The sequence below is a fragment of the Meles meles genome, chromosome 8, assembly GCF_922984935.1.
Source record: "Meles meles chromosome 8, mMelMel3.1 paternal haplotype, whole genome shotgun sequence".
Classification (NCBI taxonomy): Eukaryota; Metazoa; Chordata; class Mammalia; order Carnivora; family Mustelidae; genus Meles; species Meles meles.
In genome coordinates, this window is record NC_060073.1 from 59,032,078 (window position 1) to 59,100,740 (window position 68,663).

General features: G+C 41.3%; 4 protein-coding genes and 2 pseudogenes across 4 annotated transcripts; 1 reads left to right on the forward strand and 5 right to left on the reverse strand.

Annotated features, from left to right (window-relative positions):
• Positions 1–197: 197 nt before the first annotated feature.
• Positions 198–1,142, reverse strand: LOC123947928 (olfactory receptor 52B4-like). The gene has a single exon (XM_046014262.1). The coding sequence runs from the start codon at positions 1,140–1,142 to the stop codon at positions 198–200; it is 945 nt and encodes a 314-aa protein (XP_045870218.1).
• A 5,329-nt stretch (positions 1,143–6,471) lies between these two features.
• On the reverse strand, positions 6,472–7,410 carry LOC123950058 (olfactory receptor 52B4-like). Its single transcript, XM_046017916.1, has one exon. It carries the CDS (start codon positions 7,408–7,410, stop codon positions 6,472–6,474), a length of 939 nt encoding a protein of 312 aa, XP_045873872.1.
• A 14,941-nt stretch (positions 7,411–22,351) lies between these two features.
• LOC123950067 (olfactory receptor 52B4-like) lies at positions 22,352–23,296 on the reverse strand. Its single transcript, XM_046017935.1, has one exon. The coding sequence runs from the start codon at positions 23,294–23,296 to the stop codon at positions 22,352–22,354; it is 945 nt and encodes a 314-aa protein (XP_045873891.1).
• Positions 23,297–39,467: 16,171 nt separating this feature from the next.
• On the forward strand, positions 39,468–41,384 carry LOC123948777 (annotated as a pseudogene).
• Positions 41,385–44,284: 2,900 nt separating this feature from the next.
• On the reverse strand, positions 44,285–45,229 carry LOC123949882 (olfactory receptor 52B4-like). The gene has a single exon (XM_046017580.1). It carries the CDS (start codon positions 45,227–45,229, stop codon positions 44,285–44,287), a length of 945 nt encoding a protein of 314 aa, XP_045873536.1.
• Positions 45,230–51,206: 5,977 nt separating this feature from the next.
• Positions 51,207–51,789, reverse strand: LOC123948038 (annotated as a pseudogene).
• Positions 51,790–68,663: the final 16,874 nt, after the last annotated feature.

Here is a 68,663-nt window from a genome sequence, read left to right on the forward strand (position 1 = left end):
TCTGACATCTAATGACTGATTAGAGGTTTCAGAAGAAACATGAACCAAAATTGTTCTAATGCAATTATTCTAGTGCCACCAATACCTGGGGTCCTTTAGTTTCTCTGCTGTACATTTCCACATCCTGATGCTAAAGTTCAACTGGTGCCTGGAGAGAACTACTGAGAATAGTGCAACATTAGTTTCCATCATCACATTCATTTCTGCATTGTAAACAATACATGAGCCACCTGGTCCCGGATTTGTTTGGTCTTGATTCCGTAAATGATGGGATTCATCATAGGTGGAGCCAGATTATAGGCATTGGCCAGGAGGACATGGACACGGGGTGAGATGTGATGTCCAAATCGCTGAGTGAGGACAGAGAAGATGCCAGGTGCATAAAAGAGGATGATGACACAGACATGGGAACCACAGGTATTGAGAGCTTTGTGGCGTGCAGCTCGGGATGGGATACAGAAGACAGCACGGAGAATCAGCACATACGAAATAAAAATCAGCACAATATCTAAGACCACTGTTGACACTAGGACAAAAATCCCATACCAGATGTTCACTCGAATGTCATTACAGGAAGCATGGGCCAAGACGATGCGCTTACAAGTTGTGTTTGGGAGGATGTTACTCTTGCAGAAAGTCAATCTTTTCAGAAGAAATATTATGGGGAAAACAATACAGTAACTTCTCAGACAGACAGTCACACCAATTTTCCCAATCAGAGCAGGTGTAAGAATAGTGGTGTATCTCAGGGGGTAGCATATGGCGATGTAGCGGTCAAATGCCATCACCACCAAGATCCCTGACTCAGAAACAAAAGTGGAAGAGAGAAAGAATACCTGAGTGATACAGCAATCCAGGGAGATCTCCCCAGCACGGAACCAGAAGATGGCCAAGGCCTGAGGTACAGTGCACGAGGGGAGGACAAGGTCTGCTCCAGCCAGCATGCAGAGGAACAGGTACATGGGTTCCTGGAGGCTGCGCCTTGTGAGGATAATGCAGATGAGCAGGCTGTTCCCAAGCAGGGCGACGACATAGGAAATGAAGAAGGGGATGGAAATCCACATGTGCTGGTCCTCTAACCCGGGGATGCCCAGTAAGCGGAAGACCGTGTGGCTAACACCAGTGTGGTTTAAGGCAGTCATGTCTGACAAGACCACTGGTACTCCACCATCTGTGTGCAGAAACAGAAGAAAATACATATTACACTCAAAGATTTTTTTTTACGTCGTCATCACTTTTAGCAACTTCTTAATCCATTCGATTCAGAGGATGGCAGGAAATATGTTATATAGAAGAACGAAAAAGACAGTTTGCCCTCTAAATGAGATCTTAATCACAAAAACAAGAGAGATATTTATACAACTAAAGAAAGTGAAGTTAATGTCTTACTTGCAAAAAATAAAACTAAGGCAGTAAGAGAAGTGACACTTTCTGTATTCGTGAAGTTTTATGTATGAGTACATATCTGAAGTTACTCTTCAAAGATAGTGTAGTACATCAATAGGGGAAAGGAGCAACAAAGAGAATTTTTCTTATGGGAAGCATGGAATAGAGCTAAAGAATCAGGGATTCAAGTCTGGTTCGTAGGTGAACTTAGATGTACTAGAATGGTTGGTTTTCTACTCCAAGGTCACTCTAAGAAAGTTCTCAAATGCTTCATGAAGGTTTTCACAGCCTTGATCCGGATGCCTCCAGCATCTTAGAGAAGTCATCTCAAGCTTCCTGTTTTGTTCTGTGGAAAGAGTTACCTCTATTTGGAGCACTTCTCATCACCTTCATGACATATATCCTCTTAAGTCATTCCTTTCCCTGCTTCCACAACAGGCTACTATCAGGGTATCTACCTTGTGGCTAGTAGCAAATCTGATTCCTGTCACTGATGACCCCCTGCAGCACTCCCAGAACCTAGCACACTGAAACACAACATAAACCCTCAAAACGTTTAACAAAGCAACCCAGTGACAAAAACTAGATGGGTGTGAAGTCATGCATAAGCTCTTATAAATACCTTAAATGATTATAGTAGTCAAGAACTGGGGTCAATGTAGAAATTTATCTCTAAGAAGTCAGGGCTTGTTGGCACAATAAGGGTTAAAGAGTCCCTCTTTCTTCCCTCCACAATAGCATTTTCCATTCTCCTGGGACTTTCCATAATTGTGACTCAGGTCCTATGGTGTGCTGGTAAACTCATCAGTCAGTACATACATACACACAGGCATACATACAAATATTTACAAAGCCTAGCTATAGTGTTTGCCAATTTCCACAGGTGTATACTCCCACCATGACCCATTTCAAGCTACCAACATAATGTCTCTGAAAATGGGAACCAAAGAAGTGCACACAATTGCATGAATTTCATATTTTGTGACTCTGTATTAAGGGCTCCAGGACAAAACTTCTCTGTTCTCCTCAACTGGGTCTATGTCACTCCAAAAAAAAAAAAAAACAGTCCTACGATCTTTAATCTATTTTAGACCCCATAACATCTAGCCAGGAGTAGGTCTTCCCCCATGAAATTTTACCCCTCAGCAATAAAATTTCACTCACTTGCTTCAAATGGCATTCTCAAGGGCTAAAATGAGATTATGGGAGATCTCTAAAATGAGATTATGGGAGATTATTGGGATGAATCCCAATTTGACATTCTGAGCGATAGGAACCAGGGAGCTTAGAGTTTATGCATTTGCCTGACGCCCTCAGGGACAACAATTCCCCCAAGGACTGCAGAGAGAGAGCAGTCCTTTCAACAACACCCTCTCTGACTCATACAATTGGGTCACGTCACTGGGGCTCTCCAACCCTGATTTGAGAGAAAAGTGTTTAATCTCACTTTTAAATATGATGTTACTGGTTGATTTTACACCAATGCTAATTATCAAGGTAAAGAAATTCCCTTCTCTTCCAGCTTGCTGAGTTTTTATTCTGAGCAGATGGTGAAATTTGTCAAATGTGTTCTTTGCCTTGTACAGCTTTATAAACAATATGGAAACCCCTGCACCCACGTTTCCTTTACCACCCCCACGGTGCTGCTATGGTTGTCATATGTTTTATATCAATTTATAATTATAAACCCCCACAGGACAATGTTAAAGGAGAGTAAATTTTCATGTTTCACCCAATATTTACAATTTCTGATACACTTGACTTCTTCCCCAGGAACCAAGTTTCCCTCCAGCATCATGGATGTCATTTCCCTCCAGCCTAAGGATCCTCTTTTAGCATTTCTCATATTGCAGGTTCCTGACTACAAATTTCTCGGTGTTTTTTTGTGTAAATACATCTTTAACTTAGCTTCTTTTTGAAGTGTATTTTGCTACAGATTTCTGGTTCAGCAGTTCTTTTATTTACTCCTGCACTTTCAAGATTTTTTTCACTCTCATGATGCCTGGGTGGCTCAGTCAGCTAAGCATGTGCCTTCGGCTCAGGTTATGATCCCAGGGTCCTGGGATCCTGCTCCCTTGAGGTCCCTGCTTAGTGGGGAGCCTGCTTCTCCCTCTACCTCTGCCCATCCCCCAACTTGTGCACTCTTTCTCTCAAATAAATTTTTAAAAAAAGAACCAACTGGTAGTTGACTGGTAGTTTTTTTTAAAAGGACATTGAAAACACTAACTGAAGAAGATACATGCACCCCCGTGCTGATTACAACATGATTTACAATAGCCAAGATATGGAAGCAACCCAAGTGTCCACTGATAAATGAATGGATCAAGAAGGTGATGTTTATAATGGAATATTACTCAGCCATAAAAAAGAATGACCTCGGGGCGCCTGGGTGGCTCAGTGGGTTAAGCCGCTGCCTTCGGCTCAGGTCATGATCTCAGGGTCCTGGGATCGAGTCCCGCATCAGGCTCTCTGCTCAGCGGGGAGCCTGCTTCCCTCTCTCTCTCTCTCTGCCTGCCTCTCTATCTACTTGTGATCTCTCTCTGTCAAATAAATAAATAAAATCTTTAAAAAAAAAAAAAAGAATGACCTCTTGCCATTTACAACAACATGGATGGATCTAGAGGGTATAATGTTAAGTGAAATAAGTCAGACAGAATAAAGACAAATACCTCATGATTTCACTCAGATGTGAAATTTAAGAAACAAACAAACGAAGAAAAAAGAGAAAAACAAACAACCTGGATTTTTAAATACAGAGAACAAATTGATGGTTATCAAAGGGGAAATGGGTTGAAGGATGAGTGAAATAGATAAAAGGAATCAAGAATGCACTTTTCTAGATGAGCACTAGGTAATGTACATGACTGTTGAATCATTACATTATATGCCTGAAAATAACATAATACTATATGTTAATTATGCATCAACTAAAAAAGACATTGATATTTGAAATAGTGTTCACTGAAAAATATACCATTAAATATTAACTTAAGTTTAATATATAATAAATACTTTGAATGCCAAAGAAAATTCTGGTTATGTAATATTAAATAAAAATATAAGACATAAGAATCATAAATGATTTCTAGAACAATGTGTGAAAATATGCTTAAAGAACAAAATATTTTCCAGAAATTAATGATTACTATCTGGGTATGATTATTATGATCATTACAAGGTTTCCTATAACCTATTTTTTAAGTGAACAGATGTCATTGATATATTAAATAGAAAACTGAAACTCTAAAACAAATGAAATAAAAAATAGTAAGTAAAGGACTTATCTTAAAGTGATGAAAACTGATGTGAAAAACGAAAGAACAATCAAAGGAAAAAATGAATGATTTGACTATGTGGAAATCACTAGGCATCAGGGTACACAATTCTTAAAGAGTTTCTGCCAGGGGGATGCCTGTATGGCTCAGAGGGTTAAGTGTCTCTCTTTGGCTCAGGTCATGATTCCAGGGTCCTAGGATCGAGTCCTGCATCGGGCTCCCTGCTCAGCGGGGAGTCTGCTTCTCCCTCTCCCTCTGTCCTTCTCCTGGTTTGTGCTCTCTCTCACTCTCGCTCTCAAATAAATAAAATCTTTTTTAAAAAGTTTCTACCAGCAACTACTATAATATGGTTCATTCATTCATCCTCTCATTACTTGTTCATTCAACAAATACTTAGCAGGTCATAAAATGTGCTACAACTGCCACAGGTGGTGCTACAAATAAAGTAGATAAAGCACAAAAGTGCTTTTCTCATCAAACTTACCCCTGGAAGAATGTGGAGATAAAATAATTAAGCAAAGCTGGGAGACGGCCAGCTCTATACAATGGTTGACTATCACCACCAGCACCAGCAACAGCAGCAGCATATGTTGTAGAGAAAAATAACATCTGAAAAGGGCTTAGAGCCACAGAGTGGTGAGATATCACAGTGATTGCAAACTTAAATATGCAATGTTATGATGGTTAATTTTATGTGTCCACTTGCCTAGACCCTGGTGCCCAACTGTTTGCTTAAGCATGAGTCTCAATGCCGCTATGAAGATATTTTTTAAATGCAATTAATATTTAAATCGTTAAACTCTGAGTGAAGCCGACAATCCCCCATAATGTGTGCAGGCTTCATTCAATGAATGGAAGGCCTAAAGGGCAAAGACGGAGGCAGAGGAGGATGGAGTTCTGCCTTCAGATTGCAACATAGTCATCATTCTGCCTGAGCTTCAGTCTTCTGAATCAAAACTGTAACATGAACACTTCTTTTTTTTTTAACGAAAAGAAATAAAACTTTATTTTTCCACAAACAACATGGCTATACATTTGTAGGAAAAATTACAGACAGAATCTACAACAACAAAGCTGCAAGAGTTCGTAAGTGGAGTTAGGAAGGCGGTGGGGATGAAGGTCAACATACAAGAGTCAACTCTATTACCAGTTATGTAGAATTTGATATTGTAGGGCAACTTTGGAAAAAAATACACATTTGGAAAAGAAAAAATTTTTTAAATACCACTTATAATAGCTTCTCAAAACGTAAGCTGCTTAGGGAACAAACACACACACACACACACAGCAACTGACTCATAAATACAGAGAATAAACTGATGCTTGCCAGATGGAGGAGGGGTCTGGGGCTGGGAGAAATAGGTGGAGGGGATCAAGATGTGCAAACTTCCAATTATAAAATAAACACATCACAGGTGAAAGGAAAGTTCAGCAACTGCCAGGAAGAAATCATTGTCAAAGATTTATGTACTGTCATTCTCCCATCCACAGTTAGAGAGGAAAGTGAGTGAGACTCAGAGAGGTGGCCCAGGCTAGTGCTCAACTCTGTGGAGGACAAAGCTAACTAAGGCCACAAAGATACTGATATTTAAATATCAGTATTATGTAAATAATTATTTAATTATTTAGTGACAGCTTAGAGACTTTGGAAGAAACATGTACAAAATCACACTGAAATCACTAGAAACAGCAACGTGACCTGGTGGCATTTGACTAGTATCTGACCCGCTGTCTTATGCTGGTGTTGAAGCTCATTTTATGCATGGAGAGAATTGCTAACAAAAAAGAACACCAGCTTCCAACATCAAAGTTATTTCTGCTTTGTAAATAGTACATGAACCACATGGTCCCGGATCTGTTTGGTCTTAACCCCATAAATGATGGGATTTAGCATAGGAGGAATGCTGACATTGGCAAGTAGGATGTGAATGTGGGGCGCAATGTGGTGTCCAAACCTCTGAGTAAGGGTTGTAAAGATCCCAGGCTCATAAAAAAGGACGATGACACAGACATGGGAGCCACAGGTATTGAGAGCTTTCTGGCGAGCATCTCGGGATGGGATGTGGAAGACAGCACGGAGAATCAGCACATATGAAATAAAAATCAACACAACATCTAAGACCACTGTTGACACTAGGACAAAAATCCCATACCAGATGTTCACTCGAATGTCATTACAGGAAGCATGGGCCAAGACAATGTGCTTACAAGCTGTGTTTGGGAGGATGTTACTTTTGCAGAAAGTCAATCTTTTCAGAAGAAATATTACGGGGGAAATTGTACCGTAACTTCTCAGACAGACAGTCACTCCAATTTTCCCTATCAGAGCAGGTGTAAGAATAGTGGTGTATCTCAGGGGGTAGCATATGGCGATGTAGCGGTCGAACGCCATCACCAGCAAGATCCCTGACTCAGAGATAAAGGTGCAGTAGACGAAGAAGAGCTGAGTGATGCAGCGATCCAGGGAGATCTCCCCAGCACGAAACCAGAAGATGGCCAAGGCCTGAGGTACGGTGCATGTGGAGAGCACGAGGTCTGCTCCAGCCAGCATGCAGAGGAAGAGGTACATGGGTTCCCGGAGGCTGCGACTTGTGAGGATAATGCAGATGAGCAGGCTGTTCCCAAGCAGGGCGACGACATAGGAAATGAAGAAGGGGATGGAAATCCACATGTGCTGGTCCTCTAGCCCAGGGACGCCCAGTAAGCGGAAGACCGTGTGGCTAACCCCCGTGTGGTTTAAGGCAGTCATGCCTGGAACAGACCTTCCTATTCACAAAGAGAAAAATTCAGTTTATACACAAAGATTTTCTTTGCTGTTACCAAGGGCTTTTCACATCTACTTAATGCTATTCCATTGTGAGAGTGCCAGGAACTACAATACCAACAGTAAATAAGACAGTTTGTTCAAGAATAGGGGAAAAAAGAGGGAGATACAGAGGCAAACCAAGAAACAGACACTTAACTACAGAGAACAAACTGATGGTCACCAGAGGAGAGGTGGGTGGGGGATGTGTAAAATAGGTGATGCGGATGAAGGAGGGCACTTGTTGTGATCAGTAGCCACTGATGTATGGAAGTGTTGACTCACCATATTACACACCCACAAGTAATAGGACACTATGTTAACTAACTAGAATTTAAATGAAAACATTTTTAAAATAAAAAAATTTAAGATATGATTTGTTTCTGAACAAGGTCTTAAGCTCATAAATAAGACAGATATTTACATAACTAATAAAAATTAAATGATTAAGTCAATACTAGTTATACAGGAAAATTTTAATATGGAAACACAAATAGAAGTAATTCTTGTTATTCATATTTATAATGGCCTTAGGAATGACTTCAGAGGCACCTGGGTGGCTCTGTAAGTTAGGCATCTACCTTTGAGTCATGTCCGGATCTTGGGCTCCTCAGGTAGAGCCCCATGATGGGCTCCCTGCTCAGCGAGGAGCCTGCTTCTCCTTCTCCCTCTTCCTCTCCTCCTACTCACTCACTCATGCTCTCTCTCACTGTCTCTCAAAAAAATAAAAACTTTAAAAAAAATAATGACTTCTATATCTGATCTTAGCCTTGAAAATAAAGTAGGATGTCTTCAAGTTAAGGGATTGTCAAGTGATGAACCGAGAGAAGTTGTCTGGGAGTTTTAAAAAAAAATTACCTACAAATGCAAAATATGTCTAAAGCAGCTTTCAGTTCTGTGAGGTTGTGATGTTGCAAATTTGGAGCAATTGGGAAAAAAGATGGCAACAAAAGTAGATTGGCTCTGAATATTATTTAAAGGGAACAGACTTCATCATTTACAAAAAATGGTCAGCCATAAATTGTTTTGAAATTGGAAAGCATTTTGGATATATTTATCTGACAGCTATATAGAAAAGGGAAAGGATGGAAAAAGGGAGCAAAGACTAAAATTTGATGAGGTTTGCCCTAGTGAGAGAAATTTATGTATTCATGCATTGCTATCACAGTGAAATAAGATCAAGAAATTAACCTTTTTAAAGTAGCCTCTCGGCATTAATGTAAAAATGTTACTTACCACACACACCATTCATTTCTTCTGCCAACACAGCCAGTAGGGGCTATCACCACCCACTTTTTAAAACAGAAATTTCAGCTTCAAGAATATTGTCACAACTTGAAGAACAGAGCTGGAAACTTTTCTAAATTTCCTAGACATAATTTTCTCATCTTTGAAATGGGTTAAGAAAAAGAGACCTTTCTAGACCACTGGAAATGAGGTGCCCTCCTGACCTGGGTGGGGGTGGGGGGCACGGGGAGGGTAGAGGGCGGGATGGGGGAAGGGGTGAGAGCAGTGGAACAAAGGCAGCCCACAGCAGGCAGCCCACAGCAGGCAGCTTCACCTGCTTCACCACAGGGTAGAGAGCAGGAAAGATACTGCAAAGTCTTCATGATTACTTATTAAAACTCCACCAGTTTTGCTATTTGTTTCCTTGGTAATGTCTCTAAAAAGAAAAAGAAAAATTCTGTGTATCCTGTATCCAAGCCAGGGGAAGGCTGAGAAGTTGAGAGACAGTTCTTTTGTCCAGTGCACTACAGAAGAAAGAACCAGAACCTGGATAGAGGGCAAGCAGACCCAACTAAGAGAACTGGTGAGGAAGACCACAAAAAGTTACCAAATGCATTGTTGTGGTTATTCCATGTGCCTAGCACATAGTAAGCACACAAAATCGTTCATTCCCTAGCCTTCCAGGTTTATTCCCTTCACCCTCTAAATTTAATTTCCAGACTAGGAAAATCCACTCCTATTTTCATTGCTATAGTACCCCTGAGAAATGGCCAACACTGTCCTGAAAATAAAATCGCATGAACAGAGCCCAGGAGAGGTTTGTGAGGATGGGCCTGCTGTGGAGAGCAGCCACCACCAGGTCCATCTGTAGCCACACAACCACTGCAAGAATATGTAGGGACCAGAGGAAAGCCATTCTGCCAGAGAAGCTGGGAGAAATCAAATCTATATGAAAATGCCACTGGGTCTGATGCACAAAGGAATAGTAGGCTAAAGTGATGGAGAGAAATCAAGTCTTAGGTAACTGAAAAGAGAAGTGAAGAGGACCAGTTCACAGATGTTGATGGACATTGGATACCTTGGCAGCAGCATGCAGGAATGTTCTTTGGAGTGGAAAACTATACCTGCTACAGAGCTTGCCAGTCGGGGGCTGGTCTCTGGGTGAAGTTGCATGTACTGGAATGGTTCCTCAAGGAACTCAAGGGCACCTAAAAAAACTCAAGTGCAGGGCACCTGGGTGGCTTAGTGGGTTAAACCTCTGCCATTGGCTTGGGTCATGATCTCAGGGTCCTGGGACCAAGCCCCGAATCGGGCTCTCTGCTCAGCTCTCTCTGCCTGCTTCTCTGACTACTTGTGATCTCGCTCTGTCAAGGAAATAAATAAAATCTTAAAAAAAAAAAAAAACCACTCAAGTGCCTCATGAAAGTCTTCTGCAGCCTTAACCCAAGCATCTTCTGTCCCCTGGACAAGTGTCTCTATCCCTGATTTGTGTTGTAGAGTTGCTGCCCGAACCCAGGTCCCTCTCACTATCTGCCCACTGTGTCAGTGTGCCCACAGCTTATTCTTTCCCCTCTGACTTCATGAGGAGTCTGATCATCAGACCACCTACCTCAAGGATGGTAACATATTATCAATGTGTCCCAATCAACTATAAACTTTCTGAGGTCTGAAAATTGTCGGTTAAGGTATGCATGCTCCCATAATTCGGCACACTGAAACACCGTTTGATTCCCCAGTAATGATAAACACTGAATGGGAGGCATAAATGGTGATGATAGGAGCCATGAATGAGGCCCTCCCAGTACCTAAAATGTTCACAGTAATCAGGTTCTGATGTCAGTGTGGAACCTTCTCTGGAAAGGCTCAAAGCGCCAGGCACATTGAGAGCTAAAGTATGGATGCAAATCCAAAGTGTTTCCTCTCCCCCTCCCAGACAGCCCTTTCCATTCTACTGGGAAAATCCGTATTTGTGACTCTGGTCCAGTGGTGTACTGGTAATCCCTTAATAAAACTCTTCAAAAAGCCCTGTTTTATGTTATGGCATCTGCCAATTCCTTAGGTGAAAATACTCCTGTGTAGTCAGTTTCACTCTATGAGCATGATGTCCCTACACACAGAGTCTGAAAGAAATGTAGCATACATATCTTAAGCAGATCTCAGAAAACCAATTGGGAAACACTGACAATATGCCACTAACCCCAGCAGGTGGTCCTTGTGAAATCAGAGGGCAAGGAATGAGCTTCAGCCCCCCATGGCTGTCAGCACTCCCATTCTACCCACTTAGCTCCCCGAAAAGCTCCTAATACTTTCAGCCATTCTCCTTAGGCCCCATACCTCTCACAATGGCCAGTTTTCCTCCTGAAATGTCATTTCACAGCAGTCACCTGCTTCAGAGGGAGTTCCCATGGGCTGGAATGGGATGAATCGAAGGGTTCTGAGCAGTAGGCAGCAGGCAGCAGAGTCTTTATGCATTTGCCTAAAGACTGCAGAGGAAGCTGATACCCAAGGGACGGCAGCTGAATGCACATGCCTCAAGTCCTGAGGGTTCCCTGGTCACGCCCACACCAGATTCCATGTACACATACACTACTTTCAAGAAATGCAATGTTAGCCTTGTTATGTAAAATAGTCCTGTTTCTGTTTCAATGGAAAGTAGTAAACACACTAATCCCACTACCAACCAAAATATATAACCTGAAAATCCATATACAAATTATTTTTTATAAATTTGCTTTCTCAGGACAGCTTTCTATTTCAAGAAAAACTGCATAGTACACAGTTGCCATAGACCCAGTTTCCCCGTTAGCATTTTACATTGGTGTGGCATGTTTGTTACAATTAATGAAACAATATGGATGAATTTTCATTAAGTAATATCCATACTTTATTCAGACTCCTTTACTTTTTAACTGCTGTCCTTTTTCTATTCCAAGAGCCCATTCAGAATACCACATGGTATTTAGTAGTAACTTCTCTTTAGGCTGCGCTAACTTTCCTTGTCATTGATGACCTCTACAAGCTTAACCAGTAGAGGTGGAGTATTTTGTAAGATGACCCTCAAATGGGATTTGCCTGATGTTCCTTTTGTGATTATGCTGAGGTGATAGGGTTTGAGGAGGAAGACAGCAGAGGAAAGTTACAGTTTTTATCACACTGTAACAAGGGTACATGATATAACATGCCTCATGGCTGCTGATGTTGATTTCATTCACATGGCTGAGTCTCTTTCCCGCTCCTCCACGGCAGAGCTACTCTTCGTCTCCCTTTCCATAATGAACTCTCCAGAGGAAAGTCACTAACTGCAGCCCACACGTAGGTGCGGAGTTTTGTGCCACTTCCTTGTGGCTAGAGTATGTATAAAAGTTGTAAGAATTATTCTGCACAGGATTTCTGTTCTCCCCCACACTGATGTACTTATTCAATTATTTGCTGATGTTAGTATGGGAGTTTGGATATTTCTTTGGGTTATAATCAACGATTGCTTTGTTTTGCTGCCCAAATTCTTCATATTTGGCTATTGGGAGAGCTTTTAGTTGATTCCTGTGTTCCTTTAATATCTACCAGCACTGTGTTTTGCTTGGTTTTGTTTGGCATGCCACCACTCTCTGGCACAAGATGCTTCAGAAACACCTCATGCATGTCCTGCCCCAGGCCTAAGATCAGCAATTTCTCCACAGGACCCTGTTCCTCTTAGTGGAGAATGGTTTTAGACACCAAAATCTGGGCACTAAAAAATCTCCTGTGTTTCACCTCATCAACCATCTGCCTTCTCTTCAGACTCCTGGAAACCACTGGTCCTTTAACCATTGCTCCAGTTTGGCCTTTTCCATATTGTCATATAGTTGGAATCATATCCATATAATCTTTTCAAACTGGCTTCTTTCACTTACCAATACGTATTTAAAATTCATACATGTTTTTTCCTGACTTCATAGCTCATTTTGTTTTGTCACTGAATATTCCATTGTATGAATATGCCACAGTTTGTTTCTCCATTTATCTGTGAAGGACATATTGCTTGCTCCAAGTTTTTGGTGATTATGAATAATGCTGCTGTAAACATTAATATGTAGGTTTTTATGTGGGCATCAATTTAGAATCAGTGGGGTAAACACCCAGGAAAACAGCTGTTGAATCATACAGTAAGCCTATGCTTAGCCTTGAAAGAAACTGCCCACTGTCTTCCAAAGTGACTCTCTGTTTGTCACACGCCCACTAGCAATGAATGAAAGTTCTTTGCCACATCTTCACCAACAACCGGGATCATCAAATTTGCACATATAAGCCATTATAAAAGGTGTGTGATGGCATCTCTTTGTTTTCATTTAATTTTCAATTTGCTAATGACAAATGATGCTGAGTATCTTTTCGTATGCTTTTTCAACCATCTATATATCACTCTTGTTAAGGTATGCATTCAGATATTTTGTTCATTTTATAACTGGGTTATTTCTCATTGTTGAGTTTTAAGAGTTCTTTGTATATGTTGGATAGTAGTCCTTTATCAGAGATGCATTTTTTTTAAAGATTTTGTTTATTTATTTGAGAGAGAGAGAAAGAAAGAGTGAACATGAGTAGGGGGCAGAGACAAAGGGAGAGAGAGAAGCAGACTCTCCGCTGAGCAGGGAGCCTGATGTGGAGCTTGATTGCAGGACCCTGAGATCACGATCTGAGCGAAAGACAGACGCTTAACTGACGAGCCACCCAGTACCTGCAGAGATGCATTCTTTTTCTTTTCTTTTCTTTTCTTTTTTCAGAGATGCCTTTTGAAAATACTTTCTTCTGGAGCGCCTGGCTAGCTCAGTCATTGCAACATGCAACACTTGATATTGGGGTTGTGAGTTCAAGCTCCACGTTGGCTGTAGAGATTACTTTAAAAAATAGAATTTTTTTTAAAAAGAGAGAAAATATTTTTTCCTAATTTGTGGATTGTATTTTCATTTTTCTCAGAAGTATCTTTCAAAGAAAAACAGCTTTTTGGGTTTTGTGGTCTTTTTTAATTGAATAGTTTATATATAATGTTATATTCTTTTCAGGTGTGCAACATATAATTTTATATATTATTCAATGCTTACCATGATAAATGTAGTCACCATCTATAACCATACATTATTACATAACATTTTACAATATTATTGACTATATTCTCTGTATATGCTATACTTTTCACCTTCCATGATTTATTTGTTTTATAAGTAGAAGTTTGTACTTCTTAATCCCCATCACCTATTTCACTCATCCCCCCAGTTCCTTTCCCTCTGGAATCCAGAAACCACCAGTTTGTTCTCCATATGTATGCATCTATTTCTGTTTATTAGCTTCTTCATTCATTTTGGCGGGGGTGGGGGTTAGATTCCACATATAAGTGATATCACATGGTATGCTTTTGCACAGTGAAAGAAACCATCAACAAAACGAAAAGGTTTACTGAATGGAACAAAATATTTGTAATGTATCTAATAAAGGGTTAATATCCAAAATATATAAAGAATTCATACAACTCAACACCAAAAAATATTAATAAAATAATAATCTAATTAAAAAGGAGCAGGGGAACTGAAGAGACATTATTCCAAAGAAGACTGATGGCCCTGGAAAGATGCTGAACACCACTCATCATCAGGGAAATGCAAATCAAAACCACAATGTGGTAACACTTCACACCAGTAAGAATGGCTAGTATCAAAAAGTCAAGAGATAACAAATATTGGCAAAGATGTGGAAAAAAGGGAACCCTCATGCACTGTTGGTAAGAATGTAAACTGGTACAGCTACTGGTAGGAAACAATATGGAGATTCCTCAAAAAACTAAAACTAGGGGTGCCTGGGTGGTTCAGAAGGTTAAGTGTCTGCTTTGGCTCAGGTCATGATCCCAGAGTCCTGGCATCAAGTCCCCGATCAAGCTCCCCACTCAGCAGGTAGCCAGCTTCTCCCTCTCCTCCCTGCTCCTGCTCTCTCTATCTCTGCCTCTCTCTCTTTCCAATAAATAAAATCTTTAAAAAAATAAATAAACTAAAACTAGAAGCACCATATGATCCAGTAACTCCACTTCTGGGTATATACCCAAGGGAAACAAAAACATTAATTCAAAAAGACATATAGGGGCGCCTGGGTGGCTCAGTGGGTTAAAGCCTCTGCCTTCGGCTCAGGTCATGATCTCAGGGTCCTGGGATAGAGCCCCGCATAGGGCTCTCTGCTCATCAGGGAGCCTGCTTCCCCCCCATCTCTCTGCCTGCCTCTCTGCCTACTTGTGATCTCCGTCTGTAAAATAAAAAAATAAAATCTTTTTAAAAAAAGACATATATACCCATGTTTACTGCAGAATAATTTAAAATAACCAAGATATGGAAGGAAGCAACTTAAGTGTCCATAAATAGATGAATGGACAAAAAGATGTGGTACATATACATATGCAGGAATATTACTCAGCCATAGAAAGGAATGAAATCTTGCCATTTGCAACAACACAGGTGGACCTAAAGAGCATTATGTTAAGTGAAATAAGTCAGAGAATCATGTGTTGAAATGTCAGTCCTTTCTCCATTGAGTTGCTTTTGTTCCTTTGTCAGAGATAACTGACTCCACATGTGTGAGTCTATTTCTGGGCTCCCTATTCTGCTCCATTGGTCTATGTGTAGATTCTTTCAACAAAGTCATACTGTTCGGATTACTGCTGCTTTACAGAAGGTCTTGAATTCAGGTAGTATGAATACTTCAATTTTGCTCTCCATTAGTACTGTGTTGGCTATTCTGGCTTTTGCCTTTCCATAAGTACTTTAGAATCATGTTTGTCAATACTTATAAAAACGTTGATGGGGGGGCGCCTGGGTGGCTCAGTTGGTTAATCAGGTCATGATCCCAGGGTCCTGGGATCAAACCCCACATCAGGCTCCCTGCTCAGTGGGGAACCTGCTTCTCCCTCTGCCCCTCTCCCTGGCCATGCTTTCTTTCTCTCTCTCTCGCTCTCTCTCTCAAATAAATAAATAAAATCTTTTGAAAAATTAATTGGATTCTGATTGGAATTACATTCAAAGTTAGGAAAAATTAACATCTTAACAATATTGTATTCTAATCCATAGGCACTGAATCTCTATCCATTTCTCTATACCTTATTTGATTCTATCATCAGTTTTGTGGGTTTTCACATATATACCTTGCACATATTTTGTTAGATTTATACCTAAGTATTTCATGTTTTCCTAGTGGTATTTTATTTTATTTTATTTTTAAAGACATTTATCTGAGGGGGGGGGTGTGGGGAACAGAGGGAGACGGAAAAAATCTCAAGTAGACTCCCCACTGAGCACAGACCCTGATGATCAATCATGACCCGAACCAAAACCAAGAATCCTAGCTTAACCGACTGAGCCATCCAGGTGCCCCTCCTGGTAGTGTTTCAAATTATATTTGTCTTTTAATTTTAAATCCAATTGTCTAAGGTTGTATGGAGGGAAAGAACTGACTTTCTTATATTTACACTCATTGGTTCCAGAAGTGGTTTGGGTTTTGTTTTTTTGAGTTGTTTTTTTTTTTAATCAGTTCTTTGGAATTTTCTACACAGACACTTGTATCATCTATGAGTGGACATAATATTGATTTTTCCTTTCCAATTAGTATATCCTGTATTTCCTTTCTTATTACACTAAGTAAGACTTCTAGTACAATGTAGAAGAAGAGTGACAAGAAAGTACATCCTTACTTGGTTTCCTGACTTATGGGCAAGGTATTCAGTTTTTCACCATTAAGTATAATGTTATCTGTAGATATGTTTATAGACTTCTCTGTCAGGCTGGGGAAGTTTCTCTTTACTCCTACTTCTCTGGGAGTTTTACCATGAGTTAGTGTTTAGTTTTTTAAAGTGCTGTTTCTGCAGTAATTCTTAAAATAATTAGTAAAAAAAAAATTTTATTTTTTAGCCTTTTGACATGGTAAATTACCATGATCAATTTTCAGATACTGAGCCAGCTTTGCACACCTGGAATAAACCCCACTTACACATGGTATACACTTCTTTTTAATATTGGGGGACGCGACTTGCTAATATTTTCCTTGAGGCTTTTTGCATCTATGTTCATGAACTTGCCCTGTAGCTTTCCTTTTTTGGGTTCTTTTTTTCCAGCTTCATTGAGGTAGGATAGACAAAAAAATTATATCTGTTTAGCGGAGAAAGAAGTGATGCCAACATGGTGGTGGCCTAAGTGGTTTCTCTTTTCTCTCATTTTTTAACAACTGATCGGACTGATCTATAACTGAACAAAATTGCGTCTGCACAGCACACAAAGGAACCCAGGAGATAGCTAGCCCATCTGTGCATCTGAATATAAAGGGAGGCTCTGGGTAAGGGCTGTGGATCCAAAGGAGTCCGCAAGTCTGCCCTGCCCCATTCCTGGAGACCCCATGGTGGGATGGGTTGGGGGGGTGGTAGAGAAAGAACACCAAACCCCTAGTGAGTGCAAAACTGGGCATACACCCATGGTCAAGAGAGAATTTACAGAACTCTGGCCTGCCTGAAGAGAGATTCAGCACATCATGGGAGCGGAATCCAGGTGAGTTTGGAAGAAAGGGATGAACTCGCAGAAGTACCCCCTTTCCCAGAGTGACCCAGAAAGGGCTAAATTTTTGGCAGCACCAGCTGGCAACCTCTCCAGCAGGGGGGTGGGAAGCAGCTTCTCCCATGCAGGAGGTAGAAAGCAAAAGCCGTGACTGCCTGGTGTACCTGTTGTCTGGGTTAGGGCCAGAGAAACCCGTTTCTCTCCAGCAGCACCCAGATTTCTGAGATGGGTCCTCCATGAGTGGAGGGAGTGAACAGAAAGGAAAGGAAGCAGATAAGAATATCAAAGAGCATTAAAGAATGCACTTCAAGCTGTGTGCTTCAGGACTTTAGCAGGAATTCTACGACAGACCTTTGAGAGTACCCCAGCACCCCACAGAGCCTCCGATGCTAAGTCACATCTCCCACCACTCTGCTACCAGCTCCCTGGACACCCTCCCAAGGGTATCCTGGAGAACCAGCTCCCACAGAAGAAACCACAAATTTGATCTAGGGCGCCACCTTCTGAAACATGAAAGAAAGGTTTCTAATTGCCAGCCTGTTCAATTGTAAGAAAGTAAACATGAATTTTTTTTGCTCCTCTCAAAATTGATATTTTCTCAATGTATAACAGTATATTAGTTTCACGTGTGCAACATAATGCTTCAGTATTTGTACATATGACAAATGATCACTATAATCAGTCTAGTTAACATCCATCACCACACAGTCACAAACTTTTTTTCTTGTGATGGAACATTTAAGATATACTCTCTTAGCAACTTTCAAATATACAGTGTGATTAACTATACTCACCATGCTATACATTACATCCTCGTGATTTCTGTATTTTATAACTGCGAGTTTGCACCTTTCACCGCCTTTACCCAAGTCACTCACACCCCAGCCTCCAGCAACCACAAATCTGTTCTCTGTATCCGTGAGCTCAGTAGGTGGGGTTTTTTTAACTCCACATATAACTGAGATATTACAGTATTTATTTTTCTATATCTGATTTATTCCACTTAGCATAATGCTTTCAGGGTCCATCCATGTTCTTACAAATGGCAAGATTTCCTTCTTTCTTATGGTGCAAAAAATATTCTATTGAATATATATGTGTGTGTGTATATATATATATGTATATATATATACATACATACATACATATATATGTGTATGTATGTATACACACATTTTCTTTATTCATTTATCCACCAATGAACACTTGTCACTTCCATGTCTTGGTTATTGTAAATAATGCTGCAATGTATGTGAGGATGCAGATATCTTTTTGAGTTAGTATTTTTCTTTCCTTGGAGTAAATACCCACACAGTGGAATTTCTGGATTATATAGTAGTTGTATTTTTAATTTCCTGAGGAACCTCCACACTGTTTTTCATACTGGCTGCACCAATCTACATTTCCACCAACAGTGCACAAGGGTTCCCTTTTCTCCACATCCTCACCAACAGTTTTTATCTCTTGTCTTCTTGGTGACAGGTATTCTAACAGGTGTGAGGTGATAACACATTGTGGTTTTGATTTGTATTTCCCTGATGATGAGTGCTGTTAAACATCTTTTATGTGTCTGTTGGCCATCTGGATGTGTTCTTTGGAAAAATGTCCATTCATTTCCTCTGCCCACTTTTTAATCAGTTGGGGTTTTGCTACTGAATTATATAAATTCAACAACTCATACATATTTTGGATATTAACTTTTTATCAGAATACCAAATATTTTCTCTCATTCCATATGTTACATTTTCATTGTGTTGATGCTTTCCTTTGTGGCACAGGATCATTTTAGTTTGACGTAGTTCCTCTTGTTTATTTTTGCTTTTGTGGCTTTTGCTTTTGGTGTCAAATCTAGAAAATCATTGCCAAGACTAATGTCAAGGAGCTTGCCTGCTATGTTTTCTTCTAGGAATTTTATGGTTTCATGTCTTATATTCAAGTCTTTAATCCACTTTGAGTTAGTTTTTGCATATGGTATAAGATAGTAATTCAGTTTCGTTCATTTTCATGTGGCTGTCCAGTTTTCCCAACACCATTTATTGAAGAGACTGTCTTTTCCCCCATTGTATATTCTTGGCTTCTCTATCATGAATTAACTGACCATATATGTGGGGTAGGTTTCTGGGCTCTCAATTCTCCTCCATTCATCAATGTCTCTGTTTTCATGGAAATGCCATACTGTTTTGATCACTATAGCTTTGTTCAAGTTTGAAATCAGAGAGTGTGATGGTTTTACCTTTATTATTATCTCAAGATTTTTTTTTATATTTAGGGTCTTTTCTGGTTCCATACATATTTTAGGATCTTTTGTTCCAATGGTGAAAAACACCATTGGAATTTTGATAGAGATTGCATTAAATCTGTAGATTATTTTAATAAATTCTCTTTTTTTAAGATTTTATTTATTTATTTGACAAACAAGAGATCAGAAGTAGGCAGAGAGGGAGGCAGAAGAGAGAGGGGAAAGCAGGCTCCCCATGGAGCAGAGAGCCCAACGTGGGGCTCAATCCCGGACTCTGGGATCATGACCTGAGCTGAAGGCAGAGGCTTTAACCCACTGAGCCACCCAGGTGCCCCTTATTTTAATAAATTCTTAACTAAGGAAAATATCTGTTACTTCAAATGTAAACTGGGTAAAAACATGCAAACTATGAAGTTAAATCACTATCTTAAACCACTCTTAAAAATTAATTCAAAATGGATTGAAGACGTAAATATATGACGTGATACTGTAAAACTCCTAGAAGGAAAAGGGAAGAAGCTCCTTGACATTGGTCTTGGCAATAATTTTCTTTATGTCACCAAAAGCACAAACAACAAAAGAAAGAAACTAACAAGTGTGGTTATATCAGTCATAAAAGCTTCTGCACAACAAAAGAAGCATATGCACTCCCATGTTTATTGCGGTATTATTCACAGTAGCCAAGACATGGGAACAACCTTTATCCAATGAATGAATAAAGATGTGGTATATATATATACATTGGGATAGTATTCACCCATGAGAAAGAAGGATATCTTGCCATTTGCAACAACATAGATGGATCTAGAGGGTATTACACTAAGTGAAATAAGTCTATCAAAAAAAGACAAATACAATACAATGAAAGGCAAATACTCATATGTGGAATTTAAGAAACAAAACAAACAAAAAAAAGAGAGAAACAAAAAGACAGACTCTTAAATATAGAGAACAAACAAGTGTTGCCAGAGAGGAGGTGGGTGGGAGATGGGTGCAATAAGTGATGGGGATTAGGAGTACACTTATCACGATGAGCATGGAGTAATGGGTAGAATTGTTGAATCATACATTGTATACCTGAAACTAAGAAAACACTGAATAAAAAATTGTTTTTTAAATCAGTTTAAATAACTGATATAACCACATTTGTTATTTTCTTTTAAATTATTATTTAAATCTGGGATTCAAATTCTAGGAATTTATTGTTAAAATAGAAGTTGAAAATTCAGAGGACTTTATGACAAAGATGTTCTTAGCAGGCTTATTTATACTATTAACATAGGGAAAAGCTATATTGAAAATATTACTATAGAATATTATGTAAACATTAGAAATTATAATCATTTTAAATTTTAATGATTAAATTTATCATATATAGTAAAAGCTAGGATTTCAAGATTCTGTACAAATTTTCATATCAATAGATACACATGGAGAAAAGAATAGAGGGCATTATACCAAAAAAGGTATCAGTAATTTTCACCTGATTAGAGTTATTCTTTACATTTTTGTTATTTTCCAGTTGTCTTACTCCAAAACTTATATTAAATATGACCCCTAGAAATAACTGATTTGGAAAATAAAGTGGGCTGTACACTTAGGAAACAAGTAAAATTGAGCCATGAACTTGTAAAGAAACAATCAAAGCCATAGAAAAATTCTCAGAAAAAGCCAGCTTGAAGAAAATCACTATGGTAAAACTGTGCAATGAATACAATGTATATGTAGAAATGTATTGTAGAGATCTATATATTTTCAAATGACCAATGCCAGTAATGTGTCACTGAGTAAGCAAAATAGGTTACAGACTAAGTGCAGTATATTCAGTAATATGTATACATATATACACAAGAGAGAGAAATATGGCAAATAAGTTATTCCTCTCAGAGAGGATGTACCAACTAGAGACCACACCGGAAAGGAGCTGTGGTTAGAAGCATGTCACAGAGGAGACCAGATGAGAAGTGGGTGTGGAAGGAGGAACAGGCATTTCCACAAGCCGATGGAGGTTATCCCAAGGCAGAGCAGGGACATGAAGAGCGTGGCATGGCCTGGGAAAGGTGAGACGTTAATGGCCTGGTGTGTCTGACACTTGGGCCCCTTGGAAGGTGACATGGGCAGCGTTGCTATAAAGAAGGTCAAGAATAAGGTCATCAAAGGCCTTGAATGCCCCAGTGAGGAAGAAATCACTGAAGAACATGGCCTGATACTAAGATTTGGGGCATCCCCTTCCTCAGCATCTAACCAGCCACACCCCACCCCTTAGAAACCACAGGAGTCTTTACCCAGTATAAGAGTGATCAGCCTCCGGCTCCTCAAATATTACTCTATAAAATATGAAACATGTAATTGATTTACGCTCTTCTATAACAACCACATGTGATGGCAGGATATAAATTGTGATAGAAATAACTGTGAAGCCTAGGAATCCCTGACTCTAAGAATGTCCTTTAGCCAAAATGAGGCGCATAATGGAATGAAGGTTTGTATATGATTGCCCAGATATCATAAGATGTCTCAAAAATTGCAAAACTCCATGAGAAATAGTTGAGCAAATTCCCAGGATAGAGCACTGCTCTTATTGATGCACTTCTAATAATCAGGCTATTGTTTAAAAGGACAAACTTTAGGGAAAAAAATTCATGCTGTCTTGGGTTCTTTGCAGATGGTAGTTGGCCCAGCCAGACATGACAAAGCTCTCTGAGGTTATTTGGCCAATAGAAAATATAACTCCTGCAAACTCCCTGATAAATTTACTCCATAAATTAAATTTATTAAGTTTTTCCTACTGTTTCAGTTGACCCACACCAATTTCACTACACTTTCACTGATAGCTAGAAATGCCGAAAATGCTGTTCTTCTGCCAAGGTTATTTCTGCTTTGGAAAAAATATGTAAGACACCTGCTCCCGGACTTGCTTGGTCTTAATCCCATAAATGATGGGATTCAGCATAGGTGGAACCAGAATGCAGACATTAGCCAATAAGATGTGGATATGAGGTGGAATGTGGCGTCCAAACCGCTGAATAAGACTTGTGGAGATCGCAGGCCCATAAAAGAGGATGATGATGCAGACATGGGAGCCACATGTGTTGAGAGTTTTGTGGCGAGCATCTCGGGAAGGCATGTGGAAGACAGCATGGAGAACCAGCACATAAGAAACAAATATTAACAGAACATCTAAGACCACTGTTGATATGATGACAAAAAGTCCATACCAGATGTTCACTCGAATGTCATTACAAGCATATTTGGCCAAACCAATGTGTTCACAAAAGGTGTGTGGAATAATATTATTTTGGCAGAAAGTCAATCTTTTCAAAAGAAATATTATGGGGAACATTGTACCATAACTTCTCAGGAAGATGATCACACCAACTTTCCCAATCAGAGCACGTGTAAAAATAGAGGTGTACCTCAGGGGGTAGCATATGGCAATGTAGCGGTCAAACGCCATCATCAGCAAGATCCCTGACTCAGAGATGAAGGTGGAAGAGTAGAAAAAAACCTGACTGATGCATTGATCCAGGGAGATCTCCCCAGCATGGAACCAGAAGATGGCCAAGGCCTGGGGTACAATGCAGGTGGAGAGCATGAGGTCTGCTCCAGCCAGCATGCAGAGGAAGAGGTACATGGGTTCATGGAGGCTGCTCTTTATGATAATAATAAAGATGAGCAGGCCATTCCCAAGCAGGGCAATGACATAGGAAATGATGAAGGGGATCGAAATCCATATGTGCTGGTGTTCAAGGCCAGGGATGCCCGATAGGCAGAAGACTCTGTGGCTAACAGCAGTGTGGTTTAAAGAAGTCATGCCTGGGGAGATCTTTCAGAACCTCACCTCCTATTCCCACAAACAGGAGAAAACACAGATTTTCTTGTAATATTCTTCGTGAAGACTATAGGAGACTTGGTGTATATTGTAAACTCTGTCTTCATGGAACATGCAAATAATAAGACACATACAATGGTGAATATAATATATTCTTTGCCCTCAATGAGTGACACTCTAATTAAAGGATACATGTTTCCAATAACCAAACTATTATTTTATGTTCTTTCCCTACAAGCAGGTGGTTATGAATGTAGGAAGGAGACAGGACATTGGGGGCAGAGGGGCTGAAAGCAATTACAAGATGATTCTTGAATTTGAGATTGAGTCATTTAACGTAAGGTAAAGAATGAAGAGGGGGAATCACCATGAAAAAGGTTTGCATTCTTGAAACATTTCAAGCCCAGGGTAGCTGATGCACAGAAAACACTGAAAGGGGGCAGGGGAGGGGCTGCACAGGCAAATTTTTCCTGATGGTGAAGAGCCTTAATCACAACTTCATACTTAGACTACATCCATCCTTTACACAGGGGGCCAGTAGATGTCTTGAAGCCAGTAGTTTAGAACAATTACTCTACTTTAGAAGGCTATTTGTGGACATTTATTGGAATAGTAATTGGCTGAAGAGACAGGATTCTAAATGGCTAGTGGTATTATAGGAATAGAATACTATACAGTCACAGAGAAATTAATCTAGTATTTGTTATACATCGATTTATGCCAGAGATTATAGTAAATACTTTGCAGTCCTTCATATTTTTTGTGTTTAGATACTGAATATCCACTCCAGGAATTGGGTATTTTTCCAATTTCACACTAAGAGTAAATGACACCCAGTGAATGTGAATCGCCAAATGTCACAAACCAAGTATGGATAGAAATGAGATTTGAAATTTCAGAATCTATCACATAATTTGCTTACTCATAAAGAAGGACATGAGTCCATATACCCCAATGTTTATAGCAGCAATGTCCACAAAGGCCAAAAAAATGGAAAGAGCTGGGATGCTCTTCAACAGACAAATGGATAAAGAAGATATGGTCCATATACACAATGGAATATTACTCAGCCATCAGAAAGGATGAATACCCACCAGTTTCTATCAACATGGATGGAACTGGAGGGGATCATGTTAAGTGAAGTAAGACAAGCAAAGAAAGACAATTTTCATATGGTCTCACTCATATGTTGAACATAAGGAATAACATGGAGGATACTAGGAGAAGGAAAGGAAAAGTGAAGGAGGAGGAGACGAAGCATGAGAGACTGTGGACTCTGAGAAACAAACTGAGGGTTTTGGAGGGGAGTGGGTGGGGGGTTGGGTGAGCCTGGTGGTGGATATTAAGGAGGGCACGGATTGCATGGAGCACTGGGTGTTATACGTAAACAATGAATCTTGGAACACTACATCAAAAACTAATGATGTATGGTGACTAACACAAAGAAAGAAAGACAGTCATAAGCCCTTTAAGAGAGAATATTGACAGGGCCTGTGACCCCAAGGTGAGGGAGGAATTCCTTGGGTTCACACCTTAGGAAACTACTGAAACTGGAAAGGAGAAAGCTCATTTTTTCTGGGCATGCAACAGCATCAAATTTAGAATATTTTGTTGAAGGTAGACATTTTATCATATGTTCGCCAGTAAACTTCCATTCATTAGTCCTTCGGCAAGGATATTTTGAGCCTGAAACTATTTTTCAAGCACCATAGTACAAACTGGTGATATGAAAAACTGAGACCCTCCCACAAACCTAGGGTCTTATGATTTGAGAATGAATCAAATTTATACAGGTAGTTTTGGAGAACTGGGGACAAATGTTTATTCCCTCTGAGGAAGACTACCCAAAATACCTATCTCAGGAGCTAAGTTATAGCTTATACTCATTAACATTGTATCTTCCACCCTCTGACTCCCACTCTTGGTGCCTCTGCTTTTTTTTTTTTTTCTTTCTGGGGAGGAAAATCAGCTCCAGGTGGTGGCAGAAACAGTTCTACTGTTAGGTACTCAAGGGAGTTCTGGCCTTGAAAGAAGGCACTGTCTCTAGAAAGCATGTAGCAGTTCTGTGGAAGGCAAAGCCCAGCAAAGACATAATGCGCACAGGCAGGGGCTTGAGGTGAGGGAAGATCATAGAAGCTGCTGATCAGATGGTCGCAGGAAGGGAGAAGCAGGAATATCTTTATTAATTCAGCCGAAGACCAAAACTAGGGAGCTCAGGGAATGCAGAGCTCTCTGTTTAGTTGGTCTCCTGTTGGAATGACCTTGTGCTAACACATGTTATACTCCACGTCCCCTCTCAGACATCCCTCCCTCACACTTTCTTCTCACATCTGCCCAAGAGAGCCTGGCTGTCTCCTCAAAGCCCTTCCTCCCACACCCTGCTTTCTAAAGCCCCGCACAGGTCCCCATCCTTCCCAGGGCTCTCCTCATATTTCCCAAGATGTGTCTGCAGTCTCAGTCAGTATCTTTCTGTTATCTCATACCCAGCTTAATTACTAGGGTACCTGTTACTTTTTGGATGGCAACTCTTTATCTACTAACTGTCAGTAACATCAGATAGCCCATGTACTCCCACCTGCCTTCCCAGAACTCCCTCTCCACATTGGCCATGACCAACCAGATTGGTGTCTCCGGTTTTCCATTCTTCATCCACATATATCAATAGCCTCCAAGAGTCCTGTCACCTCTGGCCTGTCTGGGACACAACACCAGCCCAGTACTTACCTTGATCCAGAAGCCTTTCTACTCCCAGACAGACATGCACTCAACAGCCTTAGATTGAGTCTTCAGGAACTGACATGAGGACAGCAATTGGGCTGTTTATGCTCTGTCATGAGAGCCCTTGAGGGAGCACTACACCAGAGCCCCAGGGACAGGGCCTCTCCACCAGTCTCACCCTAATCCCAGGTGGGCTGGGTCTCTAAGACCATTGCCCACCCCCCTTCACCTCTTCCTGCTCCATTTCTCTCATTTCTCTACAGATACTCTGATACAGAAACTTTCTACGACCTAAGCCAGACTTGCTGTATGCCTATTTTACTGCAATTGTAATATAAATGCTCACAGTTGATGGTCTCAGTTTTTAGTGTTTTATTCTTCGTAAGAAGGATGACATGAAACTTTCATGAGTTTCAAACTGCAGTCATGAATCTGATGTTGAACTCTGTTGTCTAAGGGTATATAAATGTATAAGCTTAACAATTAGTAAAGGCATGTGATTCTTGATGACCTTAGCGAAGTTTCTATAGCCTTTGATTGACTCCTTAGGCTGCATTCAAGACTTTTCTCAATTTGGATGGGCCTAGGCAGAGCTTTCCTTGTGTTTACGCTCTCTGAAGTTCATGAAGACTCTTGAATCTCAGTAAGCTTATTATATGTACCTCATTTAGATATAGTCAGCAAATATTTCTTAGAAAACATTTTTCTGTCCTATTCTCTCATTTCATTTTGAAACCCCAACAATATATATTTTGACATTGTTGTACCAAGACTTGAGAGTTTGCTTTTTTATATTCTTTTTCTCTCTCTTCTTCAGTGGGATAATTCTTTCTTTTTAAGATTTTATTTATTTATTTGACAGAGAGAGAGAGATCACAAGGAGGCAGAGTGGCAGACAGAGGCAGGAGGGAAGCAGGCTCTCCACTGAGCAGAGAGCCCAATGTGGGGCTTGATCCCAAGGACCCTGACATCATGACCTGAGCCAAAGACAGAGGCCTAACCCACCAAACCATGCAGGCACCCTTTAGTTGGATAATTCTTGATAGATCTTACAGTCTATGTCTAGAAGTAAGATGACCTTGCCTGAGGGGTAAATGAATTCGCAGTCGGATTGTACACAGAAAGATTCCCTTCTTAGAGACTATCCTACTTTCGTTCCTGCCAGCAATGCACGGGAGCAACTTTTTCTCACAGCCTTGCCAGCACAGCATATGTCAAGCTTTTGAATAGTGGTCAGTCTGATCATTTGTCGAGTGTAGCTGACCATCTACACAAATGGCAGCCAGTAGCTCTTCAGTCTACCACACATACAAGCCAATTCCCCCATCATGAAGGACAGTCTATTACCTGGTCCCTTGCATCTGTGATGGCCTCAGGATTTGTTCAGACCAACAGAATGAGGCTGAAGAATTATGTCCTCTGCTTCCTGGATCTAAAGTGAAGTAAAAGCAGAAATAGTCAGAATATGATTATATAATCAAGGAACTTTAGGGGAGATTAGATATGGATTGTGAGGGATAGGAAATAATTAAAAATAAAAAGTTATTGACATATTCATAATGTTAGGTTATTGCCTTTCAGACTCTAAAGGATTTCTCTCATTTGGGGGAGTTTTGTTGTTTAAAAAAGAAACACATTTCTGATGGCTCAGTAATATTTCATTGTGTATATGGACCACATCTTTATCCTTTCTTCTGTTGAAAGGCATCTCTGCTCTTTCCACAGTTTGGTGACTGTGGCCATTGCTGCTATGAATCTTGGGGTACATATGGCCCTTCTTTTCACTACATCTGTATCTTTGGGGCAAATACCCAGTAGTGCAATTCCTGGGTCATAGGGTAGCTCTATTTTTAATTTTTTGAGAAAACTCCACACTGTTTCCCAATGTGGCTGCACCAACATGCATTCCCACCAACAGTGTAAGAGGGTTCCCCTTTCTCCACATCCTCTCCAACATTTGTTTCCTGCCTTGTTAATTTTTGCCATTCTAACTGGAATAAGGTCATACCACAATGTGGTGTTTTGATTTGAATTTCCCTGATCGTTAATGATGATGACATACTGTACGGTGACTAACATAACATAATAAAAAATAATAAAATGAATATAAATTAAAATTAAATAGAAAAGAAACACAAATACAGAAAACAAAAGAAATGAACACTTAATGAATTATTTATCATAGAGCAAACACCACCAGGTCAAGATAAAAAACTTGTCATATACATCTTTATCGACATCCATCCCACTTTCATTGACAAGGCCCCCCCTTCCCAGCCTAACTAACTGCCATAGTAACATTTATATTCCAGTCTCTTAGCAATCTGCATCCAATGTTGTTGTTTTTTCATCTTCAACAACTTGTAACCTTCCATTTGCCTCATCTTTTTTTTTAATTTTATTTATTTATTTGACAGAGAGAAATCACAAGAGAGAGGCAGGCAGAGAGAGAGGAAGGGAAGCAGGCTCTCCGCTGAGCAGAGCCCAATGTGGGACTCGATCCCATGATCCTGAGATCATGACCTGAGCTGAAGGCAGCGGCTTAACCCACTGAGCCACCCAGGCGCCCTTGCCTCTTCATCTTGACTAAAACCATGCTGCCTACTCAAGAAACCACTATGGTATCTCCAACTTAGCGAGTCCAAATCTTTATACCCACTCCTCATAGTGGAGCACAGATGCTGGGAGTCACAATTACAACTCCCAATCATAATCTCCCCTCCCTTTAGTAAAAACATCAACATGAGTGATGTTCATGCCACCTGGAAACCATTCTCTCACCATATTTACCTACATATTACCTACTTATTTACCTATTAACACCTGATTGAGCCCCACTCTTCTCACTCCAGGATTTCTTTTTTTTTTTATATTTTATTTATTTATTTGACAGAGAGAGAGGTCACAAGTAGGCAGAGAGGCAGGCAGAGAGAAAGGGAGAAACAGACTCCTCACTGAGCAGAGAGCCCGATGCGGGGCTCAATCTCAGGACCCTGAGATCATGACCTGAGCTGAAGGCAGAGGCTTAAATCACTGAGCCACCCAGGCGTCCCCACTCCAGGATTTCTAATGATGATTTCAGCTCCCGACGCACAGGCTTCCTTACCCCCAACTACCCTCCATCTTTCTTAGGAACTGTAGCAACAGCAGAGCTTACCTCTCCAACACCTGCAATGTTCAGTGTTTGGACTCTTCCCCAACTGCCTTGATCTACACAGTACCAGAGAAACCAACTTCCATAATAACATCCAGAACTCTGCCACTAGATCACAACTGGAAAAAAGCACATTCACCAATCTTAAAGTTCCAACTTTTCAATCTTTTTAATTCATTTCCTTTAAACTATAGGTGCTATTAAACCAACCATCATTTCACAGTTCACTGAATCTTGTCCCATCCCTTTTCTTCATCTCCTCTTGTACGCTTAGGTTTTGCAATCCAACACTGTGATCACTCCCTTTCACTACCCACAGCATTTTGCACCTCTCTCCCTGTCATAGTCCCTACCTTGCCCAAACAGACTAAAATCCAAATGGATTTTCTGGCAAAAATAATACCAACTGGACAAAACATTTCTGTCTTCAGAACAAGACTTCAAATACTTGTTCCCATTAGTCACAACCACAATCTCGAATGATCCTTCCCACCTTTCCCAATCACGACCCTGACTACCCACTGTCAGCTGAGGGACTTATCTTAAAGGACACTGAATCAATAGGAAAACACTACCAAGAACTTACCTTACCTTACCACCAGCACTCCACAAACATACATATGGGTCTGGACATTAGTTTCGAGGCAGAGAACTGAGAGTGGTTTTATTTTTTTTCCTGCTTTTTTAAGTTTTTACTTAAATTCCAGTTAGTTAACATATAGTGCAATATTAGTTTCAGGTGTACAATGTAGTCATTCAGCACGTCCATACAACAGCTGATGCTCATCACAAGAGCACTCCTTATATATATTTATACATATAAAGATGTATATGACAAAATCACTTGTTTCACCTATTCCCCACCCCTTCCTTCTGGTAACCATCAGTTGATTCTCTATAGTTAAGAGTCTGTTTTTTGGTATTCCTCTTTTTTCCCACCATGTTCTTTTCTTTTGTTTCTTTTCTTTTTTTTATGTTATGTTAGTCACCATACAGTACATCATTAGTTTTTGATGTAGTGTTCCATGACTCATTGTTTGTGTATAACACCCAGTGCTCCATGCACTCCCGGCCCTCCTTACTACCCATCATCAGGCTAACCAATCCCCTCTGACACCACGAACTCTCAGTTTTTTTCTCAGAGTCCATAGTCTCTCATGGTTCATCTCACCCTCTGATTCCCCCCCTCCCTTCATTTTTTCCTTCCTTCTCTCAACATCTTCCATGCTATCCTTGTGTTCCACATATAAGGGAAACCATATGATAATTGTCTTTCTCTCTTTGACTTATTTTACTCAGCATAATCCTTTCCAGTTCCACCCATGTCAATGCAAATGGTGGGTATTCATCCTTCCTGGTGGCTGAGGAATATTCCATTGTACATAAGGACCACATCTTCTTTATCCATTCATGTGTTGAAGGGCATTTCTGCTCTCTCCACAGTTTGGCTATTGCGGACATTGCTACTATTAACATTGGGGTGTAGTGCCCCTTCTTTTCACTACATCTGTACCTGTGGGGTAAATACCTAGTAGTGCAATTGCTGAGTCATAAGAATTTTGGAGGAACCGCCACACTGTTTTCCAAAGTGGCTGCACCAACCTGCATTCCCACCAACAAAATAAGAGGGTTCCCCTTTCTCCACATCCTCTCCAACGTTTGTTTTCTGTTTTGTTAATTTTTGCCATTCTAACTGGTGTAAGGTGGTAACTCAATGTCATTTTGATTTGAATTTCCCTGATGGCTAATGATGATGAACGTTTTTTCATGTGTCTGTTAGCCATTTGTATGTCTTCTTTGGAGAAGTGTCTGTTCGTGTCTTCAGCCCATTTTTTGATTGGATTATTTGTTTTTTGGGTGTTGAGTTTGAGAAGTTCCTTATAAATCTTGGACATCAGCCCTTTGTCTGCAGTGTCATTTACGAATATCTTCTCCCATTCTGTAGGTTGCCTCTTTGTTTTGTTGATGGTTTCCTTTGCTGCGCAGAAGCTCTTTATCTTGATGAAGTCCCAAAAGTTCGTTTTCACTTTTAATTCTTTTGCCTTAGGAAACATGTCTTGAAAGAAGTTGCTGTGGCTGATATTGAGAGATTATTGCCTATGTTCTCCTCTAGGATTTTGATGGGTTCCTGTCTCACATTGAGGTCTTTTGTCCTTTTTGAGTTTATCCTTGAATATAGTATAAAGGAATGGTTGAGTTTCATTCTTCTGTATATAGCTGTCCAATTTTCCCAGCACCATTTTTTCCCATTTTATTTATTTTTTTAGCGTAACAGTATTCATTGTTTCTGCACAACACCCAGTGCTCCATGCAAAACGTGCGCTCCCCATTACCCACCACCTGTTCCCCCAACCTCCCACCCCTGACCCTTCAAAACTCTCAGGTTGTTTTCCAGAGTTCATAGTCTCTTATGGTTCGCCTCCCCTTCCAAATTTTTTTTTTAATAAACATATAATGTATTTTTATCCCCAGGGGTACAGGTCTGTGAATCGCCAGGTTTACACACTTCACAGCACTCATGATAGCACATACCCTCCCCAATGTCCATAGCCCCCTCCCCCTCTCCCAATCCCACCTCCCCCCAGCAACCCCCAGTTTGTTTTCTGAGATTAAGAGTCATTTATGTTTTGTCTCCCTCCCAATCCCATCTTGTTTCATTTATTCTTCTCCTATCCCCCTAACCCCCCATGTTGCTTCTCCATGTCCTCATATCAGGGAGATCATATGATAGTTGTCTTTCTCTGATTGACTTATTTCACTAAGCATGATACCCTCTAGTTCCATCCACGTCGTCGCAAATGGCAAGATTTCATTTCTTTTGATGGCTGCATAGTATTCCATTGTGTATATATACCACATCTTCTTGATCCATTCATCTGTTGATGGACATCTAGGTTCTTTCCATAGTTTGGCTATTGTAGACATTGCTGCTATAAACATTCGGGTACACATGCCCCTTCGGATCACTATGTTTGTATCTTTAGGGTAAATACCCAGTAGTGCAATTGCTGGGTCATAGGGTAGTTCTATTTTCAACATTTTGAGGAACCTCCATGCTGTTTTCCAGAGTGGTTGCACCAGCTTGCATTCCCACCAACAGTGGAGGAGGGTTCCCCTTTCTCCACATCCTCGCCAGCATCTGTCATTTCCTGACTTGTTAATTTTAGCCATTCTGACTGGTGTGAGGTGATAGCTCATTGTGGTTTTGATTTGTATTTCCCTGATGCCGAGTGACGTGGAGCACTTTTTCATGTGTCTGTTGGCCATCTGGATGTCTTCTTTGCAGAAATGTCTGTTCATGTCCTCTGCCCATTTCTTGATTGGATTGTTTGTTCTTTGGGTGTTGAGTTTGCTAAGTTCCTTATAGATTTTGGATACTAGCCCTTTATCTGATATGTCGTTTGCAAATATCTTCTCCCATTCTGTCAGTTGTCTTTTGGTTTTGTTAACTGTTTCCTTTGCTGTGCAAAGCTTTTGATCTTGATGAAATCCCAATAGTTCATTTTTGCCCTTGCTTCCCTTGCCTTTGCCGATGTTCCTAGGAAGATGTTGCTGCGGCTGAGGTCGAAGAGGTTGCTGCCTGCGTTCTCCTCAAGGATTTGGATGGATTCCTTTCTCACATTGAGGTCCTTCATCCATTTGGAGTCTATTTTCGTGTGTGGTGTAAGGAAGTGGTCCAATTTCATTTTTCTGCATGTGGCTGTCCAATTTTCCCAGCACCATTTATTGAAGAGGCTGTCGTTTTTCCATTGGACATTCTTTCCTGCTTTGTCGAAGATTAGTTGACCATAGAGTTGAGGGTCGATTTCTGGGCTCTCTATTCTGTTCCACTGATCTATGTGTCTGTTTTTGTGCCAGTACCATGCTGTCTTGATGATGACAGCTTTGTAATAGAGCTTGAAGTCCGGAATTGTGATGCCACCAACTTTGGCTTTGTTCTTCAGTATTCCTTTGGCTATTCGAGGTCTTTTCTGGTTCCATATAAATTTTAGGATTATTTGTTCCATTTCTTTGGAAAAAATGGATGGTATTTTGATAGGGATTGCATTAAAGGTGTAGATTGCTTTAGGTAGCATGGACATTTTCACAATATTTATTCTTCCAATCCAGGAGCATGGAACATTTTTCCATTTCTTTGTGTCTTCCTCAATTTCTTTCATGAGTACTTTATAGTTTTCTGCGTATAGATTCTTAGCCTCTTTGGTTAGGTTTATTCCTAGGTATCTTATAGTTTGGGGTACAATTGTAAATGGGATTGACTCCTTAATTTCTCTTTCTTCTGTCTTGTTGTTGGTGTAGAGAAATGCAACTGATTTCTGTGCATTGATTTTATATCCTGACACTTTACTGAATTCTTGTACAAGTTCTAGCAGTTTTGGAGTGGAGTCTTTTGGGTTTTCCGCATATAGTATCATATCATCTGCGAAGAGTGATAGCTTGACTTCTTCTTTACCAATTTGGATGCCTTTAATTTCTTTTTGTTGTCTGATTGCTGAGGCTAAGACTTCTAGTACTATGTTGAATAGCAGTGGTGATAATGGACATCCCTGCCGTGTTCCTGACCTTAGCGGAAAAGCTTTCAGTTTTTCTCCATTGAGAATGATATTTGCGGTGGGTTTTTCATAGATGGCTTTGATAATATTGAGGTATGTGCCCTCTATCCCCACACTTTGAAGAGTTTTGATCAGGAAGGGATGCTGTACTTTGTCAAATGCTTTTTCAGCATCTATTGAGAGTATCATATGGTCTTGTTCTTTCTTTTATTAATGTGTTCTATCACATTGATTGATTTGCGGATGTTGAACCAACCCTGCAGCCCTGGAATAAATCCCACTTGATCGTGGTGAATAATCCTTTTAATGTACTGTTGAATCCTATTGGCTAGTATTTTGGCGAGAATTTTTGTGTCTGTGTTCATCAAGGATATTGGTCTGTAGTTCTCTTTTTTGGTGGGATCCTTTTCTGGTTTGGGGATCAAGGTGATGCTGGCCTCATAAAATGAGTTTGGAAGTTTTCCTTCCGTTTCTATTTTTTGGAACAGTTTCAGGAGAATAGGAATTAGTTCTTCTTTAAATGTTTGGTAGAATTCCCCTGGGAAGCCGTCTGGCCCAGGGCTTTTGTTTGTTTGGAGATTTTTGATGACTGTTTCTATCTCCTTACTGGTTATGGGCCTGTTCAGGTTTTCTATTTCTTCCTGGTTCAGTTGTGGTAGTTTATATGTCTCTAGGAATGCATCCATTTCTTCCAGATTGTCCAATTTGTTGGCGTAGAGTTGCTCATAGTATGTTCTTATAATTGTCTGTATTTCTTTGGTGTTAGTTGTGATCTCTCCTCTTTCATTCATGATTTTATTGATTTGGGTCCTTTCTCTTTTCTTTTGATGAGTCTGGCCAGGGGTTTATCAATCTTATTGATTCTTTCAAAGAACCAGCTCCTAGTTTCATTGATTTTTTCTATTGTTTTTTTGGTTTCTATTTCATTGATTTCTGCTCTGATCTTTATGATTTCTCTTCTCCTGCTGGGTTGAGGGTTTCTTTCTTGTTCTTTCTCCAGCTCCTTTAGGTGTAGGGTTAGGTTGTGTACTTGAGACCTTTCTTGTTTCTTGAGAAAGGCTTCTACCGCTATATATTTTCCTCTCAGGACTGCCTTTGCTATGTCCCACAGATTTTGAACTGTTGTGTTTTCATTATCATTTGTTTCCATGATTTTTTTCAATTCTTCTTTAATTTCCCGGTTGACCCATTCATTCTTTAGAAGGATGTTGTTTAGTCTCCATGTATTTGGGTTCTTTCCAGCTTTCCTCTTGTGATTGAGTTCTAGCTTCAGAGCGTTGTGGTCTGAAAATATGCAGGGAATGATCCTAATCTTTTGATACCGGTTGAGACCTGATATGTGACCCAGGATGTGATCTATTCTGGAGAATGTTCCATGTGCACTAGAGAAGAATGTGTATTCTGTTGCTTTGGGATGAAATGTTCTGAATATATCTGTGATGTCCATCTGGTCCAGTGTGTCATTTAAGGCCTTTATTTCCTTGTTGATCTTTTGCTTGGATGATCTGTCCATTTCAGTGAGGGGAGTGTTAAAGTCCCCTACGATTATTGTATTATTATTGATGTGTTTCTTTGATTTTGTTATTAATTGGTTGATATAGTTGGCTGCTCCCACGTTAGGGGCATAGATATTTAAAATTGTTAGATCTTCTTGTTGGACAGACCCTTTGAGTAGGATATAGTGTCCTTCCTCATCTCTTATTATAGTCTTTGGCTTAAAATCTAATTGATCTGATATAAGGATTGCCACCCCAGCTTTCTTCTGATGCCCATTAGCATGGTAAATTGTTTTCCACCCCCTCACTTTAAATCTGGAGGTGTCTTCACGTCTAAAATGGGTTTCTTGCAGGCAACATACTGATGGGTTTTGTTTTTTTATCCATTCTGATACCCTGTGTCTTTTGATTGGAGCATTTAGCCCATTAACATTCAGGGTAACTATTGAGAGATATGAATTTAGTGTCATTATTAGCCTGTAAGGTGACTGTTCCTGTATATTGTCTCTGTACCTTTCTGATCTACTACTTTTAGGCTCTCTCTTTGCTTAGAGGACCCCTTTCAATATTTCCTGTAGAGCTGGTTTGGTGTTTGCAAATTCTTTCAGTTTTTGTTTGTCCTGGAAGCTTTTGATCTCTCCTTCTATTTTCAATGATAGCCTAGCTGGATAGAGTATTCTTGGCTGCATGTTTTTCTCGTTGAGTGCTCTGAATATATCATGCCAGCTCTTCCTGGCCTGCCAGGTCTCTGTGGATAAGTCTGCTGCCAATCTAATATTTTTCCCATTGTATGTTACAGACTTCTTTTCTCGGGCTGCTTTCAGGATTTTCTCTTTGTCACTAAGACTTGTCAATTTTACTATTAGGTGACGGGGTGTGGACCTATTCTTGTTGACTTTGAGGGGGGTTCTCTGCATCTCCTGGATTTTGATGCTTGTTCCCTTTGCCATATTAGGGAAATTCTCTCCAATGATTCTCTCCAATAGACCTTCTGCTCCCCTCTCTGTTTCTTCTTCTTCTGGAATCCCAATTATTCTAATGTTGTTTCATCTTATGGTGTCACTTATCTCTCGAATTCTCCCCTCATGGTCCAGTAGCTGTTTGTCCCTCTTTTGTTCGGCTTCTTTATTCTGTCCTTTGGTCTTCTATATCACTAATTCTTTCTTCTGCCTCATTTATCCTAGCAGTGAGAGCCTCCATTTTTGATTGCACCTCATTAATAGCTTTTTTGATTTCAACTTGGTTAGATTTTAGTTCTTTAATTTCTCCAGAAAGGGCTTTAATATCTCCAGAGAGGGTTTCTCTAATATCTTCCATGCCTTTTTCGAGCCCGGCTAGAATGTTCAGAATCGTCATTCTGAACTCTTGATCTGACATATTACCAATGTCTGTGTTGATTAGGTCCCTAGCCTTCGGTACTGTCTCTTGTTCTTTTGTTTGTGGTGATTTTTTCTGCCTTGTCATTTTGTCCAGATAAGAGGATATGAAGGAGCAAATAAACTACTAAAAGGGTGGCAAAGACCCCAGAAAAATGCGCTGTAACCAAGTCAGAAGAGACCCCTAATTGTGGGGGGGAGAAAGGGGATAAAAACAGGTTCTGAAAAAAAAAATAAAGAAAAAAATAAAAAAAAGAAAAAAATTTAAAAAATAAAACAAAGAAAAAATATAAAAAAGAAAGAAAAAATATATATATTTAGATAAACTAGTCAAAAAACGTTAAAAAAGAAAAGGGTATAAGTTTTAAAAAATTTAGCAGAAGAAGAAAAAAAAAACTGAAAAAAGAGAAAAAAAAAATTGAAGTAGCCGCAAGAGTAAAGAATCATGGGGAGAAAGCCATGAGTTCCGTGCTTTGCTTTCTCCTCCTCTGGAATTGCGCAGCTGTCTTAGGAAATGAACCTACTTTCCTTGATAGATGAACTTCGACCTGGCTGGATATTTTGTTGATCTTCTGGGGGAGGGGCCTGTTGTAGTGACTCTCAAGTGTCTTTGCCCGAGGCGGGATTGCACCGCCCTTACCGGAGGCCGGACTAAGTAATCGGCTCGGGTTCGCTTTTGGGAGCTTCTGTTCCCTGAACGCTTTCCGTAGAGTTCTGGAGGATGGGAATGAAAATGGCGGCCTTCTAGTCTCCGGCCCGGAGGAGCCGAGAGCCTGGGGCCCCACTCCTCAGTGAGCCCCCAGAGGACAGCACCCAATCACTCCCGTATCCCCAGCCTCTAGCCGCGCTCCGAGCTCACCCAGCCCGCGACCAGTTCAAGGTAACCCCGAGCTGAGAGTTCAGTCCTCGGCTCTGTCTCTGCAGCCGGCTTCTCAGTTCTAATACCTGCGAGCTCTCCGACTCTCTGACACCCCCGATCCTTCTGTGACCCTGCGGGACCTGGGGCCACGCTGACCCCGCGTGGGCTTCACCCTGGTTTAGCCTCTGGAGCAATGTCCCTCAGTGGAACAGGCTTTTAAAAGTCCTGATTTTGTGCTCCGTTGCTCCGCTGCTTGCCGGGAGCCGGCCCCTCCCCCCGCGGTCTATCTTCCCGTCGTTTTAGATTCACTTCTCCGCCAGTCCTACCTTTCAGAAAGTGGTTGATTTTCTGTTTCTAGAGTTGCTGTTCTTCTTCTCTTCGCTCTCCCGTTGGATTTGTAGGTGTTTGCAATGTTTAGATAAGCTATCGAGCTGATCTCCTGCTACCTGATGTAGTCTCAGGCTGCTACTTCTCCTCCATCTTGACTCCCCGCCCCCCAGCACCATTTTTTGAAGGGACTTTTTTCCATTTGATATTTTTCCTGCTTTGTTGAAGATTAGTTGACCATAGAGTTGAGGTCCATATTTGATCTCTCTATTCTGTTCCATTGGTCTATGTGTCTATTTTTGTTTCAATACCATGCTGTCTTGGGGTCGCAGCTTTGTAATATAACTTGAAATCAGGCAACATGATGTCCCCAGCTTTGTTTTTCTTTTTTAACATTTATTTCATAATTTGTGGTCCTTGCTAGTTCCATACACATTTTAGGATTCTTTTTTCCAGCTCTTTGAAAAATGCCATTTTTCTGCTTGTGGAGATTCAGATATGTATTCTTATATCTCAGGCTGATTCCATGGGTGATCAGAATGGTTTAGTAGATATCCAGCTAAATTCTGGGAACTGGTTAAAATAGGGTCCCGTACTCCTCTACCATCTTCCCCGCACCCCCTACCATTTGTTTTGTTTCTTAAATTCCACATGAATGAAATCATACTGCATTAAACTTTCTCTGACTGGCTTAGCATAATACTCTCTAGCTTCATCCGCATCATTATAAATGGCAAGATTTCATTCTTTTTTATAGCAGAGTAATATTCAATTGTATGTGTGTGTGTATATATATCACATCTTCTTTATCGAGATTTTTATTTTGTTTGTGTGTTCAGTTAGTCACTGTATAGTATATCATCAGTTTTTGATTTAGTGTTCAGTGATCCATTAGTTGCGTATAACACCCAGTGCTCATCACAACATGTGCTCTCCTTAATAGCCATCACCCTGTTACCTCATCCTCTCATCCCCCTCCCCTCTGAAACCCTCAGTTTGTTTCTCAGGATCCATAGTCTCTCATGGTTCATCTCCCTCTCTGATTTCTTCCCCTTCAGTTTTCTGTCCCTTGCCCTATGGTCCTCCATGCTATTGCTTATGTCCCACATATGAGTTAAATTATATGATAGTTGTCTTTCTCTGCTTGATTTAATCAAGATAAAAAGCTTCTGCACAGCAAAGGAAATAATCAACAAAACTAAGAAGCAACCCATGGAATGTCATCTGCCAATGACATTACAGATTAAGGGTTGGAATCTAAGATCTATAGAAAATGTATCATACTCAAAAAACAAATAACCCAGTCAAAAAATGGGCAGAAGATATGAACAGATACTTCTCCAAAGAAGACACACAAATGGCTAACAGACACATGAAAAAATGTTCAACATCACTAGCCATTAGGGAAATACAAACCAAAATCACAACGAGATACCACCTTACACCAGTTAGAATGGCAAAAATTAACAAAACAGGAAACAAGACATGTTGGCAAGGATGTGGATAAAGAGAAACTCTTGCAATGTTGGTGGGAATAGAAGCTGGTATAGACACTCTGGAAAACAGTATGGAGGTTCCTCAAGGTGTTAAAAATAGAGCTACCTTAGGACCCAGCAATTGCACTACTAGGTATTTACCCCAAATGTACAGATGTAGTGAGAAGAAGGGGAATGTGCGAAGGTAGAGCGAAGTGGTGCCAAGACTGCCCATACCCTGCTAGGTCCACGGAGCAACTCCAGGAATGTGAATGTCCAGCAATTGCAGGGAAGCTGGCACCAGCACCAGCCCACCCAGGGAAAGCCCGGCAGGAGTTGCAGCTGCCGTCCCTAATGGCTACTAGCTCTGAAAGAGATCCTGGATATCCTATGGACGGGCAAAGCGGGCAGTGCTACCTGTGAGGATGCTGTCTGGGGAAGGGTGACTTTGATAAGTGTTTTGAGATCTCCGACCCTGACACTAAGGAGGTGTGCACAGGCAAGATTGTGGCTAAGTTGTTGCTGCTCAAGCTGCACCAGAAGAAGATGTCCATGGGGATATCCAGTCACACAGCTTCGCCCACCAGCACGTAGTAGACTCGCACAGCTTTTTCACGGCCAACAACTTCTATTTGTAGTGTTGGAGCTCTGCCACCAGTGGTCTTTCCTGGAGCTGCACAAGCGGAGGAAAGCAATGACTGCGCCAGAAGCTACAACCTTCCACAGATTGTCCTCAGCTGCAAGTACCTGCACCAAAACCAATACTGTACCAAAACTGTTACTCACCGGGACCTCAAGCTGGGCAAGTTTTTCCTGAATGAGGATCTGGAGATGAAAATAGGGGATTTGGCAACCAAAGTGGAATATGATGGGGAATGCAAGAAGACCCTGGGCCGAACTCCTAGTTGCGTAGCTCCTGAGGTGCTGAGCAATAAAGGGCACGGTTTGGAGGTGGACTTGTGGTCCATTGGGTGTATCATGTATACATTGTTAGTGGGCAAACCACCTTTTGAGACCTCTCGCCGCAAAGAGACATACCTCTGGATCAAGAAGAATGATTACAGTATTCCCAAACATATCAACCCTGTGACCACCTCCCTCATCCAGGATCCTACTGCCCGCCCCACCATTCAGGAGCTGCTCAGTGACGACTTCTTTACTTCCGGCTCCATCCCCGCCCCGGCTCCCCATCACCTGTCTCACCACTGCACCCCAGTTTTCCATCACTCTCAGCAGCCTGGACCCCAGCAACTGAAGCCTCTCACAGTCCTCAATAAAGCACAGAGAACTCCATGCCCTAGCGGCCCAGGGAAAGAGAGGAGCCAGTAGTCCGGGAGACCAATGAGGCAGCGACTGCCCCCCGGTGACATGCTGCAACAGCTACACAGCATCAAAGCAGCCAAGCCCTTGGAGCGGGGGCTGGTGAGGCAAGAGGAGGCTGAGGATCCCGCCTGCATCCCCATCTTCTGGGTCAGCAGGTGCGTGGACTCTGAACAAGTACGGCCTCGGGTACCAGCAGCGCGACGAGGGCATGGGGGTGTTCTTCAACGACTCAACACACCTGATCCTCTACAATGACACAGAGCGCGATGGCACAGAGTCCTACCTCACCGTGAGCTCCCATCCCAGCTCCCTGATGAAGATTAGCCTCCTGAAGTATTTCCTGAACTACATGGCACCACTGTAGTAGCACCACTTCGCTCTTGCTGAAGGCAGACGTCAATATCACGCCCCGGGGAAGGTGATCAGCGGGCCGGGCTACCCTACCTGCGCACCTGGTTTTGCACCCGCAGAGCCATCACACCTCAGCAATGGCTGTGTGCAGACCAGCTTGTTCCAGGACCAAACCAAACTCATCCTGTGCAGGCTGCTGGCAGCCAGGACCTACAGCAAGGAGGAGCGGGACTTCCACACCTCGGGTTTGAGCCTGCTGGAGGACTACGGAGGCCCCAAGGAGCTGGCCCGCCGCTCTGCTACGCCCACACTCTGGTTGAGAAGCAGCTTAGCCCTCACTCAGCAGCCAACTCTCAAGAGGGCCTCCTCATAAGCCCTCTTCCCCTCTGGACTAACACCCCTTCTCACGCCCATAGCACCTTGGCCAGCACTGGTTAGCTCCCCTCCTGCGATTTTCTAGAATGTGGCTGCCAGCCCTGGGGTGAGGGAGAGCTCCATCATTCTTGCTGGTGGGGTGTCATAGTGTAAAGTTATTTTTGTACATGTTCAAGTGTGTGTTCCAGGGCCTCTTCCCCTTCCTCCTCAGTCCCACTGTATGCATTGTACAGAAAACAGTACAGAATAGTTTGGCTATGGGGGAACCTTCCTACACTGCTGGTGTGAACGCAAGCTGGTGCAGCTCTGGAAAACAGCATGGAGGGTCCTCAAGAAGTTGAAAATAGAGCTACCCTATGACCCAGCAATCGCACTCCTGGGTATTTACCCCAAAGATACAAATGTAGTGATCCCAAGGGGCCTGTGCACCCAAATGTTTATAGCAGCAATGTCCACAATAGCCAAACTAAGGAAAGAACCTAGATGTCCATCAACAGAAGAATGGAAAAAGAAGATGTGAGATAGATAGATAGATAGATAGATAGATATCTCACATATATATATGTATATATATATATGTATATATATATATATATGTATATATATATAATGGAATATTAGCCATCAGAAAATGAAATCCTGCCATTTGCAATGACGTGGATGAAACTAGAGAGTATTATGTCAAGAAAAGTAAGTCAGTTCAAGAAAGATCATTATCGGGGCGCCTGGGTGGCTCAGTGGTTTAAGCCGCTGCCTTCGGCTCAGGTCATGATCTCAGGGTCCTGGGATCGAGTCCCGCATTGGGCTCTCTGCTCCGCAGGGAGCCTGCTTCCCTCTCACTCTCTCTGCCTGCCTCTCTGCTTACTTGTGATCTCTCTCTGTCAAATAAATAAATAAAATCTTTAAAAAAAAAAAAAAAAAAAAAAAAAAAAAAAAAAAGAAAGATCATTATCAAGTGATTTCATTCATATATGAAACTTAAACAAAACAGAGGATCATGGGTGAAGGGAGAGAAAAATAAAATAAGACAAACTGGAGAGGGAGACAAACCATAAGAAACTCTTAACTGTAGGAAAGAAACTGAGGGTTGATGGAGGGCAGGGGGTAGGAGGATAGGGCAACTGGGTGACGGGCATTAAAGAGGGCACATGATGTAATGAGCACTGGGTGTTATATGCAACTGATGAGTCCCTAAACTCTACCTCTGAAATTAATAATATACTATATGTTAATTAAATGGATTTTTTTTTTAGTATATGTGCTGCCGAAGCAAGCACGGATTTTTTTTTAAATATCAAGGAGCACCTGGGTGGCTCAGTGGGTTAAGCCTCTGCAATCGGCTCAGGTCATGATCTCAGGGTCCTGGAATCAAGCCCCACATTTGCTCTATGCTCAGCGGGGAGCCTGATTCCCCCTCTCTCTCTGCTGCCACTCTGCCTACCTTGTGATCTCTCTCTCTGTCAAATAAATAAGCAAAATCTTTCAAAAAAAAAAAAAGAACATCAAAAAATTCCACCTTTTCTCAAAGTATAACTACATATATGTCCATCTACATTTATGAATATGTTTATATTTTGATTATTTTTAAACAAATAAAGATACATAGAGAAATATATGGATGCATACATACCAAATTATTAACAAATCTAATTGTTGTATTTTAGGTGACTTCTTTTTTTCCTGCTTTATTAAAGTATAATTGACAAATAAAAATTGCATATATTTAGGGTACACAATATGACATTTTGACATATTGATACTGTGAAATATTTACCAAAATCAAGCTAATTAACATATTCATTTCCTTTCATAGCTGCAATTCGTGTGAGAGAGTGAGAGCACTTAAGATCAAATCTCTTACATACACAATGAATTCTGGTACACTGAAAAGAAATTTTACAAATAAATTTAAAAAATCAAATCTCTTAGCAAATTTTAAATATGCAATACAGTATTATTAACTATAGTCACCATGCTGTCCATAAGATTTCCAGAAGTTATTCACCCTGCATAACCAAAATATTAGGCCCTTTCTATGTGATTGTCCAGGGATATCACAAGCTAACTCACAGGATGAGAAATGCAGTGAGGAATAACTTAACAACTTCCAAGACCAGAGCACTCACTGCTCTCATTTCACAGAGGCCAAGGGCAGTCTGCCTCAAAATGTGTCACTTCGGTACATTAATTATTTTTAATAAAAGTTAAAAAAAGCCGATGCAAGGACTCTCAGGCTCATACTGTCCCCCTGAAAGCAGAAAACAGATCTCCCACATGAAGAATAACCTCTCTGTACCAAGTGAAAATACAACCTTATCACCAAAGATAGGACTTGAAAGTTGAGAAAACCGTAGAAACAAACCTTGTTATTTTTTTTTCCTAATCTACTACCTCGGACTAAATTTCTGCTTAGAATTCCCTACTAATTTAAGCTCCCAAACACCTGTTTTCTTTATTCTGTCAATCCCTCAAAAATTCATTGTCTCTTTCTCTAAAAAGTTTAAAAACTTCCTGCCTCAGTCATTTCTTTAGGTCTCAATTTCATTATTGGGCTTCTGTGTGCACATAATAAACCTTTGATTTTTTTTTCCTCTTAATCTGTCTCATGTCAGTTTAATTCTTTGTCCAGCTGGAGCACCTTGAAGGATAGAGAAAGAATTTTTCCTTCCCTACAATTTCATTGATTACCAAAAATTAGGCTACTGATAAGGACACATGACTCTGGTAATTCACATATCCAGCCAAAGACTAAATTCGGGAGGTAACCAGCTCAGTCAATGGCACTGCTCTCTCTGTTGTTTTGACAGTGGAAGATGCAAGTCTTGTCACCTTCCTGATGAATATGCTCCAAAAACAGAATATTTCCCAGTGTTTCCACTTACTGCTAGTGTTTCCACCCACTGCATCCACAGACCACATTGTGGATAACTAGAGATGCTGAAAATGTTGTTCCTCTGCCAAAGTTATTTCTGCTTTGGAAAAAATATGTAAGACACCTGCTCCCGGATTTGCTTGGTCTTAATCCCATAAATGATGGGATTCAGCATAGGTGGAACCAGAATGCAGACATTAGCCAATAAGATGTGGATATGAGGTGGAATGTGGCGCCCAAACCGCTGAGTAAGGGTTGTAAAGATCGCAGGCCCATAAAACAGGATGATGATGCAGACATGGGAGCCACATGTGTTGAGAGCTTTGTGGCGAGCATCTTGGGAAGGCATGTGGAAGACAGCATGGAGAATCAGCACATAAGAAACAAAAATTAACAGGACATCTAAGACCACTGTCGACGTGATGACAAAAAGTCCATACCAGATGTTCACTCGAATGTCATTACAAGCATATTTGGCCAAACCAATGTGTTCACAAAAGGTGTGTGGAATAATATTATTTTGGCAGAAAGTCAATCTTTTCAGAAGAAATATTATGGGGAAAATCATACAATAACTTCTCAGGAAGATGATCACACCGATTTTCCCTATCAGAGCAGGTGTAAGAATAGTGGTGTATCTCAGGGGGTAGCATATGGCAATGTAGCGGTCAAACGCCATCACCAGCAAGATCCCTGACTCAGAGATGAAGGTGCAGTGGATGAAGAAGAACTGAATGATGCAGCGATCCAGGGAGATCTCCCCAGCACGGAACCAGAAGATGGCCAAGGCCTGAGGTACGGTGCATGTGGAGAGCACGAGGTCTGCTCCAGCCAGCATGCAGAGGAAGAGGTACATGGGTTCCCGGAGGCTGCGACTTGTGAGGATAATGCAGATGAGCAGGCTGTTCCCAAGCAGGGCGATGACATAGGAAATGAAGAAGGGGATGGAAATCCACATGTGCTGGTCCTCTAACCCGGGGATGCCCAGGAAGTGGAAGATTGTGTGGCTAACAACAGTGTGGTTTAAGGAAATCATACCTGTGGAGACTACCGGAGACGTCACATTGGATTCATAGACAGAGCTGAAAATGCAAATTTTCTTGCAAGATTCTTTGTGAAGACACTAGGAGCTTTTGGCATATCTCATACTCTCCATCTTCTGTGAATACACAAACAATAAGAAACATAAAAAGTCAATAGGATCACCAGACTCAAAATAAAAAAAAAGTCAATAGGATGTATTATCTACCTCAATGAGTAATCGTCTAATTTAACAGTCTAATTTCTATCCCAAGCTAATAAATAAAACACATTGTTATATGTATTTCTCCTACAAACACAAGATTATGAATACACAAAGGAAATCGTTACATGTATCTGGAAAGGCTGTAACAAGATGTTTCTTGAACTTGACGTTGTAGTAGGTGGTTCATCATAAGGAAAAGAATGAATAGGGAGGGAAGCAAGAGAAGGAAATGTGGGCATTCAAATCGAAGTATGGCATGCTCATTGGACAGTGTTTATTCAGCCCCAGTTAGCTACATATAGGGAATACTGAAGAAAGCAGGGTGGTGTTTGTACAGGCAGATTTGGCCTAACTGATGGAAATGAGATTTGAAATCTCTCGGACTTCACCACATTTCGGCTCACTTGTGGAGAGAGTCAATAGACCTTAAAGAAGTAATATTGATGGAATCATGCTCACACCTTAGGAAACTAAGTTCAGAAATGACTGAATTTGGAAAATAAGGCATTATTGCTGGAAAGGGATGTGCATGATATTTGGGAGGTTTTCTACAGTTGGAAATTTTATCGGATAGTTCTTAGTATACATTCATTCATTCACTTGGTCATTCAGGAAGCAGTAACTGTTTTTCAGCACAATATTATAAACTGGGGAAACAGAAAAGATGGGAATTTGCCTGAGTTCTGCCTTCATGGCTTAGGAGAAAATCAAATCTGTAAGCAGATAGGCTGAAGAATTGGACACAAATAATAATTCCCCCTATGAAGGGGTATCTTAAAACATCTAGCTTAGTAGCTAAGGCGTATCTTACACTCATGAACATTATTTCTTCCATTCCAGTTATCCTCCTCATGCCCCTGATTTTTATTTCTGGGGAAAAAAATCAGCTCCGATTTCCATCGTCCAAGTGCTAGGAGAAAGTGGTCTGCCATCAGAGTCACCAATCAGAGGAGTCCTTTCAGCTGGCCTAGGTCAGGGCACTGTCTCCCATACAGCATATGGCTGCTCTGTGACAAGGTTCTCTCCAGTGAGCATAGCTGATCTGCAGTGGGATGGCATCGGAGGGATGTAAGAGCAGGTGTTTGCCCCACAGACCTGAGTGGGAAAGATAAGAAGAAAATGGCAAGAAGGAAGAGGCCGTAGAAGACACAAACCAATAAAGGCAGGGCTGGAGAGGGGGTAGATTTCAGAAACTGGTGATGTCATGTGTTTGGGGAAAGGGAGTAGCAGAAAAAAATTTATTTTTTTATTTTTTATTTTCTTTTAAGTAGACTCCACACCTAGGGTGGAGGCCAATGTGGGGCTTGAACTCACAACCCTGAGATCAAGACTTGAGCTGAGATCAAGTGTCAGTCACTTAAATGACTGAGCCACCCAGATGTCCTGAAGACATTTCATTAATAAGAACTAGTGATCTTTCTCTGTCAAATAAATAAATAAAATCTTTTTAAAAAATAAAATAAAAAGATCCCCAAGCGAGAAGATATTTGCAAATGACAGTACAGACAAAAGGTTGATATCCAGGATCTATAAAGAACTTCTCAAACTCAACACACACAAAACAGATAATCATATCAAAAAATGGGCAGAAGATATGAACAGACACTTCTCCAACGAAGACATACAAATGGCTATCAGACACATGAAAAAATGTTCATCATCACTAGCCATCAGGGAGATTCAAATTAAAACAACATTGAGATACCACCTAACACCAGTTAGAATGGCCAAAATTAGCAAGACAGGAAACAACGTGTGTTGGAGAGGATGTGGAGAAAGGGGAACCCTCTTACACTGTTGGTGGGAATGCAAGTTAGTGCAGCCACTTTGGAGAACAGTGTGGAGATTCCTGAAGAAATTAAAAATAGAGCTTCCCTATGACCCTGCAATTGCACTGCTGGGTATTTACCCCAAAGATACAGATGTAGTGAAAAGAAGGGCCATGTGTACCCCAATGTTTATTGCAGCAATGGCTACGGTCGCCAAACTGTGGAAAGAACCAAGATGCCCTTCAACGGATGAATGGATAAGGAAGATGTGGTCCATATACACAATGGAGTATTATGCCTCCATCAGAAAGGATGAATACCCAACTTTTGTAGCAACATGGACGGGACTGGAAGAAATTATGCTGAGCGAAATAAGTCAAGCAGAGAGAGTCAAGTATCATATGGTCTCACTTATTTGTGGAGCATAACAAATAACATGGAGGACATGGGGAGATGGAGAGGAGAGGGAGTTGAGGGAAACTGGAAGGGGAGATGAACCATGAGAGACTATGGACTCTGAAAAACAACCAGAGGGTTATGAAGGGGCGGCGGGGGGGTGGGGAGGTTGAGGAACCAGGTGGTCGGTAATAGGGAGGGCACGTACTGCATGGAGCACTGGGTGTGATGCCAAAACAATGAACACTGTTATGCTGTAAATAAACAAATAAAAATAAATAAATTTTTTAAAAAAAGAAAAAAAAAAAAAAAAGATCCCCAAGCTCCAGACCCATCATGTGGGCATTCAAGATAAGGCTGACAACACTCACCAGAGAAACCAGAAGTCCTCCAGAGATATTCTGACTAATCACTAAACAAAAATTACCCGAAGTCGACTGAGCTATCTTGTCAGTGTATCAACTGTTTGAAAAGGTCTACTTCATTCACCTGAATGTCAGCATCTGTATCACAATCTGGGGTTCAATTCTGAAAACTTAAGTCATCAGTAGGATAATACTTGTATTTGACATTCGGAAGAGACACTTACCTGTACCAGATGTATTGGCGTAAAAATAATAGACGATCTGTAATAAAAATAACAAAACCAAATATGAATCAGCTATTGTTTAGGAATCGCTTTCAAATTAGCTTCAATGATAAGTCTAAAATTACTGCAGACTGAGTCATTACAAAATATGGAGAACAAAATCCTTAAAATAAAGGAATATAATCTAATATACACTGTAAAAAAAAAAAAAAGAACTAGTGAGAGAAAGCAGGGAGCTCAAAGGCTGAGGATTTGCCTGTTCAGTTGGTCTGCTGATCAAATTAAGATGACTTTGGTCTGACACAAGCTCATCCTCAATGTCCCATTCAGTGCCCCTCCCTCCTAATTCCCTCCTCACACCTGCCTGAGATGTCCTGCTCTGCTTCCCATGACTTGCTTTGGGAAGCCTAGAAGAAATCCCAGTCATTCTCTGGGCTCTTGTCATATTTACAAAGAAGGGTTCGAAGTTAAGTCCATATCTTTTCTGTTTTCACATGTCTAACCTAATCATTAGAGCACTTACCACACATTCGATTACTTCTTTCTTGAGCAGGCTTCATTAATCTCAGCTGTCCATATACTCTAAACTGCCCTTCCCAGACCATCCCCTCCACTTCTGCTGTAAGCAACTGATTTGGTAGCTCTGGTCATTACCACTCTTGATGCAGCAAAGTCCTGTTCCCTCTGGCCTTCCTGGGATGTGACACCAGCCCAATCCTTACCTTGATCCTGGAACTTGCCCCACTACACACATGTCTAATTTACTCACCAGATCTTACTGAGACTGGAGATGACATGCAGTTAGTTGGGAGCCAGGCACTGGGCTGTTTATTCTCTTTCATGAGAACTCTTGAGGGAAGTGCTTACATCAGGGCCTGGGGGACACGGCTGTATCCATTAGCCTTGCCCTCCTCCAAATGGCCTGGATTCCAGGTCCCTAAGTGTCATTCCCCTCCCTGGCCTTCTCCTGACTAGCTTCTCTCCCATTCCTCCCCACCTACTCTAATCTCCATCCCACGTTGAATGTTCACATTTATGGTATCTCACTACAAAAAAGCTCTCCCAGCTAAACCAACCTTGCTACAGGTCTCTTTTAATACCTACCCTGGCATTGACTATTGAATTAGTGAATAGTAAAGTTATTTTTCAATCTGTAATATCAATACATATGCAAAGACGATTTTCAAATTTTTGTTTTTCATATCAAGAATGATGTTTCATTATATTCATTGCAGGATTGGTCATGAGATTCATATTTTGAAGCCATAAATAATGAATTTTCATTCTTTCCTAAGGATTCATAAACATCCATGCATAATTTGTTTAAGTCACATGAGATTCTTGAGATTCATGACAAATTTTTATTTCATTTGTCTAGGTAGTGTATCATTCTGCTTAGTGTTTGGTCATCAAAAATCCACATTTATGGTTGCTGGAAAAAAATTCTCGTGCTTTGTTTATATTCTTTTATAAGAAATTGTTTGGTTTTCCTCATCCTGAATGTAGGACGTGAACTTTTTCCAACTTGGAAATAACTTTATATTCTAACTGATTATAAAAGCAATCTTGTACATTGTTATTTTTAATCAGGAAGAAGAAAGTAGTCACACATTCAGGGGGAGAAAAAAAGCACCTTTTGATATCAATTCATGTCTTATCCTAACTAGTTCTCCATACTTTATGCTCTTCTAAAAAATATTAGTGAAGAGAAGGAAAAATTACTTTCTACCGATCAAATTGTTCCAGCTGGACTAAGAATTAAATTGACATGAGACAGATTAACAAGAGAAAAAAAAATCAGTTTTATTATGTGTTTCACGGAAGCCCAATAATGAAACTGCAGCCTTAAGAAATGGGCGCCTGGGTGGCTCAGTGGTTTGGGCCGCTGCCTTCGGCTCAGGTCATGATCTCAGGGTCCTGGGATCGAGTCCCGCATCGGGCTCTCTGCTCGGCAGGGAGCCTGCTTCCCTCTCACTCTCTCTTCCTGTCTCTCTGCCTACTTGTGATCTCTCTCTGTCAAATAAATAAATAAAATATTTAAAAAAAAAAAAAAAAGAAATGACCAAAGCTGGCAGTTTTTATACTTCTTAGATAAAGAGACAATAAGTCTTTAACGAATTGACAGGATAAAAAAAGCCTAATTTCAGGCGCTTTAATTAGTAAGGAACTCTAAACAGAACTTGGGCTGGGGTAGATGATTAGTGCCAAGTAACAAAGGTTGTCCGTACAGACTTCTGGGCCCTAAATTTCTCGCCTCTCATGTTAAGGATGTCTCTTCTCCTGTTGGTGCAGGGAGGGGACTGTCGCGAGCGTGCTAGAAAGGCCAGTAAGAACTGTGTCTCTGCACAATGTCAGTTTTATTTAATCATAAAGCAAGGTGAAAGCAGGTTCAGGATTCCAAACTCAATGACATTTCACTACACATTAAACTTGGCTTCATACGAAGTCACACAGCAAACAAGATACAACGAGGGATAAGAGGTTAAGGAACCAGAGGCAAAGTCAGTCCGCGCGTGCAGAGGTCAGAGGAGGCCTGGGCAGGTCTGGGTCCCCTGCCGCGGGTGGGGCTTCTCCTGCTCAGGCAGCCCAGGGTCTCTGTGGTGCTCAGACGTCAGTCCTGCAGAACCTCGGGCAGCAGTTGACTTTGAATGTTTATTCGCTGCCTATCCTTCAACAGATGCCTTGTGCCGCAGTCCGTTATAAACGTTCCTTCCCTCATCTGCAAGACACAGGCGGTGCCAGGAACTTCCTCGCGGACCCACGTGAGCGTTCAATGACTTTTTGTGCCCAGAGGACCCAGAACAGTGTCCCCAGGTCTGGACTTGGGGGACTACCGACCCTCGTCCTCATTTCCCAAGAAATGCTTTTTCTTGCTCAACTCTTCCCTGGTGGAGAGTACATACCTAAAAATCAGACAAACAGAAGCTGGTGGAAAGGGCGTTCTCCACCGACTGGTCCAAAACGCCACACGAAAGCGGTGACCTAACGAGGGCGCCCCGTCCAGCCGAGGCCGTCAGTAGAAGCAGACCGTGTGAAGAAAGCTCTGTCCTGTTTTCTCCTCGGCCACCAGCAGCAGCTGACCCAGACTGTCCATGTCGCCCGCGCGCTGGAGGCTCTGGCACAGCTCGCAGATGAGGAAAGCCCCGAGGGTGGCGTCCTCCAAGGTGTCAGCAATGTCCACGGTGACCACGTGCACGGGCTGGAGGGTCGCCTGCTCCCTGGCCCACAGCTCCTGCACCACGCGGTCATAGACACTCTCCCCGCAGGTGAAGATGACGTCGAAGGGGTCGCTGCACTCCTGAAACCCTTCGGGGCGTGGCTTGATCCTCTCGTTTCTCCCCAGGAGGTGCAGGATTCCGTTCCTGCGGTAGCGTTCCTGGTCGTTCCTGCAAGGTCCTCGTACCTCTGCTTCTACGTCGTGGAGAAGTCGTAGCTCACCCGGTGATTGCGAGAGGGTCCTGGGATCTTCACCCGAGATCGACTCCGAAAGACTGGACGCGGAAGCCTCTCTTGCGGAGGAGGCTGTGGGCTTCCAGGCTGCGGTTCACATTGCTTCTGCACACCACAGCCACCCTGAGCGGGAACGAGGGCATGGCGGCGGCCGCCAGGGGCTGCGGAGGCTGCGGGGACGGTGCTGCCAGGGCGCTGACCACCAGGTTCGGCTCTTCCCACGGGATGTCTGAGGACAGACAGCGGACGGAATAAGCCCGCTCCATCCAAGTGGGCGGAGACTTCCAGGACTTCCTCTTGGACTCAGTTTCAGTGGGTGGAGCGTCATCTGATCCTAAGACCCATAACCTAATCACAACAACCAGGAGGTGATTACAGGCACTAAGCCACTGAATCCCAGCTAAACCACTGAATTTCCATCAGGGTGTGACCACCTGAGGCAGGGATGTGAAACCTGCGATTGGCTGGGTTGGTCTACATGGGGAATAAGGACTGAGGTTGACAGTGACCAGGTCAAAGAGGCTAACGGTAAGCATGTCACTCCTCTACAGCGACCTGGTCAAGAATATGGGTGGGAAATCTATTTTGAGGTTTTGAACTGACATTCAATTCAATTCTACATACAGTGACATGTAAGTATTCTTGCGCATGAAGATACATTTGGATTTTCCAGAAACACAGCTGTGTAAACCATAGGATTTACACAAATCATAGGTAAACCATAGGCAAAACACAGTTTTGCCCCAAAATTCATAAAATCGTTCACCAATGTAAACAAATCCCATGCTGGACAACATCCCCGCTGATAGTATATTAGAAGTTACAACACAGCATTTTCTGTATTTAGTACTCTTAAAATCATGATTCTCAAGGAAAATCACGCATTGATCTTCCACTGGCTAAGTGTCTCAGAACAAGAACCAGGTTTATTTGTACTCAGTCACCTTCAAGGAGTGGGTGGAGACTTCTAGGACTTCTTGAGGGATTCAGTTTGATCAAGGGGAGTGCAATCTAATCATGCTAACCATATCCAATCATTAGAACAGTTAGATGATTGAATCATTTGTACCTCTAGCTCGCTTGACAAGGGTGCTGCTACCAGAGGGAGCATTGTTTTTTCTCTTTTTTTTTAATTTATTTATTTATTTTTTCAGCAAAACAGTATTCATTGTTTTTGCACAACACCCAGTGCTCCATGCAATACGTGCCCTCCCTACTACCCACCACCTGATTCCCCCAACCTCCCACCCCGCCCCTTCAAAATCCTCAGGTTGTTTTTCAGAGTCCATAGTCTCTTATGGTTCGCCTCCCCTTCCAATTTCCCTCAACTTCCTTCTCCTCTCCATCTCCCAATGTCCTCCATGTCATTTGTTACAGAGGGAGCATTTTTAAATCTGGAGTTACACCTGTTGGTTCACTCTTGTATTTGGCTAGAGAGAAGGGATAGGAAAAGGAAGAAAGGAAGGCAACTTCTGGAGGAAATGATATTTTCACCACACAGAGTGTGGAGATGGTTTCTCAGATGTTTATTTATCACCAAACTCATCAAGTTGTATACTTGATTATATTTTATTATATATTTATATATAATAATATATAATATATTATTATATGTTTAATATATACAGCTTTTTGTATGTCAATCATACCTCAATAAAATGTTTTTTTTAAGGAAAGTTTATGATAGCTATGTAAATACCAACTAAGAGCACTGTATGGAGGGCCACCTGGGTGGCTCAGTCAGTTAAGCATCTGCCTTTGGCTCAGGTCATGATCCCAGGGTCCTGGGATGGAGCCCCACAGAAGGCTCCCTGCTCAGTCCACTCCCCTCTCAAAATAAATAAAATCTTTTTAAAGAATTTTTTAAGAGAGTACTGTATGGCTCTTCAAATCAGTGCAATCTGACCAGTCAATTAAAGATATCTCAAAAAACTTACCAACGTACATCCCATTTTTCAAAACCGTCAAAAAGGCCCATTTTATCAAACCATTTTATTGTTTAAATCTTACAAGTCATATAAAAAGAGAATGCACAGAAGCAGAGTGTAGAATGACAGTTACCAGAGGCTGGGAGAAATGGGGAGCTACCTCTCATTCTGCCCCCAAGGTGGCCACAGATGCTGTAGAATGGATATAAAGTTTCAGTTATACAAGATGATTGATTTCTAAAGATACTCTGTACAACGTTGTGCCCATAATGAACAATACTGTATTTTCCACATAAAAAATTGTTGAGGATTATAAAAAGAAAAGATGTCAACACCAGGGGCCCATCCCAGACCAATGGAATCAGAATCTCTCGGTATGGAATGTACTGTCATCCTGGTTTTATTTGCTAATTCCTGTCATCCCTTTGCCCACCCACCCTGTACATTTCAAAATGTATTAATGCCAGAATTTAGACCGTACACATTTGACGTAAGGACTGTTATACTTCACTTCATTCCTTGTGTCTTATTTATTTTACATTTTTGTTTCTGCCTTTTCTTTATTTTTGAGATATTTATCAAGTTGTTATTCATTCCATTCTGTCCTTGTTAATCTTGAAGTTATACTTTGATTTCCCATTCTATTAAATGGTTACCTACACTTTCTCTGCCCTTCCTAATCACATCCCATTTCCCTGCTATTGAAAGACAGAAGTTTTGTAAATCTCTTAATTCTTTTTCACTGACCATATTCCTAAATCCCAGGTTTTGCTGAGACATTTCATTAATTCTAGTTTGGTCCTTATCTAATCTATCTTGGAGCTAGCCCCTTTGATTTCTAGGTCCCTATAACATAGAATGGACTTTGCCTGAAAGCTCACCTTCTTTTTCCATTAGACTTCATAATAAATTATTTAACTATTTAATAAAAACTTCAATGATTTCTTGTATTTTCTTTTTTCTTCACATTCCCCCCACCTCCATTTTGTTCTGATTCACATAAGTGATAATGTTTGAAAAGTCTTCTCTCAAGTGCTTTTGTAGGTGGGAAAAATGTGAATTAGACTCTCAGAGCTGCTGTGTGTTTTTCTTTCACCCTGATGGATGAACCGCAACGTGGCTGGGTAGAGGTTGGGCATAGTTCTTAACTGCCATTTCACTGTCTTTGTTCCAGCATTAGAGATAACCAAAAAAAAAAAAAAATCCAAACCCAACATGATTCTTTTTTTATATATAACATGTTCTTTTCAGCTTAATGTTTGTAGGATTTTTCTCTCTGTCCTCAGAGCTAAAAGTCTTTACCAGCATCTGCCTTTCTCATCAGTCTAGTTCACTGCTTGTCAATCTTTTATTCATTATCACCCACCTAAGGAGCCTTTTTAGACATCTTTTTCCTAATTCTCCCTAGGAAATTTCAATAGCACAGATAAATCACACATCTGCTTCTGTACTGTATCTGGGCTTTATATATAGAAAGTGTAAGATTTTTTTTCCCACTACCACTACCACAACCAGCTCCTGAAATCATTTTGCCTCCTTAGGGGTAATATCAACCCTGTTGAGGAAGCATGAGGAAGACTGAAACACAGTGAGCCTTTTATAACCACTCAAGGAATAATCTACTAGTCTATTATTGTCTACTAGTTAATTATTGTCTCCCATCTGGGAGACTCTTGGCTTATAAAACCCATATTAGATGGGTTTCAATCCATGGTAGATATTATTCTTTTTGATGTTGAAATTGTCCCATCTTGAGATCTCTGCCTCCAGGCTACTATGGATGGGAAGGGGGGAAGCCTGGAGGCAGAATTCCATTACAACTCCTGTGAGGGAGGATGAAACCTAAACCAGTCAGCACCTTGGAACTTAAGGACCTTTGTGGATGAGAAGTGTATCCAGCCTCCACATCTGAGCACAGTGGAGGAGCATAGGCCGCACTAACCTTCTTCTCAATAGTAAATGTAAAGCTGTATAAAATACATAAAGCCATGGGGCATCTGGGTGGCTCAGTGGGTTAAAACCTCTGCCTTCAGCTCATATCATGATCCCAGGGTCCCGGGATCTAGCTGCACATGGAGCTCTCTGCTTGCTTCCCCTTCTCTCTCTCTCTGCCTGCCTCTCTGCCTACTTGTGATCTCTGTGTGTCAAATAAACAAATTAAAATCTTTTAAAAAATGCATAATGCCACTGAAGGTATTAAAGAGAAATCAAGTCAGGCAGGACTGGAAGGAGAAGCAATTGCTGGAGAGGATGTAGGTGCCCCATGCAAGCCCGCATATTGCTTATTGCCTTTTCTATCAGGACATTTGCTAAATCCTGGTGTGGGGAACAGACCAGGCTGTAAGAGGGGGCTGGGCTGGGACATCTGCCTGGGAGGCTGTCAGTTAAGCATCTAACTTCTGCTCAGGTCATGACCACAGGATCCTGGGATTGAGCCCACATCGCGCTGCTTGCTCAGCAGAGAGCCTGCTTCTCCCTCTGCCTATTTGTGCGCTCTCACTCTCTCTCTCTCATTTTTTCCCTCTAACAAATAAACAAATAAAATCTTTTAAAAAAAGAAGAAGAAGAAGAAGAAAAAGAGGTTGGACTTATGGCATTTCCAGTGGGCTGGGAAGAAGGCAGTTGGAATTAGAGATATCATGGAGTCTGAGACTTGAGGGGGAAGACGGAACCTTAGAGAAATGAGCCCAAAATTAAGTAGGCAGTTTCCCCTTGGGGTATTTGTTGATTCCTAAGCTGTGCATCTCCATAGTGAGATTCCCAGCACCTAAGTTGAAAGCAACAGCTCTGAAGCTAAACAGCTATGTAAAAATTTTAGCAGCTCTGCATTGCTGGGGAGCCAGGGGTTAAAGATCAGGGCCTGAGCAGGTGGGGAGGCACTCATAAACACTCCAGGCTTATCTTTGAGACTGCAGCAGGACTGTGCTTTAGAAGTAAAGGAAACCAGGGAGGAGTCAAGATGGCGGAGAAGTAGCAGGCTGAGACTACATCAGGTAGCAGGAGATCAGCTCGATAGCTTATCTAAACATTGCAAACACCTACAAATCCAACGGGAGATCGAAGAGAAAAAGAACAGCAATTCTAGAAACAGAAAATCAACCACTTTCTGAAAGCGCATTTTTCTGGGGTCTTTGCCACCCTTTTAGTATTTTATTTGATCCTTCATATCCTCTTATCTGGACAAAATGACAAGGCGGAAGAAATCACCACAAACAAAAGAACAAGAGACAGTACCGAAGGCTAGGGACCTAATCAACACAGACATTGGTAATATGTCGGATCAAGAGTTCAGAATGATGATTCTGAATGTTCTAGTCGGGCTCGAAAAAAGGAATGGAAGATATTAGAGAAACCCTCTCTGGAGATATAAAAGCCCTTTCTGGAGAAATTAAAGAACTAAAATCTAACCAAGTAGAAATCAAAAAAAGCTATTAATGAGGTGCAATCAAAAATGGAGGCTCTCACTGCTAGGATAAATGAGGCAGAAGAAAGAATTAGTGATATAGAAGACCAAAGGACAGAGAATAAGGAAGCCGAGCAAAAGAGGGACAAACAGCTACTGGACCATGAGGGGAGAATTCAAGAGATAAGTGACACTATAAGATGAAACAACATTAGAATAATTGGGATTCCAGAAGAAGAAGAAACAGAGAGGGGAGCAGAAGGTCTATTGGAGAGAATTATTGGAGAGAATTTCCCTAATATGGCAAAGGGAACAAGCACCAAAATCCAGGACATGCAGAGAACCCCCCTCAAAGTCAACAAGAATAGGTCCACACCCCGTCACCTAATAGTAAAATTGACAAGTCTTAGTGACAAAGAGAAAATCCTGAAAGCAGCCCGGGAAAAGAAGTCTGTAACATACAATGGGAAAAATATTAGATTGGCAGCAGACTTATCCACAGAGACCTGGCAGGCCAGGAAGAGCTGGCATGATATATTCAGAGCACTAAACAAGAAAAACATGCAGCCAAGAATACTCTATCCAGCTAGGCTATCATTGAAAATAGAAGGAGAGATCAAAAGCTTCCAGGACAAACAAAAACTGAAAGAATTTGCCAACACCAAACCAGCTCTACAGGAAATATTGAAAGGGGTCCTCTAAGCAAAGAGAGAGCCTAAAAGTAGTAGATCAGAAAGGTACAGAGACAATATACAGTAACAGTCACCTTACAGGCTAATAATGGCACTAAATTAATATCTCTCAATAGTTACCCTGAATGTTAATGGGCTAAATGCCCCAATCAAAAACCACAGGGTATCAGAGTGGATAAAAAAACAGAACCCATCAGTATGGTGCCTACAAGAAACTCATTTTAGACACGAAGACACCTCCAGATTTAAAGTGAGGGATGGAAAACAATTTACCATGCTAATGGGCATCAGAAGAAAGCTGGGGTGGCAATCCTTATATCAGATCAATTAGATTTTAAGCCAAAGACTATAATAAGAGATGAGGAAGGACACTATATCCTACTCAAAGGGTCTGTCCAACAAGAAGACCTAACAATTTTAAATATCTATGCCCCTAACGTGGGAGCAGCCAACTATATCAACCAATTAATAACAAAATCAAAGAAACACATCAATAATAATACAATAATAGTAGGGGACTTTAACACTCCCCTCGCTGAAATGGACAGATCATCCAAGCAAAAGATCAATAAGGAAATAAAGGCCTTAAATGACACACTGGACCAGATGGACATCACAGATATATTCAGAACATTTCATCCCAAAGCAACAGAATACACATTCTTCTCTAGTGCACATGGAACATTCTCCAGAATAGATCACATCCTGGGTCACATATCAGGTCTCAACCGGTATCAAAAGATTAGGATCATTCCCTGCATATTTTCAGACCACAACGCTCTGAAGCTAGAACTCAATCACAAGAGGAAAGCTGGAAAGAACCCAAATACATGGAGACTAAACAACATCCTTCTAAAGAATGAATGGGTCAACCGGGAAATTAAAGAAGAATTGAAAAAAATCATGGAAACAAATGATAATGAAAACACAACAGTTCAAAATCTGTGGGACATAGCAAAGGCAGTCCTGAGAGGAAAATATATAGCGGTACAAGCCTTTCTCAAGAAACAAGAAAGGTCTCAAGTACACAACCTAACCCTACACCTAAAGGAGCTGGAGAAAGAACAAGAAAGAAACCCTAAACCCAGCAGGAGAAGAGAAATCATAAAGATCAGAGCAGAAATCAATGAAATAGAAACCAAAAAAACAATAGAAAAAATCAATGAAACTAGGAGCTGGTTCTTTGAAAGAATCAATAAGATTGATAAACCCCTGGCCAGACTCATCAAAAAGAAAAGAGAAAGGACCCAAATCAATAAAATCATGAATGAAAGAGGAGAGATCACAACTAACATCAAAGAAATACAGACAATTATAAGAACATACTATGAGCAACTCTACGCCAACAAATTGGACAATCTGGAAGAAATGGATGCATTCCTAGAGACATATAAACTACCACAACTGAACCAGGAAGAAATAGAAAACCTGAACAGGCCCATAACCAGTAAGGAGATAGAAACAGTCATCAAAAATCTCCAAACAAAGAAAAGCCCAGGGCCAGACGGCTTCCCAGGGTAATTCTACCAAACATTTAAAGAAGAACTAATTCCTATTCTCCTGAAACTGTTCCAAAAAATAGAAACGGAAGGAAAACTTCCAAACTCATTTTATGAGGCCAGCATCACCTTGATCCCCAAACCAGACAAGGATCCCCCCAAAAAAGAGAACTACAGACCAATATCCTTGATGAACACAGATGCAAAAATTCTCACCAAAATACTAGCCAATAGGATTCAACAGTACATTAAAAGGATTATTCACCACGATCAAGTGGGATTTATTCCAGGGCTGCAGGGTTGGTTCAACATCCGCAAATCAATCAATGTGATAGAACACATTAATAAAAGAAAGAACAAGAACCATATGATACTCTCAATAGATGCTGAAAAAGCATTTGACAAAGTACAGCATCCCTTCCTGATCAAAACTCTTCAAAGCATAAGGATAGAGGGCACATACCTCAATATTATCAAAGCCATCTATGAAAAACCCACCGCAAATATCATTCTCAATGGAGAAAAACTGAAAGCTTTTCTGTTAAGGTCAGGAACACAGCAGGGATGTCCATTATCACCACTGCTATTCAACATAGTATTAGAAGTCCTAGCCTCAGCAATCAGACAACAAAAAGAAATTAAAGGCATCCAAATCAGCAAAAAAAAAGTCAGACTATCACTCTTCACAGATGATATGATGCTATATGTGGAAAACCCAAAGACTCCACTCCAAATCTGCTAGAACTTGTATAGGAATTCAGTAAAGTGTCAGGATATAAAATCAATGCACAGAAATCAGTTGCATTTCTCTACACCAACAACAAGAACAGAAGAAAGAGAAATTAAGGAGTCAATCCCGTTTACAATTGCATCCAAAATTATAAGATACCTAGGAATAAACCTAACCAAAGAGGCTAAGAATCTATACGCAGAAAACTATAAAGTACTCATGAAAGAAATTGAGGAAGACACAAAGAAATGGAAAAATGTTCCATGCTCCTGGATTGGAAGAATAAATATTGTGAAAATGTCTATGCTACCTAAAGCAATCTACACATTTAATGCAATCCCTATCAAAATACCATCCATTTTTTTCAAAGAAATGGAACAAATAATCCTAAAATTTATATGGAACCAGAAAAGACCTCGAATAGCCAAAGGAATATTGAAAAAGAAAGCCAAAGTTGGTGGCATCACAATTCCGGACTTCAAGCTCTATTACAAAGCTGTCATCATCAAGACAGCATGGTACTGGCACAAAAACAGACACATAGATCAGTGGAACAGAATAGAGAGCCCAGAAATAGACCCTCAACTCTATGGTCAACTAATCTTCGACAAAGCAGGAAAGAATGTCCAATGGAAAAAAGACAGCCTCTTCAATAAATGGTGCTGGGAAAATTGCACAGCCACATGCAGAAAAATGAAATTGGACCACTTCCTTACACCACACACGAAAATAGACTCCAAATGGATGAAGGACCTCAATGTGAGAAAGGAATCCATCCAAATCCTTGAGGAGAATGCAGGCAGCAACCTCTTCGACCTCAGCCGCAGCAACATCTTCCTAGGAACATCGGCAAAGGCAAGGGAAGCAGGGCAAAAATGAACTATTGGGATTTCATCAAGATCAAAAGCTTTTGCACAGCAAAGGAAACAGTTAACAAAACCAAAAGACAACTGACAGAATGGGAGAAGATATTTGCAAATGACATATCAGATAAAGGGCTAGTATCCAAAATCTATAAGGAACTTAGCAAACTCAACACCCAAAGAACAAATAATCCAATCAAGAAATGGGCAGAGGACATGAACAGACATTTCTGCAAAGAAGACATCCAGATGGCCAACAGACCCATGAAAAATTGCTCCACATCACTCGGCATCAGGGAAATACAAATCAAAACCACAATGAGATATCACCTCACACCAGTCAGAATGGCTAAAATTAATAAGTCAGGAAAAGACAGATGCTGGCAAGGATGTGGAGAAAGAGGAACCCTCCTTTAAGGTTGGTGGGAATGCAAGCTGGTGCAACCACTCTGGAAAACAGCATGGAGGTTCCTCAAAAAGTTGAAAATAGAGCTACCCTATGACCCAGCAATAGCACTACTGGTTATTTACCCTAAAGATAGAAACGCAGTGATCCGAGGGGGCATGTATACCCGAATGTTTATAGCAGCAATGTCTACAATAGCCAAACTATGGAAAGAACCTAGATGTCCATCAACAGATGAATGGATAAAGAAGATGTGGTATATATACACAATGGAATACTATGCAGCCATCAAAAGAAATGAAATCTTGCCATTTGCAACGACATGGATGGAACTAGAGGGTTTCATGCTTAGTGAAATAAGTCAATCAGAGAAAGACAACTATCATATGATCTCCCTGATATGAGGACATGGGGATGCAACATGGGGGTTAGGGGGATAGGAGAAGAATAAATGAAACAAGATGGGATTGGGAGGGAGACAAACCATAAATGACTCTTAATCTCACAAAGCAAACTGGGGGTTGCTGGGGGGAGATAGGGTTGGGAGAGGGGGAGTGGGTTATGGACATTGGGGAGGGTATGTGCTATGGTGAGTGCTGTGAAGTGTGTAAACCTGGCGATTCACAGACTTGTACCCCTGGGGGTAAAAATACATTATATGTTTATAAAAAAAAAAATTGGAAGGGGAGGTGAACCACAAGAGACTATGGACTCTGAAAAACAACCTGAGGGTTTTGAAGGGTTGGGGGTGGGAGGTTAGGGGAACAGGTGGTGGGTAATAGGGAGGGCACGTACTGCATGGAGCACTGGGTGTGATGCAAAAACAATGAGTACTGTTACGCTGAAGAAATAAATAAATTTAAAAAAAAAATAAAATAAAATGAAGTAAAGGCAACCAACAGAAGACCAGCACTAACAAAGTGCATCAGAACCTGTCAGAATTCTAGCTTCCTTTTTAGAGAAAGAGAACATTAGCCAAAGTTTCTGCAGTTTTCAAATACAATGTCTATTATCCAAGCAAACCCAATCAAATACTGCCAAGCATGCCAAGAAACAGCACCAAAGAACTAAGAACGATGAGCGGCCAAAAATGACAGAAACCAAATCACAGAAGATCTAACTATTAAACGGAAGAGATGGAATTTTTATTTTTATCTTTTTAAGATTTTATTTACTTATTTGACAGAGAGAAATTAGAAGAGAGGTAGGCAGAGAGAGAGGAAGGGAAGCAGGCTCTCCGTTGAGCAGAGAGCCCAATGCGGGACTCGATCCCAGCACCCTGAGATCATGACCTGAGCCGAAGGCAGCGGCTTAACCCACTGAGCCTCCCAGGCACCCCAGATGGAATTTTTAAATAAAATGATTATCCAGGTCCTGTTAAAAAATACTGATTGGGGGGCGCCTGGGTGAATCAGTGAATTAAGCCTCTGCCTTCGGCTCAGGTCATGATCTCAGGGTCCTGGGATTGAGCCCCACATCGAGCTCTCTGCTCAGTGGGGAGCCTGCTTCCCCCTCTCTCTCTGTCTGCCTCTCTGCCTACCTGTGATCTCTGTCTGTCAAATAAATAAATAAAATCTTTAAAAAAAATACTGATTGGGTCTTGAAGGTGAAAAAAACACAAAAAGAGAACCCACACCCAGGGTCTCCAGAACTTCAAGGACCATATCTGTTGCCACCACAGGAAGATAAAAGAAACATCCCACTGAGTATTGGTCTAAACCTTAAGTAAGGCTATGAATTGAGCTACCAGACATGAGCCTTCATATTGCAGACCTGATGCCTGTATTAAACAAACGTCTGTGATCCCATTCACTAAAGCCGTCATCAAAATATTTGTCCTCTAAGTATTATGCTAAGTGAAATAAGTCAGAGAGAGAAAGACAAATGCCATATGACCTCACTCACATGTGGAATTAAAGAAACAAAACAGACAAACATAGGGGAAGGGAAGGAAAAATAAAATAGGAGGAAAACAGAGAGGGAGACAAGCTCTAAGAGACTCTTAACTCTGGGAAACAAACTGAGGGTTATGGAAAGGGAGGTGGGTGGGCGGATGGGGTAACTGGGGGATGGGCAGTAAGGAGGGTACTTGTGATAAGCACTAGGTGTTATATGCAACTGATGAATCACTAAATTTTACCCCTAAGCTAATAATATACTATGTGTTAACTAAATTGAATTTAGGGGCACCTGGGTGGCTCAGTCCATTAAGTGTCTGCCTTCAACTCAGGTCATGATACCAGGGTACTGGGATGGAGCTCCACATTTAGCTTCCAGCTCAGTGGGGAGCCTGCTTCTCCCTCTCCCTCTGCCATTCCCTGCCCCCCTTTGTGCTCTCTGGCTCTCTCTATCTTTCTGTCAAATAAATAAATAAAATCTTTTTTAGAAATAAAAATATAAAAAAACAATAAATAGAATTTAAATAAAAATTTTAAAAAACACAAATATTTGTTCTCTGTACCTTAATATTCTAAAGAGAAAAGAATTACTCCCATAGAAAAGTGGACTAAGAAAAAAAATTATTCTCAGTTTATATTTTCTTAGCCTCTTTCAAAACAAAAACCTACCCCTAGAACTAGAAGCCAATTGCCCAGCACCCTTGGACAGCCCACATTTGAATTTCCTCCCCGCAAACAGAGTGATGAAGGGGGGAAGGGTCTTTGAATTTGAATCAGAGGTTAGAGTGCACCATATATTAGTGATCAAAGGAGAAAATGGGTTTCAGAAACATTTAGGAGTAATCTTAAGACTTCACAACTGATTGGATCTGGGAATGTCCAGGATGACTCTCAGGTCTCTAAACAGAGTGATTGTATGTGAAGTCCAACCACTAACATTGATAATTAAGGAGAAGTAGGAACTATTACTTTTGCCACGTTCAACGTAAGACATTAAGAGGTGAAGGTAGGCTGATGCTGTTCAGATCTGAACTCTGAAGGCTACAGAAGAAGCCTTAGATGGAACTTCAGATTTCAATGGCATCAGCCTGTGCAGGTACAAGGTGAAACCATGAGAGTAGATGAGCCAGAAAAGAAAATAAATAAAATAAAATGTTGTATCTACTATTATTTGTTTATATCTCATCTCATTTCAAAACCAGATTTGAGGGGCACAACACCTGAGTGGCATAGTCAGTTAAACGTTGGATTCAGTTTAGGTTTAGGCCCTGGTTTCAGGGTCATGGATCAAACCCCCATTGGGATCTGTGCTCAGTGCAGAGTCTGCCTGAAATTCTCTCCCTCTCCCACTGCCCCTCCCACCACACCCCAACCCCTTTCTCTCGTTCTAAAATAAATAAATAAATCTATAATTTTGGAAAAAACAGGGGCATCCTGGTGGCACAGTCAGTTAAGCATCTGTCTTTGGCTCAGGTCATGAGCTCAAGGTCCTGGGATAGAGTCCTGAGTCAGGCTCCCTGCTCAGTGGGGAGTCTGCTTCTCCCTGTGCCCCTTCCTCACCCTGCTCATGCTCTCTCACTCTCTCTCCCTCTCTCTCAAACAAATAAATAAAATCTTGAAAAAAAAACAAAAACAAAGATTTGAGTCAGTAGGAGAGCATGTTGCCCAAAAATAAAAACCAAACCTACTGAGGATAGTTGCCTAACGGACTTTAAATTTAGGGTGAAGGAGGAACTCTCTCAGAAAACGGAAGAACTCTCTCAGAAAACAGAGGAACTCAGATTTTGTTTCACTAAAGTAAAGATACAGAAAGTCTTAAGAAGTTGAGACTGAGAAAAATGTTGACTTCAGTGGGACATTCCAGCAGGAGAGGAATTAGGCTTTAACTTGTCAATGAAAACCCTCAGGGAACTCTGCAGGAGTGTTAAGGTGTAAACCAGGTGGAGGGGGCTATGGAGGAGGTGGGGACAACACGCCTTAAGAGATCTGGCTTGTAACAGATACATGAAAAAGTGTTCCATGTCACTCGGCATCAGGGAAATAGAAATCAAAACAACAATGAGATACCACCTCACACCAGTCAGAATGGCTAAAATTAACAAGTCAGGAAATGACAGATGCTGGAGAGGATGGTGGGAATGCAAGCTGGTGCAACCACTCTGGAAAACAGCATGGAGGTTCCTCAAAAAGTTGAAAATAGAGCTACCCTATGACCCAGCAATTGCACTACTGGTATTTACCCTAAAGATACAAATGTAGTGATCTGCACCTGAATGTTTATAGCAGCAATGTCTACAATAGCCAAACTATGGAAAGAACCTAGATGTCCATCAACAGAAGAATGGATAAAGAAGATGTGTGAGATATATATATATATATATATACATATATATATATATATCACATATGTGTATATATATATATATATCACACATATGTGGTATATATATATACATATATATATATATATATATATCACACATATATGTCCATCAACAGATGAATGGAGAAAGAAGATGTGGTGTATATATATATAATGGAATACTATGCAGCCATCAAAAGAAATGAAATCTTGCTATTCGCATCCATGTGGATGCAACTAGAGGGTATTATGCTTAGTGAAATAAGTCAATTGGAGAAAGACAACTATCATATGATCTCCCTGATATGAGGATGTGGAGATGCAATGTGGGGGGTTTAGGGGGTAGGAAAAGACTAAATGAAACAAGATGGGATCAGGAGGGAGATAAACCATAAGAGACTCCTAATGTCACAAAACCAACAGAGGGTGGCCAAGGGAAGTGGGGTCGGGAGAGGGTGGTGGGTATGGACATTGGGGAGGGTATGTGCTATGGTGAGTGCTGTGAAGTGTGTAAACCTGGTGCTTCACAGAGCTGTACCCCTGGGGCTAATAATACATTATATGTTTATTAAAATTTTTTTAAATTTTTTAAAAAAGAGAGAGAGAGAGCCGACTTGTGAAGGATATTAGCAGAGATTTGGTCCCGAATAGGGCCCAGCACATGTGTGGAAAACTATCTTGTTTGTTTTGAAAATAGGAGGTATTAGGGCACCTGGGTGAGTCAGTTGAGCATCTGACTCTTGATCTCAGCTCAGGTCTTGATCTCAGAGTCATGGGTTCAAGCCTCACACTGGGCTCCAGGCTGGGCATGGAGAACAAAGGAAGGAAAGAAGGGGGGTGGGGAGAAGAAGGAAGAAGAAGGAGGGAGGGGGGAAGGAAAAGACGAGATATTAAACTGTATCATCCTGAGGAGATTTAGAAAATGGTACAGGAAATCAAAGATATTGATAGAGCAGACCCTAGACTAGATGAAAGGAAGTGTGGGATGCAATGACCTTGAATAGTATGGACACTCTGTCCTTGAGCCAAGAGGAAAGAAACAGTAATTACAATGGTTACCATGCTGACAGTCTTCGCTGGTTAGCATAGTAAGACCTGAGGTATTTTATCCCCCTTTACCACAGGAGCCACTGAGGAGCAGCAGCCATGGTTCTGTGATTCCCTGTGACTGTGGGCCTCAACAAGGGCGACAAGGTGACTAAGAACCTGAGCGAGCCAAGGCACAGCAACCATTGGCGCCTCACCAAGCACACCAAGTTCATGCGGGAATGATGGAGCAGTGTATAACTTCACCCCAGAAGAGGCAGCCACCCATGGAGCTGCTCAAGGTCTCCTAGGACAGGCATGCCCTCAAGGTCACCAAGAAAACTGTGGGAACACACATACAGGCCAAGAAGAAGAGAGAGGAGCTGAGCAGTGTCCTGACAGCCGTGAAGAAAGCAGACCTCCGAGAAGGATTAAACCCCCATCCCTCTGTAAGTAATAAGGCCTTTTTGGAACTTGAAAACAAAACAAAACAAAAATGCTGAGGGCATAGAATTATCTACTGAGAGACTGAGATATGAAGACATTTCCTAAATTCATTTCCATTTGGACCCTGTCTGACTAAAAGTCTCTGTGCCTTTCGCCAGTAGGTCCCACTGCCCCCATGAAGATTATAGGTGTTGATGACTCTGCGTTGGAAAGTGGGGTGGTTGGAGGTTAGGGAGAACGCACCCTGATACCTTCCTATTCTGAGGATACAACAAAGATTCAAAGATCCAGTGTTCAAGGTTTGAATACAGGGCTTGGCTATCGTGAGAAGTTATTTGAGGATGAGAAAACCTCCCTCTTCCATCCCTCCTTTCCTTCCTGCCTTCTTTTAATACTGTTCCCACCCTTCACGCTTTCTTTCCTTCTGTCCTCACCACCCACACCTGAGCTGTCCCTCCACAGTTTGCCCACCATCACTGCTCCTTCGGTTTCCCATCAGCCTTAGTCTCCATCATGACCCCTGACCCCATCCTTTCCATTTTCTTATCTGACAAGTAGACTGCCCTACCCCCACTCTGGGAGATAACAGAGTTCCTGACTGGACAGAAATCTGACACATTTTCACAGCTTCAGTGACCTCACCTGGAAAGGAAGTTAAAGCCAGTAACCCCTAAACATGCCACTACCCCAAAACCAAAGTTTAGGGGCCATGTTCTGGGTCAGTAGCTCACTGGTATCACCAGAGTGAAGCTGTAAGGGACCAAGAAGATGTGCATACTATTCTTAGAGACCCTGTGGTAGAGCTTTTGGAGGGCCATGAACAACTCTGCCCTCCCCAGCCAGAGGCAGTGCGCCTGACAGAGCTCTGAGGTAAAGGTCTCTAGCGAGGGAGGATTCAGGTTCACACTGTCCCTTCAGGATTCCTTTTCTACCTGAGGAAAGACTCAGGAGTACTGGGTGGGGTGGGGGTGCAGAGGGTGCAGAAAGAGAGGGGATTTTTGTCCCTGGGAGGCTGTGTCATCCATCATTGCCATCATTCTGTGACCCCCTTCACAATCTTTCTCAGCCTCCATACCTCCCGCAAGGACCCAAATTCTCCTTCACACTGCCCAGCACCCTAAATTGAGCACCCTATCACAACACAAGGGCGGTAGGGTGGGGTTCTATGTCTGCTCCTCTGAGGCCCCATTTCTTTTGACATCCTTTAGTGGCCGAGTCCACCTATTCAACCATCGTCTTCTGTATATTCCTAACTCTTGCAGATTTTTGGCACTCCATACTACTGCAAATTTTTATTCTCCCAGTCTCCAACGTGCACCTCAAAGCCTATGTTTTCGATGTACCATAAAGAGAAGAACCATGTCCCAATAAAAGGGCCACAGTGGTGCAGAGAGGAGAAAGGTAATTGGAAGCAATAAACAATAGGAGAGGCTATTCTGTAAACACTGGGCATTACGCTGAATACTTCATAAAGCTTGAATTTTGTGGAGTTATTCTAACCCTTTGTATTTCACAGCAATAATATTTTATGGGAGGCCACTATGCTTTAATTTAACTCTGAATTTTCTTCTATCCTCTCAACTCAAAAACATCTGTATCAATTACTAAAAATTTTTATCTGCTGGGACACCTGAATGGCTCAATCTGTTAAGCATCTGCCTTTGGCTCAGGTCATGATCCTGGGTCCTGGGATCAAGCCCTACGTTGGGCTCTCTGCCCACTGAGGGGTCTGCTTCTCCCTCTCTCTCTGTCCCTCCTCCCCATTC

Bases quoted from the DNA above. Each gene is read 5' to 3' on its own strand.
- LOC123947928 (XM_046014262.1), bottom strand. From the start codon at position 1,142: ATGACTGCCTTAAACCACACTGGTGTTAGCCACACGGTCTTCCGCTTA.
- LOC123950058 (XM_046017916.1), bottom strand. From the start codon at position 7,410: ATGACTGCCTTAAACCACACGGGGGTTAGCCACACGGTCTTCCGCTTA.
- LOC123950067 (XM_046017935.1), bottom strand. From the start codon at position 23,296: ATGACTTCTTTAAACCACACTGCTGTTAGCCACAGAGTCTTCTGCCTA.
- LOC123949882 (XM_046017580.1), bottom strand. From the start codon at position 45,229: ATGATTTCCTTAAACCACACTGTTGTTAGCCACACAATCTTCCACTTC.